This window comes from Archocentrus centrarchus, chromosome 3 (assembly GCF_007364275.1).
Source record: "Archocentrus centrarchus isolate MPI-CPG fArcCen1 chromosome 3, fArcCen1, whole genome shotgun sequence".
Lineage (NCBI taxonomy): Eukaryota > Metazoa > Chordata > Actinopteri > Cichliformes > Cichlidae > Archocentrus > Archocentrus centrarchus.
Window position 1 is genome coordinate 16,280,826 of NC_044348.1, and position 59,071 is coordinate 16,339,896.

The window sequence follows — 59,071 nt, forward strand, 5'->3', positions numbered from 1 at the left end:
CTCGAGGAGCAACGAAAGAAAAAGAAAAAAACACAGGCAATGCAGAGACCGAGAAAAATGCCAAGAAGGGTAAAGAAAAAGTGGACCAGGAAGAAGAAGAACCAGACAAGAAGAAAACAGGTGGCTGGTGCTGTCATGATCCTGGGCCGATGGCCCAGTCTTTTGAGTTTCTTTTTGTGAAGTTCTGTACTTTGTTCTCCTCCGTGAATCGCCACCTTATCGTGGTGGAGGGGTTTGTGTGTCCCAGTGATCCCAGGAGCTATGTTGTCTGGGGGCTTGTCCCCCTGGCAGGGTCTCCCATGGCAAACTGGTCCTGGGTGAGGGTCCAGACAAAGAGCGGTTCAGAAGACCCTTATGAGTGAAAAAACAAGGGAACAGTTTACCCTGCCCGGAATAGGGTTACCGGGGCCCCACCCTGGAGCCAGGCCTGGGGAGGGAGCTCGAGGGAGAGCGTCTGGTGACCAGGCATTAGCCCGTGGTGCTTGGCCGGGCGCAGCCCGAAGAGGTTACATGGGCCCGCCCTCCTGCAGGCCCACCACCCGCAGGAGGTGTCGTAGGGGTCGGGTGCAATGTGTGTCGGGCGGTGGCCGAGGGCGGAGGCCCTGGCGGACCGATCCCCGGCTATCGAAACTGGCTGTTGGGACATGGAATGTCACCTCTCTGGTGGGGAAGGAGCCTGAGCTAGTGCGTGAGGTTGAGAGATACCAGCTAGACATAGTTGGGCTCACCTCAACGCATGGCCTGGGCTCTGGAACCAGTCTCCTGGAGAAGGGCTGGACTCTGTTCCAGTCTGGAGTTGCCCTCGGTGAGAGGCGGCGAGCTGGGGTGGGTATTCTTGTATCCCCCCGGCTTGCTGCCTGTACGTCGGAGTTTTCACCGGTGGACGAGAGGGTAGTTTCCCTGCGCCTTCGGGCTGGGGAACGGGTCCTGACTGTTGTTTGCGCTTATGCGCCGAATGACAGTTCAGGGTACCCACCCTTTTTGGAGTTGCTGGGTGGGGTGCTGGAGAGTGCTCCATCTGGTGACTCCATAGTCTTGCTGGGAGACTTCAACGCTCACGTGGGCAATGACAGTGAGACCTGGAGGGGCGTGATTGGGAGGAACGGCCTGCCCGATCTGAACCCGAATGGTGTTTTGTTATTGGACTTCTGTGCAAACCACAGTTTGTCCATAACAAACACCGTGTTCGAACACAAGGATGTCCATAAGTGCACATGGCACCAGGACACCCTAGGTCGCAGGTCGATGATCGATTTTGTAATCGTATCATCAGATCTGCGGCCATATGTTCTGGACACTCGGGTGAAGAGAGGAGCTGAGCTGTCAACTGATCACCACCTGGTGGTGAGTTGGATCAGGTGGCGGGGGAAGATGGTGGACAGACCTGGCACACCTAAACGTATTGTGAGGGTGCGCTGGGAACGCCTGGCAGAAGCCCCAGTCCGGGAGATCTTCAACTCCCACCTCCGGCAGAACTTCGACAGCATTCCGAGGGAGGCTGAGGACATTGAGTCCGAATGGACCATGTTCCGCACCTCCATTGTTGAGGCTGCTGCTCAGAGCTGTGGCTGCAAGGTGGTTGGTGCCTGTCGTGGTGGTAACCCCCGAACCAGATGGTGGTCACCGGAGGTGAAGGGAGCCATCAAGCTGAAGAAAGAGTCCTATCGGGCTTGGTTAGCCTGTGGGACTCCGGAGGCAGCTGACAGGTATCGACAGGCCAAGCGGAATGCAGCTCGGGTAGTGGCCAAAGCAAAAACTCGGGTGTGGGAGGAGTTTGGTGAGGCTATGGAAAAAGACTTTCGGACGGCATCGAAGCGATTCTGGCAAACCGTCAGGCGACTCAGGAGGGGAAAGCAGTGCTTCACTCACACTGTTTATAGTGCGGGGGGGGTGCTGCTGACTTCAACTGAGGCTATAGTCGGACGGTGGAAGGAATACTTCGAGGACCTTCTGAATCCCACTGACACGCCTTCTGTAGTGGAAGCAGAGTCTGGGGATGAGGGGGATGACTTGACCATCACTGGGGGTGAGGTCACTGAGGTAGTTAAACAACTCCTTGGTGGCAGAGCCCCTGGGGTGGACGAGATTCGCCCTGAGTTCCTGAAGGCTCTGGATGTTGTAGGGCTGTCTTGGTTGACACGCCTCTGCAACATCGCGTGGAGATCTGGGGCAGTGCCATTGGATTGGCAGACCGGGGTGGTGGTCCCCATCTTTAAGAAGGGAGACCGGAGGGTGTGCTCCAACTTTCGGGGGATCACACTCCTCAGCCTCCCCGGTAAGGTCTATGCCAGGGTGCTGGAAAGGAGGGTGCGTCCGTTAGTCGAACCTCGGATTCAGGAGGAACAATGCGGTTTTCGTCCTGGTCGTGGAACGCTGGACCAGCTCTTTATCCTCTCAAGGATATTCGAGTGTGCGTGGGAGTTTGCCCAACCAGTCTACATGTGCTTTGTGGACTTGGAGAAGGCATTCGACCGTGTTCCTCGGGGTGTTCTTTGGGAGGTTCTGCGGGAGTATGGGGTGTCTGGCCCATTGTTGCGGGCCATTCAGTCCTTGTACAACCACAGTGAGAGCTTGGTCCGTATAGCCGGTAATAAGTCGGATTTGTTTCCTGTGGGTGTTGGACTCCGTCAGGGCTGCCCTTTGTCACCGATTCTGTTCATAATTTTTATGGACAGAATTTCTAGGCATAGCCAGGTGGCGGAAGGCTTCTTCCTTGGTGGCCTCAGAGTCTCATCTCTGCTTTTTGCAGATGATGCGGTTCTGTTGGCTTCATCAGGGGGGGGCCTCCAGCTCGCAGTGGAACGGTTCGCAGCCGAGTGTGAAGCGGCTGGCATGAGAATCAGCACCTCTAAGTCTGAGGCCATGGTCCTCAGCCGGAAAAGGGTGGAGTGCCATCTCCGGCTCAGGAACGAGTTCTTGCCTCAAGTGGAGGAGTTTAAGTATCTCGGGGTCTTGTTCACGAGTGATGGGCGAAGGGAACGGGAGATCGACAGGCGGATCGGGGCTGCTTCTGCAGTGATGCGGACGCTGCACCGGTCCGTCGTGGTGAAGAGGGAGCTTAGCGTAAAAGCGAAGCTCTCGATTTACCGGTCGATCTACGTTCCTACCCTCACCTATGGTCACGAGCTTTGGGTAGTGACCGAAAGAATAAGATCGCGAATACAAGCGGCAGAAATGAGTTTCCTTCGAAGGGTGGCTGGCCTCTCCCTTAGAGATAAGGTGAGGAGTGCGGCCATCCGGGAGGGGCTCAGAGTAGAGCCGCTGCTCCTCCACATCGAAAGGAGCCAGTTGAGGTGGCTCGGGCATCTGATTAGGATGCCTCCTGGCCGCCTCCTGGGTGAGGTGTTCCGGGCATGTCCCACCGGGAAGAGGCCCCGTGGTAGACCCAGGACACGCTGGAGAGATTATGTATCTCGGCTGGCCTGGGAACGCCTTGGGGTCCCTCCGGATGAGCTGGAGGAGGTGGCTGGGGAGAGGGAAGCTTGGGCTTCTCTGCTTAGGCTTCTGCCCCCGCGACCCGGCCCCGGATAAGCGGAAGAAAATGGATGGATGGATGGATGGATGGATGTACTTTGTTTTATTTCTGGTTATGTTTGTAGTGTAGTGTGGGATTTTAGTTTGCCTTTGTTTTCTTTTTAGTTTTCCGTGTTTGTTCTGGTCTTCCCTGTGTTCCTGTGTGTTCTGTCCCTGTGTCTAGTCTCCCTTAGGGTGGTCCCTTGTCTGGTGTTCAGGGTGTGCATCATGGTGAGTCACTTCCTGTTTTATTTTGACAGTCTCATGTTCCCTGTGCTTTGTGTTTAGTTTTGCTTCCCCTGTGTTATTAGTTTCATTTGGTTCACCTGTTGTTCCCTGTTGTTTCCACTCTCACTGATTTTCTTGTGCGTATTTAAGCCGTCAGGTTTTCTCTGTTCTTTGTTGTGGCATCATCAGTGTTACTCTCCCTTAGCTGCGTGTTCTCGAGTTCAGTGATTTGTTTTTGTATTTTCTCCCATGCTTGGCGTTCTGCCTTTTTGGTTCAGCTTTGGTGGAGATTTCGGGGTTTTGTTTTTGTTCCTTTGTGCCTAAAGCAAATAAAGCTGTTTTGAGTTTAGTTTTTGTCTCACATCCTGCATTTGGGTCCATGCCCTCTCCACCACACAGCCCTAACCATGACAAGCACTGGTTCACCAGATAGAAGATGACACGTTCAGATGACAGAATTGTCTAAGAAGCTGCTGGTGGTTCTGCTCAGGCTGGAGAACAGTAGTTTCCACCGCAATCCTCCCTCCACCGAACAGACCAAAAGTCCAGGAAGGACACCAGCCAGCACAACTATGATGTGCAGGCACAGCGCCAGCGGCACAGGGTGACCAGACTAAAGATGTTTCTGGTGACTAATTTATTAGTCGACCAAACACGGAAGAAAAATTAGACTGCCTAGTCTAAAACTAAGAAACACTCAGATATCAAATTAGTTTTTATGCCTTTTTAATGGACAATGTCAAAAACTGCCTAAACAAAGGCTTCTGAACCCATTAATCACGTTCTTCAACAATGAATCACACTTTAAATGCTGCTTAACTGTGCGGCATCGCACATTATGGACACTGCATGTTTCACTCCAAACAACGAAGAAAAAAAAACTTGAAATCAAGTGATGTTAAATATATGAAAGCGCGTTAGTGCAAACGATGTTCACGAATCACTGAATATGAGAAAATAAATTGTGACTTAAAAGTGTGGCACATAGTGCATCTCGTTATGAATGATGCTTATTGCGCTACAATTCATGACACATATCAAAACAATACAATACAAACATCCATCCATTCTCTCATCCAGGGTAGGTCACGGGGGCAGCATCCTGAACAGTAGAGCTCAGACCTCCTTCTCCCCCAGCCTACCCCTAATTCAGACTTCAGCTGCTACGACGTAATCTACGTAAATGGCTACATTGGGATGCATTGCTGTTTCAGCCCCGTGTACACAAGCCCGTTGAAAAACAATGTATTTCAGCATGATACACATTGTAAAACTATGTCATGAGTATCAGTGCATGCAATATCCAATCTAGAGGGCACAGGCTTTTTAGGAAATATCAGAATATCAAAATCTGATATTTCCTAAAAAGCCTGTGAAAGATGAATATTTTTGCATAACTATGCAAATTCACCTAGTTACAGACTAGTAAATAAGCCATTTGTAATTTATAAATAATCATTCAGCATACAGAATTGCTGAGCATCAGTGTAATAATACTGAATACAAGTGGACAGCGATTGGGCCCAGTGTTCCAGTAAGTTCTATAAATATGTTGTTATGCTGTTATACCACAAAATGGTGTGGTAATAGACGGCTGCGCCAGGCAAGGCAGAGAGGACCTCAATTCAGGACTCAGAGGCAAGAGTTAAACTTGTGCTTCACTTTATTAATCACAATTCAGGATTACAAGGCTGGACGGGAGCCAACTGCTCAAAAACTAGAAACTTAAAGAAACTCGAAAAACTAAAGTACACAGCAGGAACATCAACAAGACTGAACACAGGCTGACGCACATGAGGGGGGGGGGCACCAAAGCCATGTGGGGAAATCATTTCTCTAGTTGCATTTTCTGTATTTAATAGCTGTGGATATGGTATGATCAATAACAGAGGCACATCGCTGATTAGAAGCACTTTGCAACTGTGTTGCAATTTGTGCTCTGAAGCCCATACGGGCTAGGGCAAGGCTTTCAGGTGGAAAGCAGGCATAGTGAACCTGCCCCCAGAGCCCGAATGGCTGGGGAATACCCAGTCCTGAGGGTGGAAGGGTTTGAGAAACTGCATTTGCTGGAAGGCCTCCATTGGCTGTGCTGTGGAACACCATCCTGCGACAGGGATCCGTCATAGGACAGCTAGGACAGATGGGGCATCTTGGTCTCACTACTGAATAGTCGTGCGCAGGGGCAAGTACCACCCCCACCCCCCCACCCCCCATGCAGGCCCCCAACCAGAACTAGAGGTGAGCCTTCAGGCTGCAGGAGCGGGCACGGGGGCTGAGTTCCAAGGCCCATCTTTCCAGACACCCATCTCCCAAAGATTCTGGAAACCCTGGATTGGTCTGGTTTGTCCCTTTATCAGGCTGCATGCATGGGGTTAAAACAGATCATGTTGTGGCCCTGGCTCAAGATTGGTGCTCATTATCACCTGGTGATATTGCCACCATGGTTCTCTGGCATGGTCCCCTTAACTGGCTCACTGTTGCCTGAGAAAACTTTTGCCATGATACCCTAGCAGGGTCTCCCTGACTGGGTCACTGTCATCTAGAAGAATTGAACCCTGACCTCTAGCAGGCCCCGGGGGCCCACACCCTGCCTTGCCCCAGGGAAACACAAGAGAACTACTGGGAACCTTGACTTCCATCTTCATTTTCCTTTTCATCCACAGACTTATTGTCATTAGATATGTTTTCAAAATTAGAAATCATAAAATTACAACTGGTCATAGCCTAAATTCTTGATCATGTTCCGTACACCCAGAGAATATTTGTGCATCCATTTCTGGTGAGTAATAGTAGATAATACAGCAAAAGAAAATTGATTATGATAACTATACATCCCTGCACATCTCCATCCATAAGCATAAAACTGTTCAAACAAAAGTGGTCTAACTGCGCAATGTTACCCTGAAACAACGAATGAAAAACTAACATTTTAGTATTTGAATAAAGACAAAAAATGTCTTTACTCAATCAAATATGCTTTTTTACATATTCATGCACATTGCAGATATTTTTAATGCAATGTTATTTAAATTTAAACATGTTGAAAAGTGAAATTTAGCTGACCTTCAGCTGGCAATGCAAGCTGGCTATGGCCCCAAAAAGTACTGTTCCACCCCCAGACAATAGCTCAAAACCACACCTACCTCAAATTCATTGGTCAAAGACTTTCCATCAGACTTTGTGAACTTCTGATTTACTTAAAAAAATTTAAAGGCGGGTGTGAGGGCCAAAATAGTGGTTTGTTGCCTCTGGGGGTTAGAATAATAAGAATACTGTTTACAAGATATTCAACTTTTTTATTCTTAGAAATATATCCATATAAAACAATATGAGAGGATAAGGGGTCTATGTTCATGGCATTAACGGTCAGGAGATTGTGCAGAGATTTCCATAACGTTTTTACAGGTTGACAGAAAAAAAATAGGTGTTCTGTTGTTTCAGCTTCGTTACATACATAACAGTTATCACAATCAATTTTAAATCTCTGTCTTATAAACACATTTGATAGATACTATGTAGGGTTTTAAAATGTATTTCTTTCAATTTTGGTGGAAGATCAAATTTTAGAAATTTTGATATAAATTTTATTTGATCTTTCTTTTCAAGAACAACTCTGTTATTCCAGAAAGGGACATTATGAGGACTGTGTTTGTATGCCAATTTCCAATTTAAAAGCAGATAATTTCACAGGTAATTTAGGGATATCAAAGTCACATCTTAACAGGAACTCAATACCTCCAATTTTGCTAAATACCAAAGGGGGAGGGGGTGCCCGGGTGGCTCAGTGACCACATACATATGCTGCGCTGTGGCGCAGGTGGCATGGGCTTGAGTCCCGGCCTGTCTTGTCCACGTGTCCTCCCCCGTATCCTCCCCCCGCCTCCCGTTTCCCTCCACCCTCAACAAAAGCCAAAAAAAATTATTCATTACATTATCCTTGACATCTATTAATGCAATCTGCCTTAATAGATGTCCAGGTAAGGTTATAACTCCGGAAATGGATAAAGATGGACACTGGGCAGCATGTGTGTTAGACATTTGATAATTACCATCAATGTTTATGGGTATAATAATAATGATCAGAAAAACAGGCAGCTATACATGAAGTCACAACAGTGATAGAGAAACTACAACAGAATTTTCCCACTGAACATGATGTGATCAGAGGAAATTTTAATTTAACACCAGATGAATGGATGAACATATGTCCATCAAAATACTCACAGGTGACTTTGAATCCAATATTGGGTGACTTTATGAATGCAAATAAACTCATTGATGTTTGGAGATACCTAAATTATAACAGCAGGTAGTATACTTGGTTTAAACCAAATGGGCAGTCAAGATCAAGAATAGATTATTGGTTAGTTCCATTCCATTCTTGGACACATCACTGAAGCCAACATTTTGTGCTGCCCTTTAAGAGATCACTGCTCTATAAACCTCAGAATATCAAATAATGACCCTAGAAACAGAATCAAAGGTTACGGAAAATTCAAGTCCAACTTACTAAAAAATGATGAATATTGTAACAACATTAAGGAAATAAATGAAGATGTTAAAAATAATGCATTGGATACATTGCAATGAGGAAGAAACCAAATTAATTACAGAATTAATTTCACATTATCATAAATCAGATTGGAGTGAGGAAGACAAAACCAATATTAACTCTTTACAATCTAAACTGGATGAATATTATCAAGTTAAAACTCAGCGAGCATATATACGTTCAAGAGCCAGATGGCTGGAAGGAGAAAAAAAAATTTCATATTTCTTTGTTTTTCTAAACTGAAGAATTTTGAATTTTTTAGAAAAAAAACACACACACAAAAAACACAGGTCTCATAATTAACGGTGTGGAATGTACTGACATAAAATGAATATCTGAAGAAGATAAGGAATTTTACAGCCCTCTTTTTACATCCTCATACTCAAAACAAGAATCCAAAATGTTATTCCTACCATTGATAACACATTTAGAAACAGGTGTGAAGAAGATTTCCGTATTGAAGAATTTGATTGTGTTATTAAAAATATAGCATTAGATAGATCCCCTGGCTCAGATGGTGTAACTGCCAGTTTTTATAAATTCTTTTGGAAAGACATAAAAATGTTGTTTTTCGATGCAGTTATGGAAAGCATCAAGCAAAAAGCACTTATGACAACAATGAAGCAGGGTGTCTTCATATTAATTCCTAAACCAGGAAAAGATAAAAGGCACCTGAATAATTTAAGACCAGTCACACTTCTCAATACAGATTATAAAACGATTATTAAAGTCCTAGCAGCTCGATTAAAAGTAAGTTTATCAAATATAATAAGCTCTACGCAATCTGGTTTTCTAAAGGGTAGATCATAATATTTGTTTGGTTCTAGATTTAATTGAGTACGCCCATTTAATTGAGGATGATGGTTTCATTGTGTTTCTGGATTTCCAGAAAGCCTTTGATTCGGGGGAACACGCTTTTATTTTGGAGACATTTAAACAGTTTGGCTTTGGTGAGAAATTTTTAGATGTAATCAAAGTGCTGTATACAGACATTAACAGTTGTGTCTCATTAAGAGAAGGAACATGTCCAAGATTCATCATAAATAGAGGGATTAGGCAAGGATGTAGTGTGTCACCTCTCCTATTCATCACAATTACAGAACTCTTAGCTATCTTCATAAGAAGTTCCAGTATTCAGGGTTTGCAAATCATGAATCAGAATATTATCATAAGTCAGCTGGCAGATGACACCACTATATTTTTAAAAAATAGATTCCATTGGACATCCAAACTGTGAAAGTATTTTCCAGAAAATAAACTTAGAGAAATGTGAATTAATGAGCCTCCATGATTGCCCTCAACCATCATCATACAACATAAGGGTCAAACTAGAGGTTCGATACCTGGGAATTTGGGTAACAAAAATTGAAGGTAGTAATGTCAAATTAAATATTGAAAATAATTTAAACAAATGCAAATCGATATTAAACAACTGGTTACAGAGAGACCTGACTATTTGTGGTAGGACCTTACTCACCAAAATGGAGACCTTATCAAGATTTATTTACCCTGCATATTCCTCACCTATACCCCCCAAAATTATCAAGGACATTAATAAATTAAACTTTAACTTCATCTGGAGAAACAAACATCAATATATCAAAAAAAAAAGAAATGTAGTTAAAAGTTATGAAGATAACCCTCATATATTTCTGTAGTGTATTGCAATTACAAAATCACATGATAAGCGAAAGAAAATAGATGGATGGGTTATAAAATAGGACGCTTTGATGATGAAATTCCACGTCGACTAATTTTTGTAGTCGACGTCATCGATTACGTCAATGAATTGTTGCAGCCCTATAACCAACTTCAGTAGGATTATTACTGTTACGCAAGTAAAAAATCAAAATAAATCTTTCCATCCATCCATCCACATCCAACACAGAGTTGTGTTCACATCTAATGTGCTATGGAAGCCTCTTTCAACACTGAAAAATTGTGTTCTATAATTTAAAAATTTCAGGCTATTATCTCAACATTTTAAGTTAGATATATTTCAGAATTTCAACGTATTAACTGAAACTTCCAAGAAAAAAAAGCACCTTGCGTACTAATTTCAAATGGTGGTTAAACCCGCCCGGAACTATGTTTGAGGTGTGCCGTTAAGTTTATTGAATGTTAATGAGGCATTTAAACCCAATACACACGTTTTCAAGTCAGCACGTTTTTATTTGTATTTATTTATTTTACCTCCAGGGCGTGTTGTGAATATTAAAGTGTGATGGAAAAACCCTGCAGTGACGGAAACATCAGCTGTGGTGACGCTGCTCGAGGTTCTCGGCATCACCGCCACACCCTCCTCGGAGTGCAGCAGCCTCAGCAGCAGCAGCATGATGCGAGTCGCCCTGCTCGTTTTGGCTGTCACAGCGGTCTGCGATAGCATCCTCCCTGAGATAGTGGACTCGGGGGTCGGTCACATCCTGGAGGATAATTCTGCACAGGGACAAGCAGAGCCGGACCGCGTGTTTGTGGAAGTGGAGCAGCTGCCAGAGGATCCACAGCAAAAGCGTGAGGACGCGTTTCACCAAGTAAGGCAGCCAGTTGCACCTCTCACGTAGGTCCAGCTTTTTACATGACATAGTATTATCTAACTGCCTGTGGTATGTAGTATCTCATTGGCTCGTATTGTGAAAATATTTTTAGAACACTTCCATCTGTGCAGAAATTTTAAAAAGATCAGATGCAGCAGCAAAGTAACGTGAGGCTGATGCATCTGTTTTCCTGAAATCTGCCTTTGATCTCCAAAATCCTTTCAGACAAATGAGGAGAATTCTCATCCGAGTGTTCACAATGAAACTGCTTCTGATAAAGTGACTGAGAATGACCAGGTGGGCTTATAAGTAGCAAAATAATGTTGGTTCCCCCTTGTGAATGAAACTTAATGGATGTTCCCGTCTTCACGCAGGAGACAAACAACATCACCACAGCTGATGACCAGCACAGTGACCTGGAGAATACAGTTGATCATGTAAGTATATATATATATATATATATATATATATATATATATATATATATATATATATATATATATATATATATATATATATATATATATATATATATATATCTGTGTGTGTGTGTGTGTGTAGCGGAGTTTCAGAAAGATATGTTTTTATATGACCTTCAACTGCTCAGTTATCATCACTGAGACAGTTGCATAATGTCTTGGTGCACCATCACAGCCACTGACTTGGCATTATGCCTGCGAATGAATCAAAAGTGTGTATTTTTGCCTTCATTCAGCCCCCATTATGTGAATAAATATGTGGGTAAAAATGTTATTGTGCACCTTGTTTGTTGTGTGCATTTCTCAAATAGTCTGCTGTACTTATTATTGTTAAATAAGAGATGAATATGTGCTTTAGGACTCTAAAGCTGCAAACACAAAGTGATGTTACATAACCACACAAATTTGAACATATGGTTATTGACGGTGCCATCGGGAAGCTTTCTGATAACTTCAGTTATTTGACTTAGAGTGTAACTAAAAGAAACCAGTCTAAACATTAACCTCATTTTCCTTGTGTTGTTGTCATCTTGCTAGCTTTATATTGTCTCACTTTTTGTATTGGCAGAATCCACTGAATCACTTGTTAGACACAGAACACAAAAACTAGGGCAAGTCTAGTTAATAAATAAAACCAGAGGTGGTGTCTTTTTCTTCATAAATATGCAGCATGTTTTGTGCTTGCCTTTGTGATTACCTTCAAAAAACCCTGCTCTGTGATGTCAATGTGTGTTCAGTTAGGGTTTCTCTAACATGAGGTGTGAGTCCCATATTTGAAGTTTAATTTACACGAAAACTCAAACAAAGTAGTTAGAAAAGACTGAGGCAGCCTGATGTAATCTCTCCTGTTTCTCATATTTAGGGATGCATTAATGACGACGACTGCGGGAAGGGAAGATATTGCCTTCATGATACACCTAATTCCAAGTGTCTGCCCTGTAAAGAACTTGATGTGGTAAGCTAACCTGAGTTACTTTTCTGTGGATATCTTCACTATTTAATCATTTGTCTGTGAAATGCACTATTTCTGGGGTTTGACGCACACACAAGACCACACACTCCAGGCTACTGGGGTTTCACATTGACTGCATTGCAGTGTGTAATCGGAGTGTGCCGTTTTTGAGCTGCTCTGTCCTGTGAGCGTCTCGTGAAAGGGCGGCAGGTTAAATAAGAGCTCTTCCCTTCCATCTGAGAGCATCTAGAACAAAGGTAATTATAACGAGAGTCCTCTTAGCTTATTGATTTTATTTAAGTTACTACCCGTGCTGCTGATTCAGTAGCATCTGAATTGGAAATATTGGTCTTCATGTAGTTGTATGAAAAAAGCAGTGTGAAAGGAGGAAGAATGGCAGCCTGCCAAACAAGGGTACAGGAATAATACAATACACAGAGGACAGGATCTGTGTCTTGTCAAAACTGCTGAAGTGAAAAACTGAGTGTCTCAAAGGTTATGATGCAATCAGAGATCAGCTTACCTGCTGATCTCATTTATATTTATTTTTTTAAAAGTCAGCAGGCTTGGAGAATAATTAATGCCACTAGTGCTCCTGGGAGTTTCAGCAGAAGGTGCATGCTTCTGTTCTCAATTCTCTTTCTTTCTTTACTAGAAGGATTGCTCGCTGAATTGTTGACTGCTCAAATGCTGTGTTTTCAGTCCTGCACTAAAGATTCAGAGTGCTGTGGTGAACAGCTGTGTGTGTGGGGCCAGTGCAGGCAGAATGCAACCAAAGGAGAGTCTGGTAGCACTTGTCACTACCAGACTGACTGCAGCCCAGACCTCTGCTGTGCTTTCCATAAAGGTATAGTACAGCATATGTTTATTAGTCACTATCTACATAACCCCAGAACAGTTAGCTTTGATTTTGCTTTGTGTGTACAGCCCTCCTCTTCCCCGTCTGTTCAGCCAAACCTATTGAGCGTGAGCGCTGTTTTGGTGCCTCCAACCACCTGACGGAGTTGTTGTCCTGGGACACACAAGATAAGGGACCCAGGAAATATTGTCCCTGTGCAGGAGCTCTCCACTGTCAACACTTGGGGTGAGTAAAGCACATTTAATAACATAAAACAGCTTACAATATTGAACAATTTGTATTGAGGGAATGAATGACTCTGATCAAATATATCCAAAGATATTAACGCTTTATGTACTTGTCACTCTCACTCTTTAGCCCAATTACTACACTGTGCCACTCTCTTTTTTCAGACGGGGGTCCATGTGCCTGAAAGGAGAGGACTCGAGTGAAGAGGACCTGACAGACACACTATACTCAGAGATCGACTACATACTCTAGACTCAGCTTGATTTATTCAGATTGTCTTGTAAAGAGCTAGACAGACGTCTCCACTCACTAATGAGCTTTTTTGTTTTGCAAAGAGCACTTTCTGTTTGCCACTTTAAGTCCATATTGTAAAGATATAGAGCATGGGAAATGGATGAAAATATATGTAGTTTACTTGCTAGAACTAAAATTTCAGAAATACAGACAGGTGTTTTTATTTTATTTTATTTTTTTTTAGACAGAACCATCAGGTGTTTGGATGAACCTCTGCCTGACTTCAGCCAATCACATCCATGAAAGAAAAGGCCCCCCCAAGACAAAAAAAATGCAACCCACACTCTGAGGAGCTTTGAAAGCTCACAGTCAGTGTAGCTAGCTGTGTAGTCAGCGCGTTGTTTGATGATCCTTGCATCTTTGTTAGGAAATTGGTGTACAAGAGGCACTTGGCGGCTTTTTAAAACTACTTGTCAAGTCCTTAGATGCAGCTTCATTGGACAGCAGTTCCTTGTTAGGTGCAGTCAGCACAGTGGGGTGATGAGGTGGCTCTGTTATCCTTAGGGGGCATTTTGCTGGCATGGTTCAGGTCCCATTGGAGGGATGGGTCACTGGGAATCAGAGTTGTTCTGTGTAATCACCTTTATCCTATGATGAAACATTTCCATCCTGGTGGGATTGGTCTCTTACGAAATAATGCAACTATTATCCATAGGGCACAAGGGGAATGCTTAAATATGAAAATGATGTGGTAAATGTTAAGGCCTTTTCAGTCACCAGATCTCAAGTAACCTGTGGGAGATTTTGAACCATTGTGTTAGACACCACTCCACCCCCGCCATCATCATTTAAATATCAAATGAGGGAATCACTTTTGGAAAAATTATGTTTCATCCATCCAGCAGAGCTCCAGAGAACTTGGGACACATGGAGGCTGTTCTGGTTGGTCATGTGGCGCCCCGACACCTAAACAGAGCACTTTATGTTGCTTTTGCATTAATTTGTCATCCTTCTGTATGTAAATTCTCACTGACAAAAACAAATCCTTTATTGAAACCACAAACTAGTTTCTCAATGTAAGATTCCTGTATCTAAGGCTAATGATAAGCTAAAACTAACTCTAGACACTGAGATCTCGATAAGCTTCTCACTTCACTGCTTATATTTGTAATCACATCATCTGATCACAGATGATGTTTCCTTAATAATGCGAGAACCAAATGGACTAGAAAAAGCAATGCACTTAAGCTTTATGTACTGTATGAGCAATAAAACAGTAAGCATGGAGTTAGAACTACTGTGTTCTACTGAAATAATGCTGGCATAATGTTTCAGTACAGGTGCATGTGTAGTGCTAACACTGCAATAACTGCTGCCAATTAACATCTAAAAAGCTCCTTTACTTTTATAATTCAACCCATTTCAAAAATTGATTAATCCACAGGTGAAAATGTTGCCTGTGAGATGCTGTGTGTTCTTGTCATCTGCACTGAATACACAGAAACTAGGAAAACATGTCATCTACGATCTGGTGCAGTCAAATCATTTTGCTGGCAGGGCCAAATAGGATTTTTTTTTGTCTTCCTTTCCCTTTAATTAGTTAAACATTTGAAGGTTACAGTTATCACCAGGGATTTTTAATCAAGGGTTGACTATATTGTAAACCCCATTTGAAAATACTTGATGAGACTGTGCAACAGTATATGTTAAATTTCTACAACATAATATAAACTGGACTGTTTTGAAAAACAAAAAGATTAAAGATCTATCAACCACTGTTTTATTTATTTTTGCCTCATTTGGGAAGACAGCATAGAGGCTGAAAAACAATCAGAGCCAACAAAGATGTCCTGCTGTAATTAACCTGGGGACTTCATGCAGTACTTGGCAATCGTGATGCTCCAAAATTATAATTGAGATATATATAAATAAATAATTCTGAATTACTAAAGACCGGTATCTTTTGGTTTGTTATCCCAATACAGGTTTATGTTTTGATATATAAACACTTGCAAATCAGCACTGGGGGGGATTCCTTCTACTGATACTTTTCAGCCCAAATACACTATACTGCCAAAAGTATTCACTCACCCATCCAAATCATTTAATTCAAGTGTTCCAATCACTTCCATGGCCACAGCTGTATAAAACCAAGCACCTATGCATGCAGACTGCTTCTACAAACATTTGTGAAAGAATGGGTCGCTCTCAGGAGCTCAGCAAATTCAGAGTATGGTACCGTAATAGGATGCGCCTGTGCAACAAGTCCAGTCGTGAGATTTTCTCACTACTAAATATTCCACAGTCAGAGTGATTGGGAATGGCAGAACTTAAGCCACATAAAATCACAGACCGGGAACAGCAGATGCTTGGGTGCATATTGTGCAGAGGTCATCAGATTTCAGCAGGTAGTCACTATAGACTTCCAAACTTCATGTGGCCTTCAGATTAACTCAGAGAGCTTCATGGAATGGGTTTCCATGGCTGAGCAGCTGCATCCAAGCCTTACATCACGAAGCGCAATGCAAAGCACTGGATGCAGTGGTGTAAAACACGTCGCTACTGGACTCTAGAGCACTGGAGACATGTTCTCTGGAGTGACAAATCATACTTCTCTATCTGGAAATCCAACGGACGAGTCTGGGTTTGGCGGTTGCCAGGAGAACATTACTTGTCAGACTGCATTGTAGCAAGTGTAAAGATTGGTGGAGAGGGGATTATGGTGTGGGGGTGTTTTCTGGAGTTGGGCTCCTGAAAGGAACTCTTATTCCTTCAGCATACCAAGACATTTTGGACAATTTAATGCTCCCAGCTTTGTGGGAACAGTTTGGGGATGGTCCCTTCCTGGTCCAACATGACTGCACACCAGTACACAAAGAAAGCTCCATACAGACATGGATGAGAAATTTTGGTGTAGAAGAACATGACTGGCCTGCAGAGTCCTGACCTCAACCCGACAGAACACCTTTGGGATGAATTAAGAGCCAGGCCTTCTTGTCCAACATCAGTGTCTAACCTTAAAATGTGCTTCTGGAAGAATGGTCAAAAATTCCCATAAATGCACTCCTAAACCTTCTGTAGAGCCTTCCCAGGAGAGATGAAGCAGTTATAGGCGCAAACAGTGGGACATCATCACATTAAACCCTACAGATCAAGAATGAAATGTCATTCAAGTTCATAAGTGTGAAGGCAGATGAGCGAATACTTTTGGCAATATAGTGTACTTACTCTGTCACACCTTAAAGGTATAGTAAGCAAGTTTTGAGGTTAATAGAAAAAAATAATGTAGTACTCATAAATATGCACTGATTATTGTGTAATTACATCTTCCAACAAATGGATGAGTTCTCATTAATTTAGAATTGATTTATTAAAAACACATAGAAGTGGGTGCCAGTTTGTGGAAGCTGCCACGTTGCACAGTGTAGTGGTTAACATGTTCGCCTTACATGGGTTGATACCATAAGGACACAAAGCCAGCCTCCAGGGGTTGTCACAGATTAGTGCACTCCTAGTGTCAGTCCCAAGCCCAGATAAAAGGGAGCATTGCATCAGGAAGGGCATCCAGCGTAAAAAATATTTGCCAAATAAAACATGAGGACCCATCCGCTGTGGTAATCCCTTGGAAAATAAGAAAGTGGTCAAATGTTCAGCTTGAACATCTTAATGTGTTTTTGTGAATTGGTTAACAGTAAGAGAAAACTGCAGTTATGAAAAAAAGCACTTTAATTCATTTCTAAAATCATCTTAAACTATTTCCACACAGGTCTGAAGTCTCAAAGAAATAAACAACAAAAAAAAAGGTTTCTTCTGATATTGGCATTTCTACAGTAAATAGCTGGTGGCAGCATCAGAGGCCCGGAAGGAGGGGGGGGGCGGGATGCTGAGCTTTAGTCCTCAGAGCAGTTGCAAAGGCAGACTGAGTCCAGCAGGCTTTCTATACCCTCTGGTGTCAATCTATCAAGCAGCAGGTAGAAGCGCCAAAACCAACCTCGTGCTCTCTGCCTAACACCCAGAGAGAGCTTCCTCCTCTCACGCCACACGCACACAAGTGGATGACACGAGACATGTACTCCAAGTTTCACACGGTGCAAGAAACAGACAAAGATATCCACTTTCTCAATTAAAGGTTAACGCAGACAACAGATGAGTGCCTGATGCATCACAAAACCTCTGAATGATTAAGTCTGAAGCAAAATAATAATTTACAACAAACAACAAAACAAGGAGATTCTTAAGATAATCTACTTGATTTTGTTTTATTATATTTATTTTTTTTATTTAAAAAAAAAAAAAAAAAAAAAAGACCAATAGCCTATGTATCACTACATCTGGTGGAAGTGATGTGACAGAGGCAGAGCTCCTATAAAGCACATAGAGCAGCAGTAAAGACGACCCATATCAACACATTACTCTGGCATTATAGGAGCATTAGAGGAGAAACAACTTTTAGATTACAAATTCTTGATTGTTGCTTTTTTGAATCATCGAATCTTGTGAATGAATGATTCCTCAACTTGTAAAGCAGTCATTGAGTGAGTGAGGTTTGTCTCGGCAGAAGAGGTGAGATTGAGGAAGGCTGGATAAGTAGTTTGTTTGTATGTGCTGTTTTTTTGTTGTTTTTTTTGTTTTGTTTTTTTTTAAGTATTTAAAGGAAGATGCTCAATGTAAGATGAGACTGATTTCTCTAACAAAGTGGGGCTCAGAAGGTGTGAGCACATGGATTTACAAGACGGCCACAAATGAATCAGAATCAACACTACTGTCCAAAACACGAAGATGAACACAGTGACGGGGAGGACAGTGAAAAAGCCTGATGTAAAAGTAGACTGGAGACTTGAGCAGTAAGGATGGATGCCTCCCAGACCGGTTTCACAGTCCTAACCTCTCTGCATCCATTCCTGAAGCTTTCACTTTCAATTGATTTGTCTATACAGTATCCAAATAGCTTTTGTACTTCCCTTTAAACTTTACAGTACAATACACTATAGTGCACAATAGGGTTTCTAAGCCAGTCCTGAGGCTCAGATTGGAGGGTGAGAGCACATAAGCCTCACAGCGCTGCTCGATTTCAAGTCACTGTCGGGCCCAACATTCAGGGTCCCGCAGCCTGGTTGCTCTGCTGCAGCACCCAGACAAACAAAATAACCCACAAATGTTTCTCTACACCTCAGTCCTGCCCCGGGTCCTTGGCAGGGCCACCGTCCAGGTAGATCTTGAGGGCTTTCTCTTTGCGTGGCGAGTAACTGACACGATGTCCGGTTTTGAGCAGGCGGCTGCTTTCCTTCTTCATTAGCTCATTACGCTCATCCTCTGACAGCTCCAGAGGTTCTTCTGTGCCGTCCCTGCACAGACAAAAGGAACACAAAAATGTTGCACTAAGGTCACAAATACTTTAAAACCTAACATAAATAAGAGGATGTGGACTCTGTGGAATTCATCCACATTTAAATATTTCAGGGAATAATGAATGCATAAAAACAAACATGGAACCTGAACACACACTTTAGAAGTCTTTTTTTTAGCCTAGTAGCTGCCCTCTTTAAAATACGTATCTACTACTGGACACAATTTCAGAATTAAAGACTGAACAACACAACATAAGTGGTTTAGAACAACATAATTAGTAAGGAAGCCAAAGTCTGCAGTGGCATTAGGGGAAAAAAAGGGGCCACAGAGACCCTGAAGTCCTGGGGACATTCATAGTTCCAGTAAGAGAGAATCCTGGAGCATGGTAGAAACTGCAAGCAGCACAGTTGTTAAGGGAAGATTTTTTTTGTTTTTACAGAACCCTGAAAGGGACATGGGAGGAAAAAAACAAAAAACAGGTGTGTGTGTGTGTGTACACACAGCTTGAGCTTGTGCTTCAGCTTTTCTTTTACCTGTAGAAGACCACAGCTCCATCGTCACAGATGTAAAGAGGCCACACATTAAGGGTTGACACCTTGGGGTTCCAGTCCAAATCCTGATGGATCTCCAACACAGATATATCACAAGGAAACGTCCCCCTACCCTGCACACACCAGACAAGAGGGTCATCAGTACAAGCAATATTTTAGAAAAATTAGGTCCTGTTTGAGATAATTAAATCTGCATACCTTTGCAAACTCCAGGTTTTCAAGAGGAATATCACTGATTTCACTAAGCTGCCGACAGAATAAAAAAAAAAAAGAAAAAAGAATTCAACCTTTTCCTTCAGTTGCTGAATAAAATGTAGTTCAAAACTTTAAAGTGGTGAGTGCATTTCAGCATCTCAATGCCTTAACACTGAACACAAGCCATGAGTAAAAACACCTGCATCAGGCAGCAGACAAACCTTCTCCTTGAGTTCCTCTACACTACTGCTCTCTAGAATCACTTCCTGGAAAGGCCCCAGTTTCATTGTAGATGGGCTCCATCGCCGAGTCAGAACAGCCAGTTGTGACATGGACTTCATCTTCTCTGGTTCTGTGAAACAGAAGAGAGGCCACAGATCAATCGACTGCCCTTTAAGTGAAACTCCAGCAAAGTGCACAACTTCAATTTATCTGTCTACACGTGTAGCTTCATGGCATGACAAAAATTCAACAATGTGATATTGTTTTAAGTCTGTGGAAACAGATTATTTCACTTTTGTTTGCTTTACCGTAAAGGAAAACGTTTATCTGAACATTTAAAAAAGTTTATGAGAAAAGAACAAAATTAAAATAGCAATACAGCTGTGGTCTTAACTTATAATGTTTAAGACTTGAGTTACCATCAAGGACTTCCAGGAAAACCTCCCAGTTGGAGGAAATGCTGATGTCTTCCTCATAGACATGGTAATCTAAAAACACTGTTCCTGGATTCTTCCATGTCTTTTTCCTGAGACGAACCCTAACCACACACAGAGATGCACACACATATACTAGTTTGTACACATCTTCATTTTACTCCAAGAGAAATTCCATCACTAGGCCACTGACCTTTGGGAAGTGAATAATCTTACCTGTCGATGCTGAGGTCAAGCTTACACTGCTCTTTCAACTGAGGAAGCAGCTCCTCTTTAGACTGTCTGACAGTCATACCCTTGGCAAACACTGTGTCCACTAGGAACTTGCAGGGCTGAGAAAACAACACCACAGTTATTATATTTCATAACATAATGCTGTGCCAGCTGTGCAACAGAACCTGACATAATAAAAAGGCATTCAGTTCTTACCTCTGGTTCATTGACTAGTAGTTGATACACTTTCACTCTGTATTCGCCCTTTTTAAGGGCTCTTCCTAATCGAATGGTTATCTATGGAAAGCAAAAAAATCTTTGTTGATGCATTTGCTTACTCTCACACAAAGCACTGTAATCAAATTAATAAGTTTAACCTGACCTTATTATCATCAGAGAATGATGAGAGTGTCTCATTGAGCCGTACACTCTCAAACTCCTGGTTGTTGGCGTATACCCTAAACACCTTGAACTGGGTCGAGGTGACTCCGACATAGGGCTCCAAGTTCTCCTTAAATGCTGCTAATGTTATTCTCTTGTCCACATGAACCACCAGACCTGGTGTGGATCACAAGAAACATCAATGTAACATTTTGCTAAAATTATTCCTCAATGAAGAAAAACAGGTGAATACAGTGTTCTATCCTCTCCCCCTTTTTTCCTAATAATGTTGTCAATAGCAGTCTAATTTGATTAGAAGAGCGAGAAATACAAGAAAGCTGTCATTCTGCATGTCTGTGGCAGATTTCAAAACGTAATTAAAACAAAAAATAAACTAGTTAAGGATAATAAATGCTTTTAGATGCATAATAAAGGGTTGTACATTTCTGTGAATCCCACGAGGCATCATCCTGAGAACAAGGCTCCGCTGTGAAGTACAAGTACTGAGCCTCCGCCTTGCTCTTTCCATTGTCATCATATTCGCTGTCTGTTCCAGAGTCTTCCTCTGCAGTGTCCCAGGTCTCTTTTTTGCCCTCGTGGGCTTTGGAGCGTCGGCTACTTGTGATGCTGTGGGAGTCCAGGCCATTGGCCAACTGAATCGGGCCACTGTCTGCGTTACACAGTGTGTCACTACTGTGGCTGGAGCTTAGGATGTCACTGTCCACTGAGCTGGTGCTGCGGTCATTGTTCACTTCTGAGTCCGACCGCTCCTCACAGGCAAAGTGGTTCTCAGGGTCAGAGGAGGCACCGCCACTGCTCCCAGGCGTGGCGCTGATCCGATTCTCTAACTCTCTGTTGTCTGCAGCCACGCAGAGAGAAGAGTTTGAGTCCGCCTCTTGGGTTGGGGATTCGATATGTTCAAAGTCGCTGGCGTCAGAGCTTTTCTGGCTGTCACTGGTGCTGGAGCCTTGCTGCTGTTGCAGAGACAGATTCTTTAACTTTTCTGTGCTCTCCTCGAGGATAGCCTCTATAGATTTCCTGTTCCCCTTTGACCCCTCAAATGACGCATCAGAGTCACTTCCTACTTTTTGGCAAAGAGTTCTGTTGGCCAAGGTACCAGGAGACTGCTCTGGCAGTAAGACTAACAGTCGGATCGTATTCCCGTGACGATCCAACAGTTTCCACAAGAGTGAGTCAGTGAAAGGAACCTGATGATCGGTCAGCTCAGAGCTCTCTACAAAAACCTGGTGAAAAACAATGTGCCAATATCAAACATAATGTAATAATTACATATAAGACTGTGAAAATTTACACAAAACTTTAACACATAGGGAAAACATAGGAAAAAAAAAATCAGTGAGAGCTGGAAGAAAATAAAGAGACCTTGTTGCTCCTGAAGAATCCCTCAGCTTTCAGTGTCTTATTTGGGACATAGAGGAGCCGGAGGTCATTATAGCAGCGCTCCAGGACCACACGCATGGTCTCTGCAGAAAGCTCTGTAGCCTGGGAGAAAATACGCACGTAAGGTGTACAAACATAAGCTTACGTTAATATAGCCAACACAGCTGTATTGTACAGTTTTCTGGGTGAATGGTTAAAGCAAAATACTGTGAAGAAGCTGAGAAGAGTAAGAAACCTGTGCGATAAGCTGTTTGAATTCAGTGATCGTCTGGTTCAAGTACGCCCGAACACTGACAGGAGGCGCAATGGTCTCACTCTTCAGATCAACAACATGAACTTTCACCATCACCTCTGTGAGCAAAAAAAGAATTATAAACACACCTGCACAAAGATACAGCAACTAATATACTTGATACAGATTTACATCTGTCACTGGTATACAGTCCATTTCCTTCAGACCATCACAGCTGGTCTGCTCAGACTCTGCTACATAGCCTTTAATCATACTGAGAACAGGACTACGTACAATTACTAAATGTTTGAACAGTAGACGATTACTGACCTCCAGGTTTGTAAGGCTGGAACACTTGATCTGGCCTGCGGGTCTCTAGAAGCAAGTCAAACATGTAAGAAGACTTGACTCCTCCAAGGAGGAGGCCCATTGGCGTGTCCTCCTCGCCTTCATAAGAGCGCTCCAGGTACTCATGGAACTCGTCATATTTCACCAAGCGACAGCAGTCCAGAGAGACAACTCCCTCAAGCTCCATCAGCTGACATACAGAACACCCAAAGGGTTATTAGAGAAATTAGGAGCAAGTTATAACATTTCAACTCCAAAGCAAGTTTCTTTTCCTCTTGCTGTAGTCACAACACTGTTGTTTTGTAAGATTAATGGGAGAAAGAAAATACTGAATACCTTGTAGGCCATTTCTGTGGCTTCTCTGAGAGTTTTGTCTTTGTGCACTTCCAACTTGCTCTCAATCATCATCTTCACAGGATGCATGCAGAACAGCTTGATCTAAAGGCAAATAGCATAAGTTTAACAAAACAAAAAAAAACAAAAAAAGAGATAAGGTATTAAATGATCCTTACAAATTAGGCAAATGACCAAGCACCTTGCAAGTGTTGCGTTCAATCTCCCTCTGTCTCTTTTCTTGCTCTTCAGACTCTTTCTCCTTCTGAACCAAACGCTTTATGTGCTCTGGGAAGTCTTCCACAGCTAAAAATTCTATGGACAGTACACAGGGTACACATTAAATCTAATCGTGTGGAGAAAACCACAGAGTTCAACCTATTGCATGATAGTATGAAAAATGGGAAAATTATGACAATATAATGGCACTGAATGATGCAGAAATGTGGAAAAAAACCACCACTCTTGCTCTGTAATTTCCACATTTCTCTCAGCAGATTTAACTGAATTCATTTCTTACTTGCATTCCTTGAAGGATCTTTCAGTCTATAAATCAGCATATATGCATTTGTAGAGCTGTTGGGAGGAAAAATAAATCTTATTAATGAGTGAAGGGAACAAAATGGAGAACAATTTTGTTTCAATAAAAACAAAATTACAAATAAAGTTTCACATTTCAAACAGATGTGAATAACAGGTTAAATACTCTTCTCTTCCTCAAACCAATGTATTATAATTATTTGATGTAAGGCCACAGTCACACAGGCCTAGAGTCTAGTCAGCAACCCCCTTGGCAACCACCAATCACTAAGTAAAAAGCTGTATCCCCTAACCCGTTGGTGAGTGGTTGCTGGAGGCTGCTGCCAGTCATTAGGTGATATCAGTCGTATCAACATACTCTGTGCTGCATCAAAAACCTCATTGAGATTGCTCTGGTTACCACGGTCACCAACATGTTTCAAAAGATGCACAGTCTCCCTGTTTTGCATCGCACTTTTCAAGTTTCACGACCACTCTGAGAAATTGGTGAGTGTGCACACATCAGCGTTCTACATGCAAACTACGAGCCACCACTCTGCTAGCAACCAAATAAATCACCAGGTGGTCTTTAGTGCAGCACCTTATCCTTATTTGCGACTGATTTTACCTAGCAAAAGCCAGCAACCTCTAGCAATCATCTACCAATCAGCCAGGAAATAGACATTTTTCCCTATCAACTGTTGCCAGGGTGTTGCCAACCAGTCTCAAGGCCTGTGATTGAGGTGGGACACAACTGACCTTGCAAAGGCACTGGAATAATAGCCTCTGCTCCCTGAGGATCCCCCATATGTTTTCCTGATATCATCCTGGGTGATCTGTTTGACAGGAATGCAAAGAAGCAAGCAGCAATGATTCAGCAGAGATTAGCATTACAACAATAAGAAGTATGTCAAATGGCAGTGGTATCAGATGCTTTATTTCTTTTAATTTTCATGATTATAACTGACAACTAATGAAAACCCAAAATTCTGTATCTCAGAAAATTAGAATATTGTGAAAAGGTTCAATATTGAAGACATCTGGTGCCACACTCTAATCAGCTAATTAAATCAAAACACCTGCACAGGCCTTTAAATGGTCTCTCAGTCTAGTTCTGTAGGCTACACAATCATGGGGAAGACTGCTGACTTGACAGCTGTCAAAAAGACGGCCACTGACACCTTGTACAAGGAGGGCAAAACACAATAGGTCATTGCTAAAGAGGCTGGCTGTTCACAGAGCTCTGTGTCCAAGCACATTAATAGAGAGGTGAAGGGAAGGAAAAGATGTGGTAGAAAAAAGTGTAAAAGCAATAGGGATAACTGCATCCTGGAGAGGACTGTGAAACAAAATCCATTAATTAAAAAATGTGGGGGAGATTCACAAAGAGTGGACTGCAGCTGGAGTCTGTGCTTCAAGAACCACCACACACAGACGTATGCAGACATGGGTTCCAGCTGTCGCAGTCCTTGTGTCAAGCCACTCTTGAACAAGAGACAGCGTCAGAAGCATCTCGCCTGGGCTAAAGACAAAAAGGACTGGCCTGCTGCTGAGTGCTCCAAAGTTATGTTCACTGATCAAAGTCAATTTTGCATTTCCTTTGGAAAACAAGGTCCCAGAGTCTGGAGGAAGAAAAGAGAGGCACAGAATCCACGTTGCTTGAGGTCCGGTGTAAAGTTTCCAGAGTCAGTGATGGTTTGGGGTGCCATGTCATCTGCTGGTGTTGGTCCACTGTGTTTTCTGAGGTCCAAGGTCAACGCAGCTGTCTACCAGGAAGTTTTAGAGCACTTCATGCTTCCTGCTGCTGACCAAACTTTATGGAGATGCAGATTTCATTTTCCAACAGGATTTGGCACCTGCACACAGTGCCAAAGCTACCAGTACCTGGTTTAAGGACCATGGTATCCCTGTTCTTAACTGGCCACCAAACTCGCCTGACCTTAACCCCATAGAAAATCTATGGGGTATTGTGAAGAGGAAGATGAGACATGCCAGACCCAACAATTCAGAAGAGCTGAAGGCCACTATCAGAGCAACCTGGGCTCTCATAACACCTGAGCAGTGCCACAGACTGATCGACTCCATGCCACGCCACATTGCTGCTGTAATCCAGGCAAAATGAGCCCCAACTAAGTATTGAGTGCTGTACATGCTCATACTTTTCAGTTGGCCAACATTTATAAAAACCCTTTTTTGTAATGGTCTTATGTAGTATTCTAATTTTCTGAGATACTGAATTTGTCTGTTATAATCATCAAAATTAAAAGAAATGAACATTTGAAATATATCAGTCTGTGTGTAATGAACGAATATAATATACAAGTTTCACTTTTTGAATGGAATTACTGAAATAAATCAACTTTTTCATGATATTCTAATTTTATGACCAGCACCTGTGTGTGTGTGTGTGTGTGTGTGTGTGTGTGTGTGTGTGTGTGTGTGTGTGTGTGTGTGTGTGTGTGTGTGTGTGTAAATAAATAAAAGGGAAAATAAAGACTGGCAGGGCTCGACATTTATTTTCAGTAGGAATGCAAAATGGGTCATTCAAAAGCAGCTGACCTTGCTAACATGCTGATCATTGAAACTGTACCACTGGCCATCACTGAAGGACTTGATACAGGCATAATAGTGCCCGCCCGCAGCACTCCCAGAATGGACCATGACAGAAAACAGCTCAAAGGTCATCAAACTCTGAGAAAGAAAAAAAAAGGGAAACACCGTTCAGATCAAACCAACAATAATGCAGCAGATTTCATTGTTGTAAGCTATATTTTCAGAGATACACACTGTCCATATTTTGCCGGTTTACAACAAAAATAAATAAATCGATAAAATAAAAACACTGTAGGTCATGAGAAATTTTCACATTATAAATGAAAAACATATCATGTAACAAGAATAGAGAAGTCTAACAATTTCAGCTGACAGTTGCAGAATAACAATATCCCTTACCACTACAGTGTTGGCAAATCAAGTACAGATTGTACAGTGTAGACTAGAAGAGCTTCACTACACTACAAGAAAGAAAAAAAAAGAGCACCACCTAACAGGGCAAAATACGCCTGTTGCACTATATTAACCATTTCACATGAAAAACAAAGATTTAATAATTATGTGACTGACTTTTGACCTGATATGGAGAATAATCATGCAAATTTTCATCAAAATCCTTCAAACCATTTCTTAGATATGAAGTGAACATGAAAAAAAACTTAACAAAAACTGAAGAATTAACCATATGACCCCAGTGACCCCATACACGGTCCCAGCCTTGCTTTGGTCATAAGCTATCTAACTCATGAAGTTTGGCAAGTGTAGGCCGAATGGTTATTGAGTGAGTTATCGAGCAAACACTTGAATGGACGCCCACCCGCCGTTTAACAGGCGTATATAAAAAAAGTTAATTTGGAGTTTTGACAGTTCTGCTTAGCTCTGTTCAGTGATGCTGACAGTCACAACTTTCATACTCAAACATTCATTCTTGCCTCATCAGGTATAGTCTTGCATTTCCTTATAATGCCCACAGCCAGCGGACCAAGAACACCAAATCCATTTAGTGATGATCATTACCTTTGGCTTCAGCACCCTCTCTGTGGTGCTGGTGCTGTCCAAGCAGATGCCCTCATCCACACAGTCATCAGTGGAAAAATCGTTGCTCATCTGGTCGCTGTGGCAACTGCCTTCATTCTCTGCTCCACTGTCAGTGCAGCTCTCTGTCTGAGGGGACTTCTAGAAGAAGAGAATTTCAAAAACAGTGCCAGAGAGAAGTTAAACAAATTAATTAATTAATATAAATAAATAATAAAAAAAAAAAAAAGTAGCACCTAGCTAAGATGACTCCAAAAGATAAATTTGGTAAGAATAAACCAGACTAACAGTTTAAGACTTGAAGCAATCACTAGCTGGTTAAAATCTCTGTTGGTCTGTGCAAGTAATGATGTATGGCTCAACGGACCATGTCCACAGCAACAGTTTTGGAAAAATTCTTTGCAGACTGATGAAACTAAGGTAGAACTGTTATTTATATATTACACACACACACACACACACACACACACACACACACACACACACACACACACACACCTACAATGGAGGCACCACATAACAATACAAAAACATAATCCTAACGTATGGCAGCGGGAGCATCAGTGGTACTGCTTTGCTTCCTGTTAGTAGTCATAAAAGAGAAAATGAATTTCCAAATTGACAGAGGCAGCATACTGGACAATGTCAGTGTGGTTAGTAAAAGATGTTTGATACAGCAACAGTGAACAGACATTAACCCATTAGAGACTCTGGACAGTTTTAGGATATGTCTGAGCTGAAGCAGCTCTTAAAGGAAGAATGTGTTCTTACAGAACACTGTGGCGATGCAATTTGCTGCCTACCAGAAAAGCTTGAGTGAGGGAATTTCTGACAGAAGCAGTCAACAAAGACCGAAAAAAAAAACCCAAAAAGGATTCACACACTTTTTCTAATCACAGTATACACATATTGGAAGATGCTACAACCTGAAAATAGCTGTATTGTCAAAAAAAAAAAAAAAAAATCATCTCAGAATACTTGTTAAAAAGTTAAGTGACAAAAAAATACTAATTGAGTCCTCTCTTACCATTAATGACTAATATGAGAAAAATGAAAAAAATTGTGCCAACTCTCCCAAAGTTGACTACTCTGAAGTCGAATCCAAATCAGCAGAAAGTGACAGAAGCAGGTACTTTCTTCAGTGCTCTCACCTCATCATCCACATCAATGAATGGACTCATGTCAAGTTCCTCAGGGAAGGTCATACGGTCATTAAGTTTGATGCGATGCATAGTGGTGTAGTCAAAATCAAACCTTTTTAACTGTAATGTCAGCAGGTAAGGAAAGTGCAGAAATCTCAGCCCCTGCATAGACACCAGAGAATAAGACAAGACAATAGCAGAACACTGTATTTTCTGAACATGACTTCCCTTTGACATTTTTAGCATGCTTACCTTACGGGCGTCACATTTCTTTTTACAGCGTTCACAGAAATACTGGTTGGGCCCATCGAGTGTTTCTGGCTGGATGAATGCCTGTAAAGCTTCCTCCTGTGGCAGTAAAATCATACTTTCAAATCAATTCAGATTAACATTTTAATATCAAATGGTTTTAAATTGTACCAAGTACTGAATTTAAAGTAGTTTTTAAGGAGCTCTGAATTGCAAAGTGTGAATAAATGCTAAGTGCTGTTGGAGTCTTTGCTGTGAGAACAGTAAATGTTTAACAGAATAAAGCGTGGGGAGAGAAACACACCACACTGCCATAGGCTTGGCTTGCTCCGAAGGGTCTGATCACAAGAGGGATGTCCAGGTAAGTATCAATCCTCCAGCTCTCATAGCCACACTCCAGACAGCGGACATAATCCTTCAGCTTTCCCTGGTACAACTGGTTGATCAGGTCAGCCTGAGGATTGGGAAGCATGACAGTCAGGTTTTCTCTGCCGCATTTCACTTTGAGCAAAATCAGCTCAGGAGACAAAATGGTCTCGCCCAGCCACACTAAAGAAGGCACAGATGTGCAATATTTGCTGTGAGACAACTCCTCTCAACTCCTAAGGAAGTAAGTGTTGATGGCAAAAATGTAGTGGCTACTGAATAATATAATTTGTGTTTGGACTGGTTCCCCATAAACCCTCCTTTTACCATGTAATTCTGTCTACAACTGTATATAAAATCTCTCAGGAAGATAAAAACTCAATTATACAAAAAGAACAAGACAAGGACAGCGTTTTTTTTTTTTTTTTTGCGTTTTTGGCCACAGTGGCTTTTGTTAGCAGTGGAGAGAGACAGGAAATGGGGGAAAGATACAGGGGAAGACACGGAGGCAAATTGGCGACAGGCCGGGACGCGAAACTGCGCCGCCCGCACCGCAACGCGGCATATGTATGTGGTCGCCGGCTTCACCACTAAGCCACCCAGGCGCCAAGTGTTTCTTTTTTTTGCCAGTTGCTATCAGAGGCTTTATCCACATAGCTGAAATGGCAGACACTGGAACAACCGGAGTAACTGTGTAAATGATGTACAGCAAACCATTTAAGTCATGCTGTCAGAGAAAGAAAAACAGGTGAGAAAAGAGTGACAGAAACCCAAAGTAAAATGTAACGCTATCTATTTAAAAACTATGTTTCTTACTGCCATTGTTTGTATTGACAACACAAAGGCATACAGGGAATTATATATGAGGATTCTAAATACCACATTACTTTGGACCTCTGACCTCTTCTTCAAGATTAAATAAGGTCAAACTTTCATAAAATGTCCTATCTATAGAACTATGATTAAAATTCTACTGCCTTTGTTTGTATCGGCAACATTTAGTAGTATTTCTTTTTCACTTACCTCTTCACTCTGTTTATACACCACTCTGCATTTAATTAATAATCTCCCTCCCTTCACCCCAAGTGGTCGCAGCAGATGGCTGCCCCTCCCCCAGCCTGGTTCTGCTGGAGGTTTCTTCCTGTTAAAAGGGAGATTTTCCTTCCCACTGTCACCAAGTGCTTGCCCTTAGGGGGTCATTTTGATTGTTGGGTTTTCTCTGTAATTATTGCAGGGTCTTTACCTTACAATATAAAGCACCTTGAGGTGCTATATAAATCAAAATGAATTGAACTGAAATTTAGGAAATTATACTGGAATACGGGAATTTGAATTCTCGGACTGCTTCTTTATGAAATTAATCAAGTATCAATTCTAATCACAACAGCAGACGTTTTGCCACCTTGTTGAAATTGTCCATTTAGAAACAGCAAAAACACTGTTGCATTGAACATTTAATATAAACATTTTCTACTGAGACTAAAAAAATATGCACAAAGCACAGAAACATGCCAACTAAGCATGTTGTAGAAGGAAGCAGAGATACTTTTTCATTAGTTTTTATTTTGGTTTCTTTTCAGATCACTTCATTTCAGTTAGTTCCCTAAGTGAATTTGCTTGTTTCCCTTGGTTTTTAATGTCTAAAAACGTTAAATGTTAGTTTGGTTATTACTTTCAGTTTTTGTTATTATTATCAGGTGGTATTTGTCAGAATGTATGAAGTATTGAACAGGAAAACAATACAATAATATAATTATAATAAAACAGTCACACAGACATCCCTGTCTTGTTAAACTAATTCAACACAACCTCATCGTGCTGCTTTTACAAATTTTCCCGGGCTGCAGGGAGTAGCAGCTTAAGAAAAGACACCCAGACCTCTTGCTCCCTGGGCAAGGCCCTCCGTACCCCGGATGCATCCTAGTCCGATGCCCTAACCACCTCAATTGGGTCCTTTCAATGTGGAGAAGCAGCGATTCTACTCCGAGTTCCTCTCAAATGACTGAGTTCCTCACCCTATAGGGTTAAGGTAGAAGTGCAGATCAAGCGGTAAAATCGACAGCTTTGCCGCTCAGCCCTCTCTTCACCACAACATGTTGTGGTGAAGACTCCACATCATGACAGATACCACACCAATCTGTCTGCCAATCTCATGTGACACTCTCACCTCACTCAAGAACACAATCCCAAAATACTCCACTTGGGGCAGCAAATCCCTCCCCGACCCACCATGGCCAGTCCACCCTTTTCTGGCTGCCCTGATAAAGGCTAAACCTTTTTTCCCCATTTTCATCATTTCATTTCAGTACAAAATATAATTTTACTTTATTTTTGAATTCTAATTTTAATTTTTATTTCAATAGATTAAAATTTGTTTTCACACATGGTTCTAGTTTTTAGTTTCATTTACTGTAATAACCTTGCTGGGATGCCATGACTGAACTTGGTTCACCTGGAGACTGGAGAAACAACAGAACAACTGTTTTCACAGCTCTATAAATCTATGAATATAAAAATTGCACTTTACCACTTAAAGACATCTCCACATCATCTGGAGTTTGAAAGAAAAAGTTAGTTTACAGTTTACTTATCCTATTACTAGCTAAGTAGTAGTAGGAGTTTATTTTTAAATGGCATTCACATGCACTTATGCTTGCGTATACAGACCACATGGCAGCACATTCACACACTGGACTAAGTGTTTGCAGTTTATAACCCACTCCCGAGATAAGAAACAGCTAACCCCCTGGGCTTACTGGCACATTTCACTTTTTCCACAGTAGGCCTTTTGTTTCCATTCTAAAGGGCGCCTGAGTGTGGCTGCAGATTTTTTTTGTTGTTAACAGTCTGAGAAAACTACTTGTTCTCTTTTACCTGCTCTGTCTGCTTCCACTTCTGCTCCAGGGCATCGAACATGACCCTGCATAGTTCCTGGACGTCATGTTGCTGCCAAGCTAAAACCAAAAGCACAAAAAAAGTATCATTAAGTGTACAAACACAGAGGCACATGGTCTTGTCTTTCATGAACATGCAAACCAGCCATGTGAGATTCCTAAAAGGCAAGTACATACCCTCACTGCTGTCCCAGCCAAAGCTTCGTGTCACATCAGTGGTCTCAATTGCCCGTTTCTTACTAGTTTGCAACAGAACAAACAGCCTTTGCAGCTGGTAGGGAATACTGGTGACAGGATCCTCCTCCAACTCCTCAAACTCCCAGCTGAAGTTGGACAGAAGTTATATGAAAATTCAAAATATATGACATTTCACAGGTAAATCTTCACAAAAACATCTGTAATTGTAAGTTCTTACTTGTAAAGTGCATTTCTAAACTCTGGGGTCATGAACAGTGTTTGCAAAAGACTGTTCAGATAGCAGGTCATTGCTTGGTTGACCAAGCCCACATAACCTGTAATGGCAGCAAGAGACAAGAAGTAAGTGATCGGTTGGACATGTGTAAAAGGAAAAATGTCACATATTCAGCAGATAACCAAATTTCACCTGTCTCAGATTTGCTAAGGATGGACGAGTAGGAGTATGATGGACTGCTATAGTCACCACTACAGCCAGGAGTGCCGTCTCTCAGTAGGGGTCCAATAAATCGTTCCTGGGAACTATCACCTAGTCCACTGCTATCTGCTGCTCCTGACTCATCCTATGAATACAAACATGTCTTGTAATAACATATCTTTTGTTTCCGAACAGAACATTTGCCACTTTAGTTGACTTTTCAGCAAATAACTTTTTTTTTTTAAAGATTATTCAAAAAAAATGAGGAGTAATTTTTTAAACCCTCACCGATGCAATCTGGGGCTGCTCTCCATCTTTGTCTGTAAGGTGGAGGAAGTTCCTCTTACCACCAGGTTCAAACCCAGAATCTGAAAGAGACATCTCACTGCTATAGTCCAGCGGTACCTAGGGAAAACATACAAATGTAAAATGAACAGACAAGTTTTATAGAGGTCAATAATGCCTGGACAGCAGCAAACAGATGGAATTTTAAAAAATTCATTTGTTATTTACTTTGAGTCAGCTCAGTCCACCATATATAAAAAGACCTTACAATATTATAAAGACCAACCCAACTACTCCCTTTAAGTATGCAGCAGAGTGGAAAATGTTCCTTTTATGAGAAAGAAAACTCAAGCAGAACCAAGCTAAGAGCGGGCAGTAATCTGCTTCAAATGGCTGGTCAAAAGCAGATGGCTGCTCTAACAGTTTACAAACTATAAAGTGGATGAACTCACCAGAAGACCTAGACTCCTACTGAATTCATTTTCAGCTAATTCCATGTATTATTGTGTACAAAAAAAGCAGTCTGAAGCAAACATGTGAAGGACGCTACCTCGCTTTCTCCAGGCCAAGCTGAGGATGAGCAAGCAAAGTGCTGCAGTGGGAACATGCAGTAGCTTAATCCACTGACCTACTCAGTGAGATAACAACAGGCAGCACCTGGGCTTTGGCCTGGGTCAGCAACAGGATTAGCATGGGCTCATCTAAGAAAAGGGAATAATGTGTACACACAGATCCAGCAGAACAAACTCAACACTGATTAAGCATATTAAGAAATTCAGCTGTATAGGAGTTCTGTTCTTTAGCAACACTATTTTTATGTGTTCTTTTTTCATAGCAGCTGTAAAATCTATTTTTTTGCACACAGATAGAGTACAAAAACCTGTTATCAGCTGATACAGTGGTACTGCCCTTCCAATATAGAAGGTGAAGGGACTACGCTATGTCTCAAGTTAAGCATGAGTGAACAAACTATAAACCTGAGCTGCGAGCCATTATTATAAATCACAGCAGAGTTCACCAGAAATGCTCAAACTCAGCTAAAACCAAATTACCTTAAACCTGCACTAAATATTGTCTTTTTGGCCAGCTGGGGGGTAGCACGAAAAAACAACAAAAAACTTCAGTGACACACCAGTTTTCTGCATGTTGCACAACTGCCTAACTTTGTACCTGATTCATTATAGCCGTTCCTGGACACATGACAAATGGCAATTTGTCATTTCACTGGCTGAAAATCCTGATTGGGGTACAACACTAACATTTAATGAGAGGAGAGACACTAAAGGTGTTTTCATACCAGCACTGTTTAGTCTGTTTAAACTGAACTCTGGTTCATTTTCCTGGTTGGTGCAGTTAGCTGTGCAGATGTGAACATAGCAATCGCACTTGAGTGTGTACTGAACTACCAGGTGTACACAGCAGGTTTGAGCTAAACACCTTCCCATAGCCAGGTATGCTCTGCATTCCGAGATGCACCAGAGTACCACAGACATGCAGAATAAACAAACAAGTACAGAACACTCTCCTTATTCCTGTATTTACTTTTTGTGGCTCCTGTCCCAGACACATCTGGTAAATAAGCAGACTGAATGCTCTTTTTTTTTTTTTTTTTGGTTTGCCTGGAGTTTACCTGAAGTTCTACGTGAAAATAAGCCAAACTACGGGAAAAAGATACAAGTTTACAAACTCATCAACTGGTTTGCATCAGAATCAACCAACTACAGGTGTGAAAAGGCCCAAAATCATATCAGTAATAAAACCAAGACAAAGAGCTAAAAGATGCTAAACAGCTCTGAGAAGATGAGATGAACAGTCAGTTAGTATACACAAAAAAAAAACATTCGAAGTGCAGTTACTGTCATATCTGGCCTCATAATTAAACATATTTGCTCCAACTTAATCCCTAAGCTATTATGCAAATGCCAAGATTTTCTTGTCAGATTTGGTAAATTCAAGCATGTTTTTGTTTAAACACTAAGCGATTTCTTTTAGGTTACTTAATAGAAAAAAGAATGTTGCACTTATAAATATACATTCATTAGTGTGTAATTACTAATGAAACAAACTGATGCGTTCTCATAAACTTAGACTGAATCCATTAAAAACACACAGGAGTGGGCACCGGTTTGTGCAAGCTGTATTCGGACAGCTGACAACGAGCCAGTTAAACAATGACGACAGCTGGTTATAAGCTCACAGTATGACAGATAATGTTGGGCTCAAGTGTCCTTAAAAAAAAAAAAAATAAAATAATAATAAAAAAAAAAAAGCTCGGCCAAAAAACGGGTTCAAGCTAGCAAGCTAGCTGGTCTGGAACCAAGAACGCATGATGAAAGCGGGAGAAGGGTGTGACTTTGCTGTCTCAACATAAACTTTTCTACCATATTACATGTGTATTACTTGAGAAAAGCAAAGCGATTTTCATGGCACAAGAAAGGGGAGCGTGTTCTCCCACGTTTGCGCTCCAGGGTTTCCGTGTCCAGATGAGGACCGCCCACACTCATACGGAAAGGAGCGGTTCACAAGCGTGGTTCACAAGCGTGGTGGAAACGCGGCCCATTCCTAAGCTTTTCGATGGTTCTTTTGGGAACAGCACGGGAACCGGCACCCCGTCGGTGGAAAAGCGGTTTAAGTGTCCGAGTCCAACACTGTTAAATCCACTTCAAAGAAAGTTTCACTAACGCCAGCTAATAGTAGCCCTTACCAACAGAAAAGTTCAGGATGTCCTCAACAACTCACCTCAGTATCCCAGTCAGACAGAAGTGAGCTTCACCGAATCATATCAAACTCCATAGTGGTAGGATTTTACACACTGTACCTTTAAGCAGGACTGAAAAGCCCTACAACTGATTTCAACAAACATTAACCCCAAGAAACACCCTTTGCCATGAAAAGCTTACTCTATCACTGTAACACACATTTAACAAAGACTTAACCCTTTGATAGCAAGCAATCGCAGAACTTCACAAATACCACAAAAGCTGTGCAGATTTCTGTGGGGAAAAAAGGGAATGCCACACATGGGTACCCTTAAAAGTTAAGTCTAGAATGACTAATTACTAACCATGTCTGGTGTATTTCCCCAGGCAAGTCCAAAGGAGCCATTTGCATATCCTGCTTTGTGGGCAACATCTTCATAAAGTTTGGAGAGGGTGGTGGAAGCAGGCAGGTTGAGGGTCAGCCGCTCGTTGACCGTCTTCGCACTGGTGATGTCCTGAATTATACACAGCACTCTGGGCTCCTCAGCTGCATTTTGGATCTGCAAGTCAATAAAGGAAAAACACGAAGATGATTTACTTGCTCATTTTGTTAGTCTGTTAATGGCGAGTTAAATATTAAAATTAAACTGTTAAAGCTGTGTTATGAATGTCATTAACAACCTGCCAGTTAGTGCTGGGCGGAATGCTGGTTGTAATTTCATGCATAATATGAATTTTTCAAACACAGCCAAAGCACCTGCTGTGGATTTTCAAAGGATTTCAAACATTTATTTTCCTAACACCTGGATCACAATATAGTGTGATACCTGGATCACACAATATAGTGTGATCCAGGTATGGTGAAAATTATCAAGGACATGTCAAGGAACAAAGAAAATATTTAATTAAAAATCTGCTGGTTCTTTGAGTAATACAAGTGGTACTATTACAGACTGTTTGTCTGCAGGATATTGCAATGTTTACCACCATCACTTGAACAGAACGACTTCAGGATATAACGTGATGCATCTTAAACACATTCAGGCTGGTTATGTGCCAACACAAGATACAAAGACACCAGTATTTCCCAATGTTTCAAACCTAAACCAAAAGAAAAATGCATTAAACTAACCAGGGTGGGTCATTAGGTGGGAATAATGGTAGAAAACAAAGGAAAATTGCGTTAAAAAAAAAATGATGACGGGCGCCCGGGTGGCATAGTGGTGAAGCTGGCGACCACATGCATATGTTGTGTTGCAGTGCAGGTTCGAGTCCCGGCCTGTCGCCAGTTTGCCCGCGTGTCTTCCCCTTTACTACTGTGAATAAAAGCAGCTGTGGCCAAAAATTGAGGAAAAAAAAACATTCCTCAGAAAATAAATTTTACAAAATAATCCTCTTCTAATGAGATTCATGAGAACAAAATCAGTTCCCCGCATAGTTTATAAAAGACCACCCATTTTTTAAACTTGATTCCATCAGGCAATTACCATTGTGGACACTGTACACAGCGCAATTTTACACACAAAACTAAAACATTTAACCATCCTCGGTCAGGCAAACCTTTTAATATTAGAGGTGTTATCACTTGCCAGACCAGTAATGTTATTTATCTGCTCAAATGACCATGTGGCTTAGCATATGTGGGCAAAACTACGAGACCTTTAAAAACTAGAATTGGTGAACATTGTTCCAACATTCAAAATAATGATACAAAAAGTTCTGTTGCTTCTCATGTTTCTACCCTCCATTATTGTGGCATTGAAACCATTAAACCACATCATCGGGGTGGAGATGTGACTACTCTTCTTTTGAAGAGAGAAGTCTATTGGATTTATACTTTAAATACACTTGCTCCTCGTGGACTTAATGAAGATTTTGATCTGAGACCTTTTTTATAATTCCTATTTATTCTCTCATTGTCCTTGAGTTTTTTTGCCACTCCTGTTTTAATGTATTGCTTATGCCATTTTTTTATATTGCTTATCTTATTTATTGGGTGTTTTTCTATTCTATTATTATATAACCGTTGGCATTCCATTTTCACTGTTCTTGTTTATATTTATGTTCATTATTATATTGCCCAGTGTTAATTTCGTTGACGAAATATTTTCGTCATAGTTTTCGTCAAAGACCCTTTTTTCACGACAAAAACGAGGTGATTACTAAATTAAAACCACCTAAAAGGATAAAAACGATGATGATTCGTCAAGACGAAACCATTTCCGAAAGTGTAAATTAATCTTCTTAACTTCTTATCTTCTTAACACTTTCGTCAAGACGAATGTGTTAATTAATTTCATCATCGTTTTTAACCTTTCAGGTGGTTTTAAATTTAGTTATCATCTCGTTTTCGTCATGGAAGAAAGAGTCGGCGAAAACTATGACGAAAATATTTCGTCAACGAAATTAACACTGATATTGCCTTGTTGACTTGCAATTCACTCATCTTGGTTTTATTGGCATTTTTGGGGAATATAATTGTGTATATATTTTTTTTTTGCCTTGACTACTTTCTCGATTTCTGACATGCGTATGATTAGATGCCATAATTTCATACCTTTCCTTATTTGGACAATAGGCACTCTTAACCACATGACCTTACAATGAGTGGGCGGGTATATAAAATGTTTGTTGCAACCTGTGATTAAGTCTGAAAAAGGGCAGCTGTGCCTGAAACGTTACTTCCTCGAGGCTTTGTTAATAAATTTTCTTCCAGGAGCTTCTCTGGTGTGCAGACTTTATTTTTGCGCAACAAAATCAGTATCTATATATCACCCCATTATCACCTTATGTCAAAAAAGTAACTTAAAGGGCCAAATTGTATGTTATTTTTGACATCAATTCGCAGACTGGAAGTGGGCAGGGCCGCAAGTTTGGACACCCCTGCTGTAGGTTAACCTGCGTTAGGATCATTACTGGCTGTTGGGTGTACTTGACAACCTGCGCAGGGCCAGCAGCCTAAGTTGGTCCAGCGTTCCATGACCAGGACTTCAATGTTCCTCCTGAATCCGCAGATCAACTAACGGATCGAGGAGGACGAAGAAAGCTAAGGAGTCTGATCCCCGAATAGTTGAAGCACACCCTCTGGTCCCCCTTCTTAACCCTTTAATACCAAACCCGTAGTGACAGAACGTACTTCAGATGTCCCGCCATTCGCGGACTTCCACCAACAATTACTGTAATAAACCCATAGCAGTTGTGAGGCGCAATTTCTCAGCTTTCAGATACCATTTGAATTTTTCCGATAGGACCAACGTAATTACAGTAATTCAAACTATGTTTGATTTGACGTCTCAGCGGTGATGCGCTCAGGGCCGACCAGCTGTTCACGGCAAGTAAGGGCAGATACCAGGTGCTTCAGCGGCGATCGCCAGGTGTTAGAGGGTTAAAGATGCGAACCACCACCCTAACCTGCCTATCGAGAGGCACCTTCTCTGATTACTGTGTGATCTGAGGTGTGGTAATCATCCACAGCAGGAAACCTGTCACCAAGGAGTTGTTTAACTACCTCAGTGACCTCACCCAGAGTGATAGGCGAGTTGTCCCCTCCGTCCCCGGACTCTGCTTCCACTACAGAAGTATTCCTTCCACCGCCTGACTTCCTTAGTTGAAGTCAGCAGCACCCCACCCATACTATACGTGACTAGAGCACTGCTTCCCCCTCCCAATTCCCCTGACAGTTTACCAAAATTGCTTTGAGGCAGTCAGAAAGTCTTTTTCCATGGCCTCACCAAACTCCTCCCATCACTAGCAGCATCGTTTCGGTCTGTTGTGTGGGACCATTTTGGATTTAGTGCTACACATGATGACGGTGGTAAGAAAGTGATGGATAAAATGTCGCTTATGCTAGCAGCAACATGTCCAATATGTTGGCTCACCCACAGAGACATCACCCCAATGTGTCAATTGACACCGCAAGGAAAAGAGACTCGGGTAGGAAAGAACAACTTCTACTCCCTGCAGCTTTTAAACAGCTTCTCTGTGAAAAGTCAGATTGGCTAAAAGCCATAACAAAAGTACTGGGAAGTTTCTTAGCTAAAGATATACAACCTTATGCCGTGGTAGAGAATGCGGGATTTCAGCATATGTGACCCAATTTGGCAAAATGAGTCAGAAGTCACGAGCTAATTAGGCCAATAACATATGAACAAGGGACAAATCACTTACATGTTTTGGGTGGTTGTACACGCTACCAGTGACATCATTATTAAAATTACGTTGCATACTCAATATGCAACATAATATTACTGACATACTAAGGTATACCGACCCCAAAACTGGACTCAATGTCCTCAGCCTCCCTCAGAATGCTGTTGAAGTTTTGCCGGATGCGGGAGTGCCAGACTAGAATAGAGTACATCCCTTCCCCAGGAGACTGGTACCAGAGGCTAGACCATTTCTAGAGGTGAGCCTGACTATATCTAGCCAGTATCTCTCAACCTCATGTACTAGCAAAGGCTGCTTCCCCACCAAAGAGGTAATGTCCTATGTCCCAACTGCCAGCCTCAATAGTTGGGGATCAGTCTGCTACGGCCACCACCCTTGGCCACAGCCCGACACAATAGAAAGCATTCAGAGGTAAACTTTAAATTAAAAAAAAAAAAAAATTGTTTATTTCTTTTTTTTTTTCCTCAATACATTTCATGGTTGATTGGATGATTTTCACACAATTATAAATAACAAAACTGATGTGGCAGAAATGCAGAAGCTTGATTTCAAATATGACAGCCTTGCAAACATAGCTGAGATTCTCTTTCTACAACTGTGGTTCTTCAGCATAAATTACCATACTGAAACTGCTTTACTGAAACCTCTTTTCAAATAGGGTGTACAATACATGACTAATGGACATTTCCTACACTGAAACATCACAAAACTTTACTACACAACTGGATAAGCTGGACAACTGTTGGTCTTTGGTCAACATAACAACCACTTGTAAGATTTTGCCTAAATTCTCCATCTGTTTTAACAACATGCCATGCAATTGCTGACTCATGCTTTATTTTAAACCAAAAAAGAATGTCTATCAGATGAAACAGGAGTTTCAAGAGGCAGCAAGACACTTCAACTAAACACTCCTCACAGTTTGCTTTGTGACTGCTCTAGTATGTAGTGTTCCCAGTTGGGGACAAATCACTCATTTCTTTAAATGAGTACAAAGCTAATAAATTCTTCTTCTGATAGTCATTATTTAATTCCCTGTCTCTTTGATTACTCATAAACGTGGTTCTTGTTGAAGCTGCTTTCTAGTTGAAGAACATGCTTTGAGCTTTGCTTGGGTATGATGGCCATCATGAGTGCTGCTTCATGCATCCATTTACCACCATGCGTTCTTGTGCTCATACTCTCCTGTTTCAAACACACCTGAGAAATCCTCTTCATTTCATCAAAAATACTCTGTCTGCAACTCCAAAACACACCCTGATAACATGTGGAAAAAGTTGGAAGGTGAAGAACAACTTAAAACACAGATAAATAAATTAAGATACAAGATGCCTATCTATTAAAATTGAAAAAATATTAAATTAAGCTGATTTTGAAGCCTACTAATCAGTTTTCTGCTAATCTGAAACCAGCAAACCTCTTGACTGATGAAAATATAATCATATGCAAGTAATTGCAGTTTTTGCAGCCTTTTTGTGTTTGTGATCTTATGAAAATGTGACTGACAGTTCCTATAAAGAAGCTGCTGCAGCTGACAACACACAAGTGTATTATGAGATTAAAGGTTATTTTTACCATGGATATAATCACAAGGTGCTGACATGAAGCCACAGGTACTGCATAACACAGGTGGCGTATTACAGAAATATTTTAATGGCACAAAAATGAAACCATCATGTTGAGAAATATTGCTACCCATAAACAAGTACTAATTCAGTTTAACTAAAACTGTAGGTTACATTTAAAAAAGTGCATACTGAAATAAAATAATAATAAATGTTTGAGTTCAAATGCACATTTCTAGTAGACTGCACATTTGCCAGCTAAACCTAATGCTTTAACAAGTAACCATTCATAAAATTAGATAGAGAACAGTGTCCAAAAGAAATTAGCAATGATCCATGGGGGGGGGGGGGGGGGGGGGCACTCATGCTTGAGAAGGGTGGAAAACTCATAAGGTGATGCCAATAAACATTTACCCTCCAATCTCATTGTACATCCTGTATAATGACAATAAAGGCATTCTATTAATCTCACTAGAAATATATTCTGGTACGGTGGCCAAATACATGAGCAATCTGCTGAACAAAGTTCCTAGTTGCAATTCCTGTTCAACTGGTGCTAAAAATGTCAACTGCTATGTCAATTGTCAATTTATAAATCATATTTGAGAACCACATGAAAAAAATAAAATAAAATAAAATAGGCCTGGTTGTAGGGCTGTGCAATTAATCAAAATTTGATTTCAATTTCAATTTTGGCTCCAAGCAATCACAAAAACAGTGTAATCAACAAAAAACGATTATTAAAATGATTTTGTCCCATTACACTCTGTATACTCTTAGCCCTGATTTATTCTCAACCTTGAACCTTTGTGAGGCCTACAATGTAACCTACAAGTGGTCAGCGATGTTGCCTGCACTTACACTCGTGCAGGTGCATTACGTGTTAATTACCATTAATTATCGAACGGAAAATCACCGCCGTAACCTGACCTGCACCTCCTGAGAAATATCAAGTAACTTCTGTTATGTCTCTATCAATCACGGGGCATGATTAGCAAGGAACGGCAGGGAGATGTTCCTACCAATATTCGCTCTGCGGGTGTAATTAGCACAGCACTGGACCCTGATTGCCCCGCCCCTGGAAACCGATTGGACTTAAGTCCCTACCAATGCTAATACCAAACCTTTTGAGTACATGTACAGAATCTGTCAGTATGCTGTGGCACTAAATTGCGAGCTAATTTAATTGGTCTAAATAACTTTGTCCAGTTCCTTCCTAGTATGATTACTGGCATTACCTTTCTATTTATTTATCTATTCATTTATAGTATAAATAATCATGATTATGACTTTTTTTTTCCATAATCGAGCCGCCTTACTTGGTTGTCTACTCATCAATTAACTCAGTGTTTCTCAAACTGTGGGCGGCACCCCACTGCGCAGGATTATGACAGGTGGGGTGCAAACGACCTGGGAGAAAAGTCATGAAGAAAAAATGTTGAACATAAGATTAATTCTCAGGGCAGAACAAGGAAATAATGTTAACAGACGTTACACACCTGTGTTGTTTGTTATTTGAACCAAATTTTCAAGGGAATGCATCACTTACTCTTGTATTTTGATGAGAGTTAAGACAAGCTTCTAGCCAGGAAAGTTTTGAAGGCCAGCACTATGGTACGACCAGGCCCCATGGGATTTGTTGGTTTTAAAGTGGGCCGCAGCATTCTCGACTTTGGGAACCACTGGTATAGCGACTAGCAAAATTTTTTTGTGTACATAGACCCCATCCACCCACCCACCCTTGGACCTCGCTTTGCGTGAGGCGTGAAAAGATTTTATCTGGTGAAGTTTGCTGAGTGTGTGTTTTGCCAGACACCTTAGCTGCGATGAGGCGACAATCGCTTGCCCTCATCCAGCTAAGCAGCTAAGCGACATTCGTGCATGTGAAATTTCGAGCTCGTACACGTAGACGTGCACATGCGACGGGATACAACAAAGTTGAAAAATGTTCTACTTCTGTCGCTGTCGCGTGGCACTAAACCACTCGGCGAGGGTTTCGTTGACTGACCAATGAGCGGAGAGTATGCTACACGCTGCAGTCTGCAACCACTTTCAGCACGAAGGAAAGCATCGTTTTAGCTGTGTTTGACTTTCCTATATTATATGACACTTCACGCAGTGATTATCGAGTTACATGCAAAAGGCAGCCGTATGGGAACGTGTTAGCGCAATAGACGGATAGAGAGGACTATTGTGCTAATATAGGATGAACCCACGGTTGTCTTTTTCTTTTGTAGAGGAGACTTAACAGCAAGATTTCTGTCAGTTCCAATAAAATCTTTTGACTCCTCATCTTTATTGCCGTGTCTGACACGGACTGCTTTGAAAATGTCTAAATCCCTCCAGTTTCATAACCAATCACATTTCTTGTAGGTGAAAGCGCGATTCGCAATGCTGCCGTTGCTATCACCTTCCGTGTTCGGTTTCACCCCAGTGGCGATGCGGCCCATTTGTCGCTGTCGTTTGTCGCTACCCGTGTGTCGAGTCCATTAGAAAAAAAACCCTCAGATTCTAAAAATCACCTGATCAGCAAGTAAAGAAAAGAGAACTTTGTAGCTGCTCCATCCACCGCTGTTCGTTTCACACAGCAAAAAACTGCAGTACGGAAGTTAAAACATGCAGATAAACTGTTAATATGAAAAAAGTATTTATCAGATTACTCAAGTAATCGATGGAATAATCAATAGAACATTCAATTACTAAAATAATTGATAGTTGCAGCCCTAATATGTTATACCTACTTGGCTGCTTATTTTAGAGGTAGAGGCATTGATGAGATAATGGTTCTTGTTATTATAAGTCTACACAGCAGAAGTATTAAAAACCCCAAGCCATTCTGTAAACACTTCCCACAGCTGATGTAGAGCTGCATGTGAGTGTTATTACAAGAATGAGTTTATTAAGTTTCTCTCCTCACTGGTGTTTCATTTAATTGGAACCAAGGTATAAACAGAGAGTTTCCTGTGACTTCCGGTATCCCAGAATATCCCACCTCAGCTTCCTCCTATTCTCACCCCCAGCTGCAGTTTGCATTACCTTCACCACAACAGTTCACCATACATCTCAAATATATCTTAATATTCTTCTGGAGAGGATGCAGTTTTCTGTCTTTAGATGCAAAATGACCGCCCTGTTTATAAACAATGGAGGTTATAATGTCAACATTTCTACTATCTGACTTATCTAATACAGACCAGGGTTCTGTACTACAAAGCAAGCTCCACATGCCCAGGGTGGCATTCTGTTATCTAGATTCCCATAACATTAGCAGTAAGTGGACACACAAAACTGGTTATCGGCTCGCCAAGTTAATTTAGGGTTTCCTCTGCAAAACTGTCCACAGGTAAGTGTACTGGCAGCAGAACAGCTGATTTTACGAAGAAAGATGAAACTATGGTTAAATAGACTGGTTCTTATATAGTGCTTTTCTACTCTACAGACAGACAGGACCATTGCTGACGTCCACCTATTGGTGGGCGAGGTAACAAAATTGTCTGCAGCCAAATGGAAAAAAGTTATAAACCTGTATCTAAGAATTCATATTTAATACTGATCAACAGGGAAACGCACAGACACTAGACACTCTTAAAAAATTTAGACCCTTCTTCTATCTGTGCATATAATGGTGAATGGTGATGCTATTTTCCAGAGAACTGAGTAGGCAGTGATTTCATACCTGTTGATCTCAAATCTGGAACCTAACCTGTTCCAGAGCGGGTTAGGTTTGCAGCACAAGTTATCAAGGTGATATAAACCGTTGGAAAATGAATCACCACCATAGTACAGAAAACCCAGGGTTAACCCTTAAGTTACACTGGATCAGAAGAAATCCTGCTTCATAGTACAAGCCTCAGGTGCCAAAGTACTATGATAACAAATAAATATTACTTTATTGCTCCTTGACAAGCTAAGGTCCTTCTCGTTGAAAGGCTCGACTTTAATTCATAAGATGCTGTATTACTATGTAAACTGAAAGACAACTAGGGGTAGGCTGGCTCATCAAAACCATCATTTCCACTAGCTACTAATGTAAAGGAGATGCCTGACAAAATACTCTGAGCCTAATGTATGTGCAACATGAATGCTATGAATTAAATAATACGCCTCTAAAAATGCTGATATTCCACATAATATTGGTATACCACATCACACGAATATGACCGCCATGTCAGTAGTATAGTATAGCATGTTTACTTTAAATGACCCTGTTAACATGTGAGCTAACATGCCAGTAACCAACCCTGACCACAGTCACGGCTGTTTATCGAGGACCGAGCCGATTCGTGTTGATCCTGTGTGAATAACACAGCACTGCTAATGTTTAGAATAAGACTTTGCACGTTAAGGGAGCACCAAGATACGCAGAACACACAGTTAAACAAATTCTAAGTAACTTATCTTCAGAAATAACTGAGGTTGTCGAGGATGTTACCAAAAAAACCCCAATTTATTCTGAGATTGCCGCTAACACTGTTACACATACCCGCATCTCTACACGCAGCTAGTCAAATTCGCTAACATTAGCTGTCTTGCTAGCATTAACATTTACATTAAAAGTAGCAGTTTTATTGAAAAACAACCTGCAAATGACTCAAAGAAGGGTTCAAAGTAGACATATCTGTAAAATTAGTATAAAGGGTCAACGCTGCTTCACTCCTGCTAGTCATTTGCATTTGGTTGGTGAACTTCAAAAACACCTAGATTAGCCGGAGTTGTTGCCACTGATCAGATTTACGAAGCTAACGGCGCTGGCTAGCTAAATCCCACAAGCTAATGTTATGCTAGTAAGCTAACTGATGTTGACAAATCTCTCCTTTTGACGGGACAGCAAAATGTCATCAGCAACAAGAGAGACGATTGGGGGTTTCGATGGCCATAAAGCCTAGTCCTAAATCTGATAAACTAAATAGTAATTATGCTAAAGCTTTGCTACCTATAAATTTACTTCGTCTAAAATGCAGCGAAACTAGCCGCTAACTGATGTTAGCCGGTACGTTAGTTAGCCGTGTAATGATAGGCCGCCTAAGTCATTTTTGGCTAACTGTTAGCAGCTCAGAGATAGCCTATTAAAGATAAGGTAAGATCGCAAACTTCAAAAGTGCTGCAAAAAGTTTTACATCATTAATCTGCATAATCTGCAAAGGTGACAGCTAATGCCCAGAGAGGCTGACTCTCAGACCTGGACACGGCCATAATAACCTCACCTCTTTGGATACGAACTGGTTCTCCTCGCTAGGCACCATTTCCATTTGTGCGACAGTTTTAGACAAGCATCTATCCGGACGGGGATGTCAGCGAACAAACTTTGCAGCGATCAACACAAACATTGTTTGTGATCGGTTTGTTGTAAGTTTGGTTGCTTGGACACCAAAATTAAACTTGCCAAAACTTGTAGGCTTATCAAAGTGAAATCGCAACACACTCGGTTACACTACCCCCAGCACAAAGTGTCGTGCTATAAATGGAGAAAAATGGCCGGTGTTTTTACTCCGCGAGACTTCACTCGGTGAGCTCTGGCGTCATTTTCTATTCAGACAAGCGTGCGTGATGCGGACAGAATGACGTCGATGAGTGTGTACGTTTTCACTTGTTAGGGCCCGAGCACGAACTGTGCGAAGGCCCTATTGTAATTGCTTCGTTTATTATTAGGGCCCGAGCACGAACTGTGCGAAGGCCCTATTGTAATTGCTTCGTTTATTATTATTATTATTATTTTTATTATTCAGGCAAATGAATTGGCTTTTTGGGGGCTTTATCATATTCGAAAACTCATGAAACTTTGCACATGCGTCACACCTGGTGAAAATTTAAGTATTTTAATGGGCTCGGGCAAGGGCGCGCCCAAATGGCTCGCTAGCGCCCCCTAAACTGGAGCCCCACCGCTGTGTTTCACGTACATGAATGAAACTTCATACACATGTATATCATGTCCAGGCGCACAAAAAATCCTCTTGGAGCCATGCCCTAAACCCAACAGGAAGTCCGCCATTTTGAATTAATTATGCAAATTTGGCGATTTGCAGCCCTCACACTTTTTCTAATAACTCAGACGTTTTAGATGTTATCATCTTCATATTTGGTTTGTCTAACCTACACCCCCAGGGGAATCTAAATCTCGAAAATGGTGAGTTTTTGCCAAGGGGGAGGGGTCCTTATGCCCCTTTGAACTTTGATCATTCGCCATGAAATTTTGATTGCCTCTCATTCATACCTACATGATCCAATGTGCATCAAACTTCTCCAGTAGGATGAGGGTGCCCCCCTGAACACATACATATGACAATATTTAATATCAGTCGCAGCGCCACCTAGTGGGAACAGGAAATGTCATATTTTACACTTGGAGGTCCAGCTCCAAGGTGGTTTAGCAGAACCATCTCAAATTTCACCTGGAAAGCCTTAAGAAGTTGGACTTACTGTGTTTTCAAAACTGTGACTTTTTGACAAAAGGGCGTGACCCTTATGGGACGGCAAAGTTCGATGATTCGCCATGAACACAAAAATGGCTGTAACTCAAAGCCAACTTGCCCAATCTGGCTCAAACTTCAGTGGTGTGATAAGCACCCTGTCCTGAACACACTCATATGCATAAAGTCCATAAACGTTAGAGCGCCGCCTAGTGGCAGCTCGGAATATCTTAAAATAGCAAGTTTTTTGAGTAGCCCCGGAGCTACGTTTTATCTACATGTATGAAAATGTACAGGCTCGTGTAGCATACTAAGACGTACAAAAAAGTCTCTTGGACCCATACCCCAAACCCTACAGGAAGTCGGCCATCTTCAATTGAAGGTGTCAATTTTTGCGATTTCCACGCCTGCTATTTGAACGAACTCGTCCTAGGGCATTTCACCCACTGACACCAAATTGGCTCCAGATCATCTACACAAGTAGCCCATCAAATATTGTGGAAATCTTTAAAAAATATTAAACGGCCTTGTCACACCAGGCCATTAAATTTGGCCTTTGTTTTTCTCCCTCACCACCAAAATTGTTTGTGCACTTGTTCGCACATGCTTTGTCTGATCAGGCTGAAAATTTAATCACTCATGTACACACCCAGGCTGAATCCATAACTACAGATTCAAGACTGTAGGCGCAATAGCGCCCCCTACAGAAGCAAATGAAAATTTGTATGACCGTCCACAGAATTAGTTTTGCTCTGAAATACATGAAATATCTTTCACCATTCCTTACAAAATCCTCATCTATTTGATAAGCCTCCTGCCCTGAACACATTGATATGCATAAAGTCCATAAACGTTAGAGCGCCCCCTACTGGCAGCTTTAAATATCATAATATACCATGTTTTTTAGCTAGCCCCTGAGTTACATTTTATCTACAGCTCTGAAATTTTGCACACTCATGTAACATCCTAAGACATACAAAAAAGTCTCTTGGAGCCATACTCCAAACCCTACAGGAAGTCCAGCATCTTCAATTGAAAGTGTCAATTTTTGCCATTTTCAGGCCTGCTATTTGAATGAACTCCTCCTAGGGCATTTCACCCAGTGAGACCAAATTGGCTCCACATCATCTAGACAAACAGCCCATCAAAAAAGTCAATCAGACCCATGCCCTATTTTGCATGCTGGAGCCGTGACCACACCCCCAAATATTCCATTGCGTCTATGCCGAGAGCAAAAGATACCTTTTCCAAAAAAGAATTCAACTTTCTAGAGACCCATCACGATCACAAAACCTCCGAGTGCGGCACGGGTCGACGAGCGCCACAGGTCGACGCGCGCGGAGTGCGAGGGCCCGATATCACCGCTTGCGGTTTTAATTATTATTTATTTTTTTTTTTTTATTAGGGCCCGAGCACGAACTGTGCGAAGGCCCTATTGTAATTGCTTCGTTTATTATTATTATTATTATTATTATTATTATTATTATTATTATTATTCAGGCAAATGAATTGGCTTTTTGGGGGCTTTATCATATTCAAAAACTCATGAAACTTTGCACATGCGTCACACCTGGTGAAAATTTAAGTATTTTAATGGGCTCGGGCAAGGGCGCGCCCAAATGGCTCGCTAGCGCCCCCTAAACTGGAGCCCCACCGCTGTGTTTCACGTACATGAATGAAACTTCATACACATGTATATCATGTCCAGGCGCACAAAAAATCCTCTTGGAGCCATGCCCTAAACCCAACAGGAAGTCCGCCATTTTGAATTAATTATGCAAATTTGGCGATTTGCAGCCCTCACACTTTTTCTAATAACTCAGAGGTTTTAGACGTTATCATCTTCATATTTGGTTTGTCTAACCTACACCCCCAGGGGAATCTAAATCTCGAAAATGGTGAGTTTTTGCCAAGGGGGAGGGGTCCTTATGCCCCTTTGAACTTTGATCATTCGCCATGAAATTTTGATTGCCTCTCATTCATACCTACATGATCCAATGTGCATCAAACTTCTCCAGTAGGATGAGGGTGCCCCCCTGAACACATACATATGACAATATTTAATATCAGTCGCAGCGCCACCTAGTGGGAACAGGAAATGTCATATTTTACACTTGGAGGTCCAGCTCCAAGGTGGTTTAGCAGAACCATCTCAAATTTCACCTGGAAAGCCTTAAGAAGTTGGACTTACTGTGTTTTCAAAACTGTGAGTTTTTGACAAAAGGGCGTGACCCTTATGGGACGGCAAAGTTCGATGATTCGCCATGAACACAAAAATGGCTGTAACTCAAACCCAACTTGCCCAATCTGGCTCAAACTTCAGTGGTGTGATAAGCACCCTGTCCTGAACACACTCATATGCAAAAAGTCCATAAACGGTAGAGCGCCGCCTAGTGGCAGCTCGGAATATCTTAAAATAGCAAGTTTTTTGAGTAGCCCCGGAGCAACGTTTTATCTACATGTATGAAAATGTACAGGCTCATGTAACATCCTAAGACGTACAAAAAAGTCTCTTGGACCCATACCCCAAACCCTACAGGAAGTCGGCCATCTTCAATTGAAGGTGTCAATTTTTGCCATTTCCACGCCTGCTATTTGAACGAACTTGTCCTAGGGCATTTGACCCAGTGAGACCAAATTTGCTCCACATCATCTACACAAGTAGCCCATCAAATATTGTGGAAATCTTTACAAAATATTAAATGGCCTTATCACACCAGGCCATTGAATTTGGCCTTCGTTTTTCTCCCTCACCACCAAAATTGTTTGTGCATTTGTTCGCACATGCTTTGTCTGATCAGGCTGAAAATTTAATCACTCATGTACACACCCAGGCTGAATCCATAACTACAGATTCAAGACTGTAGGCGCAATAGCGCCCCCTACAGAAGCAAATGAAAATTTGTATGACCGTCCACAGAATTAGTTTTGCTCTGAAATACATGAAATATCTTTCACCATTCCTTACAAAATCCTCATCTATTTGATAAGCCTCCTGCCCTGAACACATTGATATGCATAAAGTCCATAAACGTTAGAGCGCCCCCTACTGGCAGCTTTAAATATCATAATATACCATGTTTTTTAGCTAGCCCCTGAGTTACATTTTATCTACAGCTCTGAAATTTTGCACACTCATGTAACATCCTAAGACATACAAAAAAGTCTCTTGGAGCCATACTCCAAACCCTACAGGAAGTCCAGCATCTTCAATTGAAAGTGTCAATTTTTGCCATTTTCAGGCCTGCTATTTGAATGAACTCCTCCTAGGGCATTTCAGCCAGTGAGACCAAATTGGCTCCAGATCATCTAGACAAACAGCCCATCAAATATTGTGGAAATCTTGACAAAATATTAAATGGTGTTGTCACACCAGGCCATTGAAGTTGGCTTTCATTTTTCTCAATGGCGACCAAAATTGTTTGGGCACGTGTTCGTACATGCTTTGCCCGATCTGCCTGAAAATGTAATCACTCATGTACACAGCCACTCTGAACCCATAACTATGGATTCAAGGCTATACGTAGCTGCAAGAGCGCCCCCTACAGAAGCAAATGAAATTTTGTATAGCATCCACAAACTTAGTTTCTCGGAAATGTATGAAAATGTGTTTCAACATTCTTGACATCATCCTGATCAAAACAGTCTATCAGACCCATGCCCTATTTTGCATGCTGGAGCCGTGACCCCACCCCCAAATATTCCATTGCGTCTATGCCGAGAGCAAAAGATATCTTTTCCTAAAAAAGAATTCAACTTTCTACAGACCTTCTGTACACCATCACGATCACAAGACCTCCGAGTGCGGCACGGGTCGACGAGCGCCACGGGTCGACGCGCAGGGAGTGCGAGGGCCCGATATCACCGCTTGCGGTTTTAATTAGGGCCCGAGCACGAACTGTGCGAAGGCCCTATTGTAATTGCTTCGTTTATTATTATTATTTTTTTTTTTTTTTTTTTTATTATTATTATTATTATTATTCAGGCAAATGAATTGGCTTTTTGGGGGCTTTATCATATTCAAAAACTCATGAAACTTTGCACATGCGTCACACCTGGTGAAAATTTAAGTATTTTAATGGGCTCGGGCAAGGGCGCGCCCAAATGGCTCGCTAGCGCCCCCTAAACTGGAGCCCCACCGCTGTGTTTCACGTACATGAATGCAACTTCATACACATGTATATCATGTCCAGGCGCACAAAAAATCCTCTTGGAGCCATGCCCTAAACCCAACAGGAAGTCCGCCTTTTTGAATTAATTATGCAAATTTGGCGATTTGCAGCCCTCACACTTTCTCTAATAACTCAGAGGTTTTAGACGTTATCATCTTCATATTTGGTTTGTCTAACCTACACCCCCAGGGGAATCAAAATCTCGAAAATGGTGAGTTTTTGCCAAGGGGGAGGGGTCCTTATGCCCCTTTGAACTTTGATCATTCGCCATGAAATTTTGATTGCCTCTCATTCATACCTACATGATCCAATGTGCATCAAACTTCTCCAGTAGGATGAGGGTGCCCCCCTGAACACATACATATGACAATATTTAATATCAGTCGCAGCGCCACCTAGTGGGAACAGGAAATGTCATATTTTACACTTGGAGGTCCAGCTCCAAGGTGGTTTAGCAGAACCATCTCAAATTTCACCTGGAAAGCCTTAAGAAGTTGGACTTACTGTGTTTTCAAAACTGTGAGTTTTTGACAAAAGGGCGTGACCCTTATGGGACGGCAAAGTTCGATGATTCGCCATGAACACAAAAATGGCTGTAACTCCAAGCCAACTTGCCCAATCTGGCTCAACCTTCAGTGGTGTGATAAGCATGCTGCCCTGAACACACTCATATGCATAAAGTCCATAAATGTTAGAGCGCCGCCTAGTGGCAGCTCGGAATATCTTAAAATAGCATGTTTTTTGAGTAGCCCCGGAGCTACGTTTTATCTACATGTATGAAAATGTACAGGCTCATGTAGCATACTAAGACGTACAAAAAAGTCTCTTGGACCCATACCCCAAACCCTACAGGAAGTCGGCCATCTTCAATTGAAGGTGTCAATTTTTGCCATTTCCACGCCTGCTATTTGAACGAACTTGTCCTAGGGCATTTGACCCAGTGACACCAAATTTGCTCCACATCATCTAGACAAGGAGCCCATCAAATATTGTGGAAATCTTTACAAAATATTAAATGGCCTTATCACACCAGGCCATTGAAGTTGGCCTTCGTTTTTCTCCCTCACCACCAAAATTGTTTGTGCACTTGTTCGCACATGCTTTGTCTGATCAGGCTGAAAATTTAATCACTCATGTACACACCCAGGCTGAATCCATAACTACAGATTCAAGACTGTAGGCGCAATAGCGCCCCCTACAGAAGCAAATGAAAATTTGTATGACCGTCCACAGAATTAGTTTTGCTCTGAAATACATGAAATATCTTTCACCATTCCTTACAAAATCCTCATCTATTTGATAAGCCTCCTGCCCTGAACACATTGATATGCATAAAGTCCATAAACGTTAGAGCGCCCCCTACTGGCAGCTTTAAATATCATAATATACCATGTTTTTTAGCTAGCCCCTGAGTTACATTTTATCTACAGCTCTGAAATTTTGCACACTCATGTAACATCCTAAGACATACAAAAAAGTCTCTTGGACCCATACCCCAAACCCTACAGGAAGTCGGCCATCTTCAATTGAAGGTGTCAATTTTTGCGATTTCCACGCCTGCTATTTGAACGAACTCGTCCTAGGGCATTTCACCCACTGACACCAAATTGGCTCCAGATCATCTACCCAAGTAGCCCATCAAATATTGTGGAAATCTTTACAAAATATTAAACGGCCTTGTCACACCAGGCCATTAAATTTGGCCTTTGTTTTTCTCCCTCACCACCAAAATTGTTTGTGCACTTGTTCGCACATGCTTTGTCTGATCAGGCTGAAAATTTAATCACTCATGTACACACCCAGGCTGAATCCATAACTACAGATTCAAGACTGTAGGCGCAATAGCGCCCCCTACAGAAGCAAATGAAAATTTGTATGACCGTCCACAGAATTAGTTTTGCTCTGAAATACATGAAATATCTTTCACCATTCCTTACAAAATCCTCATCTATTTGATAAGCCTCCTGCCCTGAACACATTGATATGCATAAAGTCCATAAACGTTAGAGCGCCCCCTACTGGCAGCTTTAAATATCATAATATACCATGTTTTTTAGCTAGCCCCTGAGTTACATGTTATCTACAGCTCTGAAATTTTGCACACTCATGTAACATCCTAAGACATACAAAAAAGTCTCTTGGAGCCATACTCCAAACCCTACAGGAAGTCCAGCATCTTCAATTGAAAGTGTCAATTTTTGCCATTTTCAGGCCTGCTATTTGAATGAACTCCTCCTAGGGCATTTCACCCAGTGAGACCAAATTGGCTCCACATCATCTAGACAAACAGCCCATCAAAAAAGTCAATCAGACCCATGCCCTATTTTGCATGCTGGAGCCGTGACCACACCCCCAAATATTCCATTGCGTCTATGCCGAGAGCAAAAGATACCTTTTCCTATAAAAGAATTCAACTTTCTAGAGACCCATCACGATCACAAAACCTCCGAGTGCGGCACGGGTCGACGAGCGCCACAGGTCGACGCGCGCGGAGTGCGAGGGCCCGATATCACCGCTTGCGGTTTTAATTAGGGCCCGAGCACGAACTGTGCGAAGGCCCTATTGTAATTGCTTCGTTTATTATTATTATTATTTTTTTTTTTTTTTATTATTATTATTATTATTATTATTCAGGCAAATGAATTGGCTTTTTGGGGGCTTTATCATATTCAAAAACTCATGAAACTTGGCACATGCGTCACACCTGGTGAAAATTTAAGTATTTTAATGGGCTCGGGCAAGGGCGCGCCCAAATGGCTCGCTAGCGCCCCCTAAACTGGAGCCCCACCGCTGTGTTTCACGTACATGAATGAAACTTCATACACATGTATATCATGTCCAGGCGCACAAAAAATCCTCTTGGAGCCATGCCCTAAACCCAACAGGAAGTCCGCCATTTTTAATTAATTATGCAAATTTGGCGATTTGCAGCCCTCACACTTTTTCTAATAACTCAGAGGTTTTAGACGTTATCATCTTCATATTTGGTTTGTCTAACCTACACCCCCAGGGGAATCTAAATCTCGAAAATGGTGAGTTTTTGCCAAGGGGGAGGGGTCCTTATGCCCCTTTGAACTTTGATCATTCGCCATGAAATTTTGATTGCCTCTCATTCATACCTACATGATCCAATGTGCATCAAACTTCTCCAGTAGGATGAGGGTGCCCCCCTGAACACATACATATGACAATATTTAATATCAGTCGCAGCGCCACCTAGTGGGAACAGGAAATGTCATATTTTACACTTGGAGGTCCAGCTCCAAGGTGGTTTAGCAGAACCATCTCAAATTTCACCTGGAAAGCCTTAAGAAGTTGGACTTACTGTGTTTTCAAAACTGTGAGTTTTTGACAAAAGGGCGTGACCCTTATGGGACGGCAAAGTTCGATGATTCGCCATGAACACAAAAATGGCTGTAACTCAAAGCCAACTTGCCCAATCTGGCTCAAACTTCAGTGGTGTGATAAGCACCCTGTCCTGAACACACTCATATGCAAAAAGTCCATAAACGGTAGAGCGCCGCCTAGTGGCAGCTCGGAATATCTTAAAATAGCAAGTTTTTTGAGTAGCCCCGGAGCTACGTTTTATCTACATGTATGAAAATGTACAGGCTCATGTAACATCCTAAGACGTACAAAAAAGTCTCTTGGACCCATACCCCAAACCCTACAGGAAGTCGGCCATCTTCAATTGAAGGTGTCAATTTTTGCCATTTCCACGCCTGCTATTTGAACGAACTTGTCCTAGGGCATTTGACCCAGTGAGACCAAATTTGCTCCACATCATCTACACAAGTAGCCCATCAAATATTGTGGAAATCTTTACAAAATATTAAATGGCCTTATCACACCAGGCCATTGAAGTTGGCCTTCGTTTTTCTCCCTCACCACCAAAATTGTTTGTGCACTTGTTCGCACATGCTTTGTCTGATCAGGCTGAAAATTTAATCACTCATGTACACACCCAGGCTGAATCCATAACTACAGATTCAAGACTGTAGGCGCAATAGCGCCCCCTACAGAAGCAAATGAAAATTTGTATGACGTCCACATAATTAGTTTTGCTCTGAAATGCATGAAACTATCTTTCACCATTCCTTACGAAATCCTCATCAATTTGATAAGCCTCCTGCCCTGAACACATTGATATGCATAAAGTCCATAAATGTTACAGCGCCACCTACTGGCAGCTTGAAATATCATAAAATAGCATGTTTTTTAGCTAGCCCCAGAGCTACATTATATCTACAGCTCTGAAATTCTGCACACTCATGTAACATCCTAAGACGTACAAAAAAGTCTCTTGGAGCCATACTGGAAACCCTACAGGAAGTCCAGCATCTTCAATTGAAAGTGTCAATTTTTGTCAATTTTTGCCATTTTCAGGCCTGCTATTTGAATGAACTCCTCCTAGGGCATTTCAGCCAGTGAGACCAAATTGGCTCCAGATCATCTAGACAAACAGCCCATCAAATATTGTGGAAATCTTGACAAAATATTAAATGGTGTTGTCACACCAGGCCATTGAAGTTGGCTTTCATTTTTCTCAATGGCGACCAAAATTGTTTGGCCACGTGTTCGTACATGCTTTGCCCGATCTGCCTGAAAATGTAATCACTCATGTACACAGCCACTCTGAACCCATAACTATGGATTCAAGGCTATACGTAGCTGCAAGAGCGCCCCCTACAGAAGCAAATGAAATTTTGTATAGCATCCACAAACTTAGTTTCTCGGAAATGTATGAAAATGTGTTTCAACATTCTTGACATCATCCTGATCAAAACAGTCTATCAGACCCATGCCCTATTTTGCATGCTGGAGCCGTGACCCCACCCCCAAATATTCCATTGCGTCTATGCCGAGAGCAAAAGATATCTTTTCCTATAAAAGAATTCAACTTTCTACAGACCTTCTGTACACCATCACGATCACAAGACCTCCGAGTGCGGCACGGGTCGACGAGCGCCACGGGTCGACGCGCAGGGAGTGCGAGGGCCCGATATCACCGCTTGCGGTTTTAATTTTTATTATTATTCAGGCAAATGAATTGGCTTTTTGGGGGCTTTATCATATTCAAAAACTCATGAAACTTTGCACATGCGTCACACCTGGTGAAAATTTAAGTATTTTAATGGGCTCGGGCAAGGGCGCGCCCAAATGGCTCGCTAGCGCCCCCTAAACTGGAGCCCCACCGCTGTGTTTCACGTACATGAATGAAACTTCATACACATGTATATCATGTCCAGGCGCACAAAAAATCCTCTTGGAGCCATGCCCTAAACCCAACAGGAAGTCCGCCATTTTGAATTAATTATGCAAATTTGGCGATTTGCAGCCCTCACACTTTTTCTAATAACTCAGAGGTTTTAGACGTTATCATCTTCATATTTGGTTTGTCTAACCTACACCCCCAGGGGAATCTAAATCTCGAAAATGGTGAGTTTTTGCCAAGGGGGAGGGGTCCTTATGCCCCTTTGAACTTTGATCATTCGCCATGAAATTTTGATTGCCTCTCATTCATACCTACATGATCCAATGTGCATCAAACTTCTCCAGTAGGATGAGGGTGCCCCCCTGAACACATACATATGACAATATTTAATATCAGTCGCAGCGCCACCTAGTGGGAACAGGAAATGTCATATTTTACACTTGGAGGTCCAGCTCCAAGGTGGTTTAGCAGAACCATCTCAAATTTCACCTGGAAAGCCTTAAGAAGTTGGACTTACTGTGTTTTCAAAACTGTGAGTTTTTGACAAAAGGGCGTGACCCTTATGGGACGGCAAAGTGCGATGATTCGCCATGAACACAAAAATGGCTGTAACTCAAAGCCAACTTGCCCAATCTGGCTCAAACTTCAGTGGTGTGATAAGCATGCCTGTCCTGAACACACTCATATGCATAAAGTCCATAAACGTTAGAGCGCCGCCTAGTGGCAGCTCGGAATATCTTAAAATAGCATGTTTTTTGAGTAGCCCCGGAGCTACGTTTTATCTACATGTATGAAAATGTACAGGCTCATGTAACATCCTAAGACGTACAAAAAAGTCTCTTGGACCCATACCCCAAACCCTACAGGAAGTCGGCCATCTTCAATTGAAGGTGTCAATTTTTGCGATTTCCACGCCTGCTATTTGAACGAACTCGTCCTAGGGCATTTCACCCACTGACACCAAATTGGCTCCAGATCATCTACACAAGTAGCCCATCAAATATTGTGGAAATCTTTAAAAAATATTAAACGGCCTTGTCACACCAGGCCATTAAATTTGGCCTTTGTTTTTCTCCCTCACCACCAAAATTGTTTGTGCACTTGTTCGCACATGCTTTGTCTGATCAGGCTGAAAATTTAATCACTCATGTACACACCCAGGCTGAATCCATAACTACAGATTCAAGACTGTAGGCGCAATAGCGCCCCCTACAGAAGCAAATGAAAATTTGTATGACCGTCCACAGAATTAGTTTTGCTCTGAAATACATGAAATATCTTTCACCATTCCTTACAAAATCCTCATCTATTTGATAAGCCTCCTGCCCTGAACACATTGATATGCATAAAGTCCATAAACGTTAGAGCGCCCCCTACTGTCAGCTTTAAATATCATAATATACCATGTTTTTTAGCTAGCCCCTGAGTTACATTTTATCTACAGCTCTGAAATTTTGCACACTCATGTAACATCCTAAGACATACAAAAAAGTCTCTTGGAGCCATACTCCAAACCCTACAGGAAGTCCAGCATCTTCAATTGAAAGTGTCAATTTTTGCCATTTTCAGGCCTGCTATTTGAATGAACTCCTCCTAGGGCATTTCACCCAGTGAGACCAAATTGGCTCCACATCATCTAGACAAACAGCCCATCAAAAAAGTCAATCAGACCCATGCCCTATTTTGCATGCTGGAGCCGTGACCACACCCCCAAATATTCCATTGCGTCTATGCCGAGAGCAAAAGATACCTTTTCCTATAAAAGAATTCAACTTTCTAGAGACCCATCACGATCACAAAACCTCCGAGTGCGGCACGGGTCGACGAGCGCCACAGGTCGACGCGCGCGGAGTGCGAGGGCCCGATATCACCGCTTGCGGTTTTAATTATTATTATTATTATTATTCAGGCAAATGAATTGGCTTTTTGGGGGCTTTATCATATTCAAAAAC

General features: G+C 41.8%; 2 protein-coding genes across 5 annotated transcripts; one reads left to right on the forward strand and one right to left on the reverse strand.

Annotated features, from left to right (window-relative positions):
* The first annotated feature begins 10,564 nt into the window (after positions 1–10,564).
* On the forward strand, positions 10,565–15,519 carry dkk3a (dickkopf WNT signaling pathway inhibitor 3a). Its single transcript, XM_030726236.1, has 7 exons — positions 10,565–10,824; positions 11,053–11,124; positions 11,202–11,264; positions 12,169–12,261; positions 12,961–13,105; positions 13,186–13,342; positions 13,510–15,519. The coding sequence occupies exons 1-7, from the start codon at positions 10,627–10,629 to the stop codon at positions 13,595–13,597; spliced, it is 816 nt and encodes a 271-aa protein (XP_030582096.1). The 5' UTR covers positions 10,565–10,626; the 3' UTR covers positions 13,598–15,519.
* A 1,768-nt stretch (positions 15,520–17,287) lies between these two features.
* usp47 (ubiquitin specific peptidase 47) lies at positions 17,288–46,888 on the reverse strand. Of its 4 annotated transcripts, none has more exons than XM_030726232.1 (28): positions 46,530–46,887; positions 35,959–36,153; positions 32,898–33,014; positions 32,601–32,754; positions 32,412–32,508; positions 32,174–32,319; positions 31,977–32,056; positions 29,041–29,190; positions 28,740–28,835; positions 28,497–28,649; positions 27,328–27,486; positions 26,317–26,448; positions 24,517–24,593; positions 23,759–23,814; positions 23,441–23,553; positions 23,242–23,343; positions 22,888–23,095; positions 22,561–22,676; positions 22,308–22,427; positions 21,367–22,168; positions 20,926–21,101; positions 20,760–20,840; positions 20,547–20,662; positions 20,316–20,434; positions 19,896–20,026; positions 19,678–19,725; positions 19,462–19,592; positions 17,288–18,924 (listed from the first exon to the last, which is right to left on the reverse strand). In XM_030726232.1, the coding sequence occupies exons 1-28, from the start codon at positions 46,572–46,574 to the stop codon at positions 18,750–18,752; spliced, it is 4,095 nt and encodes a 1,364-aa protein (XP_030582092.1). In that variant the 5' UTR covers positions 46,575–46,887; the 3' UTR covers positions 17,288–18,749. The 4 variants fall into 4 exon arrangements, with proteins under 4 accessions (XP_030582092.1, XP_030582093.1, XP_030582094.1 ...); XM_030726233.1 differs by having other exon boundaries at positions 18,750–18,924; positions 27,328–27,483; positions 46,530–46,888; XM_030726234.1 differs by lacking the exons at positions 35,959–36,153; positions 46,530–46,887 and adding an exon at positions 33,445–33,517 and having other exon boundaries at positions 18,750–18,924.
* Positions 46,889–59,071: the final 12,183 nt, after the last annotated feature.

Coding starts and splice junctions, on each gene's coding strand:
- dkk3a (XM_030726236.1), top strand. CDS start 10,627: ATGATGCGAGTCGCCCTGCTCGTTTTGGCTGTCACAGCGGTCTGCGAT. Junction 11,265..12,168: donor TGGAGAATACAGTTGATCAT/GTAAGTATATAT, acceptor TCTCATATTTAG/GGATGCATTAATGACGACGA. Junction 12,262..12,960: donor CCTGTAAAGAACTTGATGTG/GTAAGCTAACCT, acceptor CTGTGTTTTCAG/TCCTGCACTAAAGATTCAGA.
- usp47 (XM_030726232.1), bottom strand. CDS start 46,574: ATGGAAATGGTGCCTAGCGAGGAGAACCAGTTCGTATCCAAAGAG. Junction 20,435..20,546: donor CTTGACCTCAGCATCGACAG/GTAAGATTATTC, acceptor GTGTGTGGTTAG/GGTTCGTCTCAGGAAAAAGA. Junction 19,726..19,895: donor TAGAGGAACTCAAGGAGAAG/GTTTGTCTGCTG, acceptor TTCTGTCGGCAG/CTTAGTGAAATCAGTGATAT.